Here is a 69413-nt window from a genome sequence, read left to right on the forward strand (position 1 = left end):
TCATTCCTCACATGCTTGTCATTGCCATGTGTCGATACAAAGCAGCAGCGGTGGGACAAATGCTGCATACTTGCAGGCCGCATCAACGTCAACTGAGAGCTGAGATAGCCAGCGCTAAACAATGACACAAGGCAATCGAGAGAGCGGTGGTTTGGACAGGAAACCATGATAATGGCGCAATTCTGCATGTTTTTCCTGTTTAGTCCCCACTGCCTGTTTGTTTCTCTGCAGCCAGCGGCGCGCCGGATATCTCCGAGCGCATTAAAGCTAATGGTCAGGTGTGAACGCGCGGCACATCCCTGCTCCCCAGTAATGCCGAGTGGAGCTCCTGGGTGGGTAGTTGCCATGGAAATGGAGAGCAGACCCAGTGTTTGTCTCTGCCAGCGAGCGATAGAAAGGTAATTGACTCGGTCGGCTCTGTGGAAAAAGCAACCTGCAGATAATATATAGCACAGTCAACAGAGGGACGCTTGGGGAATGAGCTTCACTGAATTTATTTCGCCTCCAACAATGGAGCTAGAGGGTCTGCAGCCATTCTGCTGTGACGATGTACTCGCTTTGAGATAATCACGCTGTTAAACAGGTATAATGTGTGTTATGTTCACCACATGTGTCCATTTGATAATCATCTGATTGGTGCATTGGTTTTCCAGGTATTTGGTCATAAACCAAAGATACATTTAAATTCTGACCCGAGAGGGGGGACATGAATGAACCAAACTGAATGGTGACCCCATTCAGCAGTTGTTGAGACGTTTAACTGAAAGCACAAACGTCAACGGCATCGTGGCACGAGAAGAGGCTCACCAAAGTCAGTAGGGTTCATCATCTGGGAACCGTGAATCTGCACCAACATAACAGTTGAGATGTTTCAGTTTGGAGCAAAATCGACTGACGCTACCAAACGGTATCAGCCCGTTGTGACTCCCAACTCGTCAAAGGATGGACGGGTCAAACAAACCAGTTTCGTAACAAACATACTTATTTTACTAATAAAACATATTTATTTCAACCCCAACCACAATCTTTTCGTCAATCTAACCGAGTACTTTTAACGTTAATGACCAGTGCTTTCCAATGAGAGAACGGTCTCAAGCATCCGACCGCCCAACCCAAGGAAGTGACTCAGCAGCGGCTGTTGCCATGGGTTACAAGGCAGTGGACAGTGACTCCACCCCATCTGCCGGCTCCAGCTCAAATCCTCCCTCACTTTCTTTCTGGGGGGGGGGGTTGCAGGCCTGAATGTGCAGCATGCAGAGCGCCGCAGTAATCCCGTCTGAGGAAGGACATGCACCGGCCCACTAACCTCCACATCTCCTCCTCCTCCTCCTCCACGCAGATTAATGCCTTATTAAGAGCAACTGACTTACACCAATCCACTTACACTAACACACAAACAAGAGTTGCGGACTTTGTCGTGGCCTGAGATCGATCTCGCCGTGGGCCTGGGAAGAAAATAGCTGAGAAACCTCGATGACGATGAGGAAGCACGCCTACAAGACACAAGTTAAATGCTGCAACATCTGGCATGCTGAAAAAAATGCCGATTCATGCCCCCACGTGATCGCAGTCATAGCTGATAGCTTTAGCATTCAAGATGCTACATCCATGCTGAATACACCAAAAAGAGGGGAGGGGTGGGGGTTTCCTTCCTCAATGCCCAGTCGCATCTCAATTGAATAAAAGTAAGTACCATTTTATGAAGGTATAAATGCAGGATGTCAGCGACGTCATGCTAAGGACATTAAGGCTTTGCAGCCGGTGGCTAATTTAGGACAAAGGGTTGTGTAAATCTCCCGCTGAGGCTGAACTCTGGGTCAAGGCCCGCTGTCCCATAAGCCACCTCTCTTCTGACCAGCACGTCACACCAGATAATAGATGCATGAGCAATGCTACTGATTCACTTTGGCCCCCCTTTTCTTCATCTAAAAGCCCTTTAAAAACAAAGAAGGTGTGGCTAAGGAACAGTGTTTACTGCCATTAGAGGGTCCTCGGTGGGAAGAGTTTACTTCCTGGATTGCATGACTAGTTTCTCTGCAATAATCACTGGCTTTAACGTGAGCTTTGTGCTGACAGTGAACCTCTCGGAGAAAAGACCTTCGTGACAGGTGGTCTAACAAGTGGCTGTCGTCTCCCTGCCTCTCTCTACACACACACACACACACAGATACAAAATTCATCTCCTGTGCTGGTAAATCCCTGCAGGGCTTGAGACATTTAAGCCTTTTAATAGTGCACAGCCTCATAGCTTAAGCAATGCTGAAGGATTGTTTGGCACCTGAAGAGTGTAAGTTGGTGTGAAATGTGGGTTAGACTTTGCAAATGTAAAACGGCACTTCTTAAAGTGCCAGGATTGTGAATGCGTCTGGATAAATGCGTGAGGACGCCAGAAGAAGCACTCGGCGGCACAGTTCTTTAGTAACAAATTGTTTTTTATTACAACATTTCACGGTTTTTCCATTTCTGGTAATGGTTTGTGGCAGAGTAACATGACTTTTCAGAATTCTGATCTACTGTTGAAAGCAAACAAATGGAATCAATTGCCGGTATAATTTTGTTTTCCCGTTTCCTCATTTGAGACAATTCAGAGACAGATTGTGACACAAGAGCCATCCTGAAGCGCTCTGACAAAAGGGCGTTCAAATAAAAACCGTAAATGAGGTCCATTTGAGCGTCTCCCAGATCTAGGTGGAATCCGTTGCATTTTTATCCTCGTGAACATACAAAAAAAAACAAAAAAAAAAACATTGTGACAGACAAACAGTATCACTTTTTTTTGGGGCATTTACATTTTGGCCAGCGTACAAACAAAGTTGTGCATTTTCCGAAAATTAGAAGACGAAGAAACAATAATAACAAAAAAAAGCCCGACGCCTCGGCTTGGGCGCGAAAGCAGCCGCACAGGAAGTTTGGGTGTTGGTGGTGGTGGTGCGTGAGACGCTGACGAGCTTCCTGGGACGCGGGCCACGCCCCGTCCCTTTTTTTGAAGGCGGTGTCGACGAAGAGACTCGCACACCTTCTGCAGTTCCCCTCCTCTGCCTCACACCAATCCTCCTCATCCTCACAACGACCCCCCCAGCGTGAAGGTGGTCGTTACGCTGGTTGAGGGGACGAGGCCCGACCGCCCCTGGTTGGAAAAAGCGTCACCCGTCCACAGGCTGTGCAGCTTGGTTATTGTTGTCGTTTCATACTTTCGGTTACAAAGTTATACATCTAGAAGAAGTGGCTGAAAACAAGGCAATGCGGGAGGAGGAGGAGGAGGAGGAGGGGGTGTACAGTGCATGACGGGAGGGAGGGGCTTCACGACTTCTCTGAGGCCTTCTCCTGTTCGATGACTGTGGAAGGAGAGAAAGGGAAGGAGATGTGAGACTCATGGGTTAAAACAACACCGTGTCGAGCTTTATATTAAACACAAGGGTCAGTAAAAAAGCACAGAAAGAGTCCAGAGGAATGTGATGTCACCCCCCCCCCCCCCCCCCCCCCCATGCAGGAATTTGAATCGTACCATCTTGTGTAGGCAAGGGATTCTTCTCTTGGGTCTCTGTCTTCTTCAGCTTGGACTTGTCGAAGCTGCTCACTTCTGAAACGTCGGGCTTTGCGTCACTCATTGTTGCAGGTAGTCTGAAACACCAGAAAGTAAGCAGGCACTTTAACAGCAGCCACATGAACCATGAAGCAGCATTAGAGGGAAATATATTGTGTGTTTATTAGGCTGTTACAATGAAAACCATCAGAGCGTGAGGTTCAACCTGACTTTTTTTTTTTAAATCAGTCTAAGGGCGTTGCCTAAATCTCAGTGGCCAAAAAAACCCTTTTGTTCACTTCAACTACATGCGCAACCGCGGACTACTTTGTCCCCCTCTTAATGTGCGTCCGCCTCCTTTTGTTCGCCCCGCGGCTCGACCCAGCGTGATCTGCCTCCCCGTGCGTCCCGTTACCCGACGCACAGTGTCCGGGATGGCGCACAACGCAGGGGAGGAACGCGCCGCTCCAGACAATGAAGCCAGTCCGAAAGCGCTCAGACCGCGACATTTACATAACAACAGGAGTTCCCATGCTGCGATGACCCGAGGGGGGGGGGGGGGGGGGGGGGGGGGAGCCGCATGGCTGGTGTGCAAATATTCTATTAAGATAACTAGAGGGTTATAAATGATGTAATGTAGCGGTAAAATACTGATTCATAGGTGTCCACATGGCAGCTGTGCAACATCCGCAAAAAAAAAAAAAAAAACCCTCGTCACGTAGGCTACTTCTCCCTTCGGGTCTCAATCTGAAGGAACCACCGCCCAGATTGGCTTTTTGCACGTTCACGTCCGCCTTAAAATCCAAGTTCAACTCCGTTCATTGAAAAGAGACACAAAAATAAATAAATAAATACACAGCAAGGCGCGTTTACGGCCGATTAAAAACAGCTTTTAATAAATAACGGTACCATGCAGCCCGAGCGCAACAAAGGAAATCGACTGATGTGTGTTATGACAAAGATAAAGCACAAACGCCTGCCTTGTTGTCACATTACGCTCTATAATTAGCTATTTAAATAGAAAAAGAAACAAGCTGTATTCCTTTATAACTAATTCTCTCATATCTCGTCCCTGGTTGTGTATTTGGCGCAGCATCTTTTGGGATCACACGTCCCACACTGGACTCTTCTAGCTGCAGGCAAAGAAGCTGAAACAATAGAAACGCTTTGTAGGAAGGAGCTTACCGAAGTGTTGGCTGATGGCTGGATGGTCTCTTGGTCAGTGCGTTGCAGCAGTAGTGGCGCGTCTTTGCGCAAGCATCAGATATAGTCAGAAATATGCTAATGACATCTGACATCACCAGCTCGCATCCTCAGTATCCCCCTGCTGGAGAGGCGCGAGCCAGCTCCATCCTCGTGCAGAAACCAAACACTGACAAAAAAAAAAAAAAAAGCCCTGAGAGGAGCCTCGTCTCACGTCCCTCAGGAAAGAAATGTAAATAAACAGATGTATTGGGTTTCGTGAAGCTGCACAATCCACCCCCACCTTTCTGTGTTAGGAGTGTTCTTACAGCAGCATGGAGCCCCGACACTTCAGTTTACTGTGTTACCTCACATCTACGGTTATTTCAGCCGCATTTAATGTGACAGTGACTCTCGTATTCACATCAATGGCACATTATTTCTCCTTTTTTACTTCCATCTGCCTGCAGCTGCTCTGGCTGCGCATTGGTGTAGAAGGAGCGCCCCCTGGTGGCAGCTGGAGCTTCATCCTCACTCCATGCATCACTCCGCTAGTCTCAGATGACGTTTCTATCGTCTTTTATCATTAGATTACGTCATTGTGCATCAATATTGAGCAGCTGATGGAGTTAGACAGTTCATTCGTATCCAAATATGTGATTACCGTAAAGTAATCATGCTGCGTTCAAACTCGTTATGCCATTTTGTAGCTCATTTATTTAAATGAAACAAATTTTAATGTTAAGAGTAACTTTTCAGATATCAAAAAAAAAATGTATAACATTGTTATACTGCTATAACAGTGTTATAACATGTAACGTATTAGATTAGCTGATGAATCAAAGCTTAAAGGACACTAAAATGACTTGGTGTATCATTTTATTGCTAATAAAACTTACCAGAGAGGGAGAGGGTGCATTAAGGGAGCTGTGGAATGCAGCCTGTTTGGAGATGCTAGAGACTTATAGTGAGGATATCTCAGCATGTTCTTACAATAAAAACAATAAAAAATAAAAACACAGCGCTAAATGCATGTAATGTCCCTTTAAATGAACTGCTAAGGAAAGCAAAGATGAGCATCTGTAAGCCATTGTCAAAGCTTTATTGTCAAAGAAACAGCTTGAAGTGTTACATATAAAAAAAAAGAAATTAAATCACGCTTTTTCACCAACTTTTTTTCTTTCATCCACCTAGAGGCAAACTGTGAAACCTGCCTCATTGGAGTTAAGTGACCCATTACAGCCGCGATGACAATTGAAATCTTGAGGCTTTAACAAGCTTCGGGCTCAATTTATTTTAATGACCTTTTGGAACGTGGGTGAAACACCCACCTACACCTCGTATCACACTTTTCATCAACAACACACCTGTCAAGAGTTTGGAAAGTTGTCTCTAAATCTTTTCTAGCACAATGATTAGAAGCAGAAGGTTGTCATACAGATGAGCCACCACTGGGTGACAGCAGCTTATTGTGGGAGGAGTTACACTGCAGAGGTAAGACGCATCAGCACATTCATGAGGCTCACTAAATTAAAAAAAATTAAGCGTGTTCTTTAATTGTACTCCCGTTTGGTCACATGTCCATTTGTGGTGCAGCTTTAAAGTGATGAGGCATGAACTATTACAATCAATATAGCTAGTAAAGGGTTATTTTAATACTTAAAGCAACACTGAGGGGGGAAAGGTGCTTTTATTTAAAACTATTTTAATAACTGAGGGAGAAAGGGGCCCACATATTTCTAATCACATGACGTCGTGGAATGCTTCATTTCAAGTGAGTTCAATATGAGGTACAAATACATGGTTACAGAGCGGAGCCTTTGGTTAAAGTGAAGGCCAGGCCTCAGCTGATCACGGTACTGAAACATGAGAAAAAAAATTATAAACAGAAAAAAAAGAAAGAGAGAGATACTCATAAATAGAAACTTGGTCTGCTGAAAAGGAAATGATATTTCGCTCTGTGTCCTGGATGAGAATGTCAAAGACAATGTGAGGGCGGGACCTTTCAGTCATATGGGTTTGGCCAAAGACCATCAGGTGTTTTGCAAAAGTGGCAGCCTAGTGGCCCAACGGGGGGGGTGAGAGAGAGAGGATCCCCTCTCTCTCTCTCTCTCACCCTTTACAAGGGTACGTGGCTGAAGAGGTAGGACACAGACTCGCCGTTGTGGGTTCTCCTGATCGCCTCCGCCAGGATCATGGAGATGTCGATGACCTGGAGGAAACAAGTCAAAACATGAGAGACATAAGAGCTACTGCCGAAACATCGGTAGAGGACGCCCTCAGGTGACCAGAACTCTAGCCGTGTTGTAATACACAACAAGGGTGATGGTGCAGCCTTCAAAACAAACACATGGCACGTATTAGAAAGGTCAGAAAGTGTGTGTGTGTGTGTGTGTGTGTGTGTACCTGTATTTTGGGGCACGCCTTCATCTTCTCCTCCTGTGGGATGGTGTTGGTCACCACCACGGCCTCGAACGGGGCGCTGTTGATGCGAGAGATGGCCGGACCGGAGAAGATGCCGTGCGTGAGGATGGCGTAGACCTTTACCGCGCCGGCGTCTATCAGCCTAGAGGGAGAAAAGAAAATGGTGACTTTATTCTACTTGCATAATAATCCATGCAATTCTAAAACAAATGTGTTTTATTCCTTTCTTTTATAGAACCTAATCTCCGTGTAAAAGCTCCCTCTCACGATACAGACACAATTAAAAACACTCCAATGGACACTGACTTGTCGGCGGCGTGGCAGATGGTGCCGCAGGTGTCGGCCATGTCGTCCACCAGGATGGCCACGCGGTCCTTGACGTCACCCACCAGCACCATGCGGTCCACCTCGTTGGCCTTCTTCCTCTCTTTGTGGATGAGAGCGAAGTCCACGTTGAGACGGTCTGCGATGGACGTCACGCTGAGACAGAGAGACGGGAAGAGAGAGACCCATTAGACCTTTAACTGCTCCTCAAACAAGGCGGCTTGTTGACTCTCCATTTGGCCCGGTGGAGGCAATGAGCTGGAGCTTCAGGACGGGGAGACGTGCGAACCAAACTCTCTGTGTGTGATTCGTACCGTTTCGCTCCGCCGGCATCTGGAGACACGATAATGCCGTTTTTCCATTCGGGGATATTTTCTCGTATCCACTGAAGCACGGCGGGCTCTGCGTAAAGGTTGTCTACGGCGATGTCGAAAAACCCCTGAAAGAAAAAGACAACGGTTACTAAAAACCACACGGCACAACTGTATACTGATGTGCACAGTCTCTTTATTACACTGTTGTCCCTGTCTGTACTGGTTATTACAACTCTGATCCCAAAATAGTGTCATATCTCTGCTGTACTCTGGGATTTCTCCATCTTACTGCCTCTGGAAGATAAGCTAGCACCTATATGGCCCTGAACCTCCATTTTGGCCGCCAGAGACAACTAAATCTGAGCATAATCCTTCATATAAATGAACTTTCAGGAGGTTCAGCTCGTGTGGCATTGACGAGATGAAAGCTTGCAGTAGTCTGTGACACAAACGTTCCATAACTTAAGGCCTTTCAGGTGTTCTTTACCCCCGTTAGACCCAGAGAGAAGGCGGCGTACTGACCTGGATCTGAGACGCGTGGAGATCCATGGTGATGATGTGGTCGGCCCCGGCTACAGACAACATGTTTGCCACCAGCTTGGCTGATATGGGTGCTCGACTCTGGGACAAGCATCAAGACACAGTCGCTTGAGGTAAGTAAGTAAGAAAAGAAATGTTGGAACTTTTGCTGAGGGAAGCGAGACACTCCCCGCCGTGAAAGACGCTTCGTCAGGACTTTACCCGAGAGCGCTCCACCGCGGACCGACTCTCAAATCAAAAGTATTGACGCGGTAAAATCAAAGCGTCCATTGAGTAACTTTGTGCAGCCGGAGAGGTGCCGACTAGTGGAGCGCTCGCGTTGCTTCATTTGGACCTGGTTTGCCGTTGTGGTTACATAAACAACTGAAGCAACACGAGATAATGATTTACAAGATAAGCAGCTTGTGTGAAATAGTTTCTCGGCCCGCAGGAACGTCCGACGTGTGTCAATCTGAGACTTTCTGAGAGAAGCACACGGCTCATGTCGCGCTGCAGTAACACCGCGTCCATCGAGTACGCTGCGTACCTGAGAGTTTCCCCAATAGTACATCATTTTAAGTGTTTACTCAAGTGGTTGTCAGCAATTCTAACTTCTATGAGGACACATTTTATATTATTATAACAGCCTGTACTTAGGAGGAGTTATAATTGTGGGAAAATGATTAACAACTCTTATCTGATTACAGTAGAAGTAAATGATAGTGTTGTAAATCATTTTACGTTAATAAACGCAAAAACATGGGACATTAAAGTAATGCGAGTCTTTTGAAGTGATCTTATGATCTTATGATATAAAAAGTGGCGCCATAGAGGCGAGGATGAAACAGGACGTTGGTTTTGCAGTGATCATGATACTGTGTGTGTGTGTGTGTGTGTGTGTGTGTGTGTGTGTGTGTGTGTGTGTGTGTGTGTGTGTGTACCTTGTCCTTTTTGTCCTGCCGGGCGTAGGGGAAGCAGGGGATGACGGCGGTGACGCGGGACGAGGAGGCAATCTTACAAGCGTTTATCATGATGAGCAGCTCCATCAGGTTGTCGTTGATTTCGCCGCAGCCGCTCTGCACGATGTACACGTCCTCGCCGCGCACGCTCTCCCCGATCTCCACGCTGTGTGAACCACAAAAGAGGGAAACGTGTCACCCTCAGGGCTCGACTCAAGAGCTGAGCTCCGATGTGAGCCGGGAAACGGATTTAAATGGAACTCGGTCTAATTAAGTGTGTTCAGCCCACGTATACGGTTATGGGCGACAGAATGTTAAGAAACTAATTTGGGCCGACACCCTCTGCTCATCTGAGGACCTTTTTTGGGGGGGGGGGCTATAGGAAGTAAAAGCTGCCACACACACACAAGCAGATAACATGTGTGTGTGAAACATTCCTGTGTGGGGGAGGACCGGCCTCAGTCATGTGATCACTGGACATCTACAGCTGTAAAGGGTAACAGTCTATGCGGTCACAAGGCCTGTTGTTTTGAGGCCAGCACTCAATAATGGCCGCCGCTCACATTGTTTAAACGCGTATTATAGCGTGCTTGTAACAGACTCGTGTTTTCAAATGTAGATTTAGGCGCTGACATCTCCTCCCACAGGACACAAACGGTGACGTCTTCAAGACATCATCCACAGCTGGGACATGTTATCTGCTATGTTTCAATATCATGTTTGATATAGACAATGAATCTGGATCACTGCCCAACACCAGGGCAAACAAGGCAGTGTCAATAAAATCTGTATTCGTGTATTTCCCAGGAATCCACTCCCTCTGCGAGTCACCTGACAAAGCCAGCGTCGGCGCTGAGAGGAGAGCTGTTGTTAGCGTATCGCTCTCACCTCCTTGTTCGTCTGTGAGAATGAAAAAATAATCTTTGTTTTGCACTCCGTGTCGCCCAAACAGCTGTGTTCCCTAGAGAGAAATCGGCCGTGTGGATAATCAGAGTTTTCCCTGGATTTTAGAGTTGTGGGTGTAAACATCAACAGCAGAGTCTTAGGAGATAAAAAGGGGTCAAGGCAACTTTACAAGCCCGGTTTAATGGAGGAAACCAGCGTTGGCAAGCGCTCTTTAGCTTAATGCAAAGGAAAGATTACAAAACAACGCATGCCGTCTGGTGCATGCTTTTATCCAGAGTGCATCAGTGGGAATTAAAACCAACTCTGACAATGCTCACTAAGCCACAAAAACACACTAATGCAGCGCACAGCTCCCTTTAACTGAATGAAAACAGCCACAAATACAATCAAATGTATGCAAAGGTTAAAGCTGCATCGCGTTAAGCGGTGTTGTGGCGAGTTGAGGTCGACTGAGAGAGCAAGCAGGCCAGCATGTGGCCCAAAGGTCATCCTGCAGAAGGGTTCAGACGAGCTGCAACAGCCCGCTCAAGGCACAGCCAGTGAAAGTAATGAAAGTAATTTGCCATGCAAACGTTAAACCGTGGTAGCTGCGAGCGTGCAGTTAGTAATTTAACTAAATGGTTAGCTTGGGCTGCTTTTGGAAATGAGCACAAATTAAGTGCATGTGATTGAAGCTAACTTCCCTAGCAATGCAGGCAGTAATGAGAGCTGCCCACACACGTTTATTCTTATTTAACCTGCAAGTTATCCTCTTAGTTTAGGGACAACGTTTGGCATTTAATACCGCTGTCTAGGTGACTGTTCTGGCTGCAGTGAGGCACGTGTTTTAGTCCTAGCACGCATCTAGCTAGGAGAAAGCACTAAGGTGTAACGTCCCATTTGGTATACCCGTAACAATCTGTTCCTACTTCAAAACCTAGCATCTTTCTAGCTCAACTGTTAACGGTAAACAAACGACTAACCCCTTCTCGTATTAAAATGTTGACCCACATAGTTGAGGCGGGTGAAAGGGAGCTTGGTGGAACAAGATATATACAACATTTGGCCTCCTCCATAATCACCCATAACTTACAGTTAGCGTACTTAGCATCGTACGCACCGAACAAAATATTACGTTACGTAAATCCATAGCAACTCTGGTTCTGCCAGTTTTGGGTCATTCTAACGGGCACAAACGACAGCTACAGACATTTCAAACCTCCAGTTAAACAGTCACTTATAAGTAGAGCTAAGAGGAACTGTCCGGTAAAGGACGCACTGGTGTTAGCCTGGTGTGTTTACATGTGGCTAGCTAGTCACGTGTCAGCCCGCTGAATAGTAAACTATTGTTAGCCTCGAGCTAACATACCCACATGTGATACCGAGGCTGGGGCGACATGAACAGCTAGCAGCTATTGCAACACAAAAAAACAAAAGTCCAGCCGCACAATACGTCCACGCGTTTATAAACAGTCTACTTGCCATGTCTCCTGGTTGCTGAATTTCTTCGTGATCACTTTCCCCAGCTCCAGTCCGAGCCGATCGGCTACTTTCTGGGACAGGTCGTGGTGGGAGCTCCCGCTAAAAAGCACGATGTTAGGCATGTCCGGGGGAGAAAAAAAACAAACCTGTTTGTTAAAGAAAAGAAAAAGGGAGTACAGAAGTACGACAGGTCGCCCACTTAAGGGGTTTATGAAAATGGGGGGAAATTAAGCGTGCTAATGTTGTAGCCGTGGCATCGCAGTGGTGCAGCAGTGGGACCAGTGGGCAGAGAGGAAATAGCAGGTCAGCATTAGCATGTAAAGGGAAGTGGCCTCCTCTCATTGGACGGTGTGGGAGTCCACTGACACATGGACACTTATTACGCGGCTGTATTGTTTATCGTTACTAAACACACATACGCCTGTTTTTATTAGATTAGCAAAGATGTTTAACTATTTTAGTCTCCTTTTAAAAATGTACTTATAAGTGGGTGTTTTTTTTTTACCAGCTTAATTTATTTTATATTCCTGATATTTCATTTATTTTATATTCTTGACGTTTCTATTTTATTATTTTATGTTATATTTTTGGTATTATAATTTTAAGACTATTTTTATCTCCTATTTAAAGCACTTTGTGGCTTTATTAAAAAGCATCCAAATGAATTGTTTATTGAATATCTTTCTGATTATTCATAATACTTATATTTAAACTGGTTTATGTGTGGATTTAGTCAATCCTGAAAGCATTTTGTTATATTATTGTCATTACTGTTGGGAATTTGATTTACCATATTGTGACGTTTTTAGAGAGGAGGTCACCTGATAGCTGCTGCTTTGAACACTTGAACACTGATATTGGCTCTTGTAATTAGATGTTCCACTCAGTGAGCAGTCAGCTGAGGCTTGAAGCCCCCTTCGTTCCAGCGGTGACATACTTTCCACCATCACTGCTGTCATGTGCCGGCCGGCTAACTGTTCTTCAGATGCAGCTCAGGTCAGAAAGTGGAGGTTTGTATTCTGGATATTGTCTAAAAACAACGAGGGTTTCTCAGATGAGATAACGCTGAAGCAGCTGTCCTGTCTTTCTAAATAAAGTCCAGGAATTCAACTACAACCAGCACTGTTGACTCTTTGAGTAATCATTTCACGGAAGAGACAGAAGCAGAAAAATGACAAACCCCTAAATTAAATAATCTGCCGTCCTGTTAGGAATTAAGAAGAGATACTTTCCATGTCCTCACAAGTGATTGTACATCTTTTAACTGAAGGGTATCTGCTGAACTGATTTTGTGAAAACTCCCTGAAATATCAGCAAAACTTCCAACTTTTTTAACCCTCGGAAAGCTTTTATGTCAACAAAAAGAAGTCGCACGACTACAGGGCGTTGTATTTTTCAGAAATATATTTTATAGATGTCAGAGATGAAATGTCCAAAGCGTAGGTCCCAAAGAAAGATAACATTTTTCATCAATAGAGACAAACAACAAACAAAAAAATAACATTTTTATCCATTTACATGTAAACCAAGAATTGCTCTTGAGCCACAGTGGTTATATATATATATATATGTATATATATATATATGTGTATATATATATATATATATATATGTATATATATATATACATATATATATATATATATATATATACATATATATATATATATACATATATATACACACATATATATATATATAAAACTGGCCGAGGTGGGTGTGACAATGAAATGACGATGCCCTTGTTTCCAAACCTTTTTCTAAACCAATATCCGCCATTTCTCTACCGTAGTCGCGCCCGTTCAAAGATCTTTGAAAGAGGAACGTTCTTTGGGAGAGTCGTTTTACGTTGTGGATGTAGAGGTTTGGAAGAGCATGTTTCTCTCCAACACAGTCCGTACATGTTGGAAGTGCTGAATCGTGTTAAAATCACTTATTGGAAACGATATTCAATAAGAACAATATCAAATGATTTATCAGTGGAGTCATTTGGACAAAGTTTCTTGAGTTGTTTTCACACCAGAGAGGAAGAAACCCGCCCTGCCTGGTGCTCTTGGGAGTTGTCATGGGAGGTTTTTTTTTTTTGTGTTTTTTTCCCCTTAAATTCCTCCAGTGTTCTTCTTCTATTGTGCAAATACATTTTTGTTACATAGACAAGCAGGCATGCTGACTCACAAACCATGCAAAGAGTTAAAGTTGGCGCGAGCAGACGGCAAAAAAAAAAAAAATAGTGTTAAAGTTTAAAATAAAGAAAAACATTAAAATAAAAAAAGTTAAGCCAAATTGAACGAGTAACAAGTGGAATGTTTTGTTAGACAAAAAATATAAACTTAATCTCAAATTGTACAAGTTTCTAAAATGATAATTCAAACGTGATAGTCGTCTTTCATCGGGTTAACAGAGCAGTCGACAGATGGGGGATAATTTCAATGGAGTTTGATATCGTACTGGTGTCAGATCAGTTGAATTGAAGCGGGAAAAGGGAAGAAGCAGACACTGATGTTACGGACAGTTAAACATTATAGTGCAACACATGCTCAGAAAGAGATTTTCTAAATTATCGGCTGACGTTTTCCATCCAAAACGAGTTAAAGTTCCACTTCTTTTGACATCCTCGTCTCCTCCTTCTCTTTTCCCACAGAGGAAAAACTCAGCCAGCTACATAGAACGGCCTCCAAACCTCTTTTTGGATGTGTGATGTTGTCACAGTCGAAAGGTTAAGTGCATTATCACCCGGAGAGGAAAACTGTATCAATTAGGCAACAAAGTGATCAAACGTTTTACTCTGAAGGTGTTCAAAAAGTCAATTGCAGTGCCGCTTAATGGCCCCATTTCACTTGAGGGCGACTTCAAAACAGTCGATGACGAGTTAAATACGCTGCTTTTTTGTTGTTGAAGGTCATGGAGTAATATCGCCCACCGTACTGTTTTTCGCTCACAATATCATAGCTGTCATTAGTTAGAGTACATTTATAAATTTTCCATATACAAATCTTCTATAAACAGTACATGTTATAAATACACGATTGATGAAAATGCAGAAAGGCCGAGAGAGCCGTAGAAAGAAAGAAAGAAAGAAAGAAAGAAAGAAAGAGTCGCTCCTTGTTTCTGATAAATACAAGAAAGAAAGAAAGTTCTGAAGAAGTGACAGTAGTACTAAGTTGGTGAATGGCAGCCCTATAACTATCCAGAAAACGGATAAAAACACAGAACAAAATCTATGGATGAAAAAAGTTAGAAAAATAATCTTATACAATACAAAATAAAACGTGGACACGCTTACCAAACACATGTTTTGATATTGTAAAATCGACAACTTGATGTGGAAATCATACATGTAGATACAAACAGGGCAATACTCAAGATTACTGCCCCTCAAAATATATTCAATTCAATATACACGACTAATGTGGAGCTCACACTCGCAACCAAGGTAGTTGCCAACCGGCAGAAGGATGGGAGGCCGATCGGCACGCGTCAGGAAATGCTCACTCGACGTGTGAAGATTAAATCAGTAAACATTGAACTGGGTACTGGGAGCCTTTTCTGAAAGGGCCAATACGAGAAATGTCCCCGGGCTTTGCCGGCTAAGTGAAAGCGAAAGTATTACTGTAAATGCAAACTCATGCTTTGGCTTTTCTTGCTTGGCTTTCTCTTTTGGATAACATTCAAAAAATCTTGCAAAAAAAAACCCCGTCTGGTCTCTCCGCTCAAATGCATGCTTCATGTGTTTACGAAGCAATGACTTCAGTTAAAGGGAAGCTACATCAAAGGCTAAAACCTTTAAGACAGTCCGATCCGATCTCCTCGTTTTGAAGGTCTCCATGTTTGCACCGTTTTCTACTGAAGCCGGCAACTACCTTTTAACGAAGCGTTTTCCTTTCTTACAGAAAAATAGATCCATCCAAAAGTAAAGTAACTCTTCAAGAGAGGCCGTGAGAGACATAAACGTTGTCTTCGTCACGTTTCCAAGTAAACATGCTGAAAGATTGTTTGCCCGGGGAACGCCCCGTCCCGTCTCCTTCCCTCGCTTCCTCGGGCTGGAGAAATCTTTTTTACTTAAGGCAATCTTTTCCTGAACAATCCTGAAATCCAGCGGACCCCTCACCAAGGCACTCCTCTCACTCGTCGGCCTTCAGGGAAGGCGAAGGTCGACGGTCTCGTCATCAAATCTTTGTAAAGGCCGACTCAAACTTCGGCCGACCCAAAGTCCACAGTGAACGCATCTTGTAAAATATTATCTGAGTTGCCGCGATGCCCTTTCGTCTTCGTAGGGAACAAATAGTCGAAGAAAAAGAGAAAAGAGACTCCCGAGCTGTGATTGGCAGCCCGGGAGCGCCTGCTGTCCCTGGTGTCCTTGTGGTCAGAGGGCAGCCGTGTAAAGCACCGGATGTTTTTCTGCGGCTCATCGCACCGTCCTGCGACGAGACCTGATCTCGCACCCCCCCCCACCCCCAACTCCAAAATACGCTCGCCCTCCCCCCGCTGCCTTGGCCACCGTGGGCCAACAGTGGGGCTACAAAGACTAACAGAAAAAAATGAGTGTCTCTGAGCGAGTGCCGCCAAGCAGCGCTGTTATGTTTAATTTTTTTTCCAATTCAGTCCTCTGTCTCCTGATTGGCTCCCTACTCTTGAGGCTGAGCCCACCCCCTCTCCCTCGTTTGTTTTTTGGCCGAGGGGCCGCCAATCAATGTGACCGACGTGGTGAGTGGGGTTAGGGGGGCTAAATGAAGGGAATCAGTCGAGACTCTTCTCCGGAGAGGTCAAAGGTAACAGTGTGACACCCTCGTGTTTCCCTCAGTTACAGTGGTTCCTCCTCCTCCATGGGTTCCTCCTCTGGCCTGGTCACAAACACACAGGAACAAAAATTATATTCAATCTCAAGCTGCTCGTCATCCAAACGGACGTCTACGCTACACACTGTTGGTATTATGATCAGTTATTCAGTTATCTCTCTTCCTCAATATACAGGATCCCGTCTACAGTAGTAGAAGTAGAAGTGAGGTGAAAGCTTATAAATGTAGTCCAGTAAGCGGTGAGCTCACCTTTGGTCCATGGCGTTGGTGTTGGCCACAGACAGAGAGGCCATGGCGCTGACGGCTTCGGCCTCCTCCGAGTCTCCTCGTTTGGCCTCCAGCAGAGAGAGTCCCAGCAGCGGAGAGCAGCGCTGCACCGAGCGCCAGTACTTACCTGATCGGGAATCACAGCGCATCGTTAGAAAAGGACACGGAGATAATGTCGTGACAGATTTCTCAGAGTTGAACTCACTGTGAGTCTCTAAAACTTTCTCCAGGGAGCGAACGGCGTTGGGGTTGGGCCTCTGCTCCAGGACGGCCTTCGGCAGCGGGTCCAGCTGTTTGCAGGAAAATGAAAAGTTCATTCATCCCACTCCCAGTTTCTAATAAATGCTTAAAATCCTCCTAGAGAAGGAAAGCCCCTGGCTGACAAGCAGACAGACATGCCACACTTTGTAACGTCCATTCTTCTCCCTTTGATATAACATAAGGGACATTAATTAGGATTCAGATCCCGTGTGTTGTCAAAGTGACCTCCTTACCTCCTGGCCTAGCAGGGCGGCAACGCAGGCCTCAGAGGCGTCGCAGATGGCGGTGAGGTCGTGCCCCCCCTCCAGAGCCAGGACCACCCGGCTTCCAGCGAGGGTCATCAGCTGCCGGGTCAGATAGCCGAAACCTGAGGACAGGGCAGCGTGTGAACGCACGCAGATTTCATTTCAGTTAGTCAGCTCCAGAAACTAATTTTTCACACTTGGTGTTTTGTGAGGTTAACTGCTGCAGCGCGAGATAAGACGCATTCTTCAGATAATCTTGTGCTCACATTTGGACGTCAAAGTGTAGCCGCCCAGCGGGGGAGGGTGTCCCTCCACAGCGTCGAAGCCCGAGGAGACCAGCACGATGTCCGGGGCAAACTCGTTGGCGATGGGCATCACCACTGACCTGAGAGTCGGAGGGCGGAGCGTAAAGGTTATGCAGAATAAGGGACAATATTTGAACATGAACGCAGACATTTAACTGTGACGCTGGCCCCTGTGTGACTTGCTGGTATTGTAATCTGGTACCTGAAGGCTGCCAGGTACTCCACATCGCCCATGGGTGGATCGAGGCCTCCGGTGAAGGCCACGTTGACGTTGAAGCCGACTCCGGGCCCGCTGCCCACCTGCAGAGAGAAGAAGATTGAATACTGTTACTTGGTGTTCGCTGTTTAGTTAGCCTTTGTTTTTTAATGCCACTCCAGATTTACTGTATTTGGAATATTGCTGAGTATTAAGACTAGTGTTTATTCCGCTACTTTGTCTATTTGTGTCTGTAGATTTCTCCTAAATTCACCAAAAGTTAGCATTAGATAATGCCTCATTTGCATGTCTAAACAAAGAAAACACACACACACACACACACACACACACACACACACACACACACACACTCACCTCGTCCGGTGCTCCACTTCCAGGGAAGAAGTTGCCGTCGTCGTAGCGATGAATGGACAGGTAAAGGACATTGGGGTCGTCGTAGAACGCTTGCTGGGTGCCGTTGCCGTGATGGACGTCCTGAGGTCAGACAGCACACATGATACGATCACAAACTGTGTACATACAAAGACAAACGACGTGTCCTCTGTCACATGACAGAACATGCGGGTTCTCAGGAGACTGACCCAGTCCACGATGAGGATCTTGTTGACGCTGAGTCTCTGCTGCAGCAGTTTGGCTGCGACGGCCACGGAGTTAAAGTAGCAGAAACCCCTGAAACAGCAGCAAAGAGATGAAAATCAGCGTTTATTTTCACGTTTTTATGAAGCCTTTTGAACACGTTCTGAGAGGGATATGAAAAATAAATAAAGCGGTCTTGAAACAGCTGGCAGAATAAAGGCGTTCAGTACTTTATGTGCAAATAAACTCAATGGTCTGTTCCAGACGAGCCTGCTCCAACGCTGGTATTTGTGTATGCATAGATTAAGCGTCTCCGACTGAGTGCGCTGACGGCTGAGGCCTTACATGGGAGTGCTCTCCTCTGCGTGGTGTCCAGGAGGGCGGACCACAGCGAAACCATTCTGCAGAGACAAGACGGGAGAGACAGGAGTCTGTTAGCCACAGCGCCACTGATTCCTAGTGGTGAACCACCGCGCCAGACACCGCAATGTAGCCCAAAACACACTCAAAACACAGAGAGAGGTGCTTTGGGTTAGTTTATGACATTTTCTAGAAATGCTCCTTTTTTGTGGGTGACGTGTTCCTTTAAGATGATACTGAAGAGCATTCGTGGCGCTGTCGGAGAGGAAGTCACCAGTGGAGTGTGATCGCGGTTACCTTCAGCTCTCCGGTGGCCACTTTGAACACCAGCTCCACCACGGAGCCGACGGCGAGTCGAGCCGCGCTGGAGGAGTGGACCTCGTTCCAAATGGTGTCGCTGTCCACCTGCAAACACAACAAACAGGTGTGTTATTCTCACACCTGAGCTAAACTACACAAAGAAACTTCTGTACGTTTAATCATTTAAAAATATGACTGCAGATTATTCCATTATTATGAGATGTTACTTACCCCCACTCCTCCACACGGTAGACGTACAAACATGGGAGTGACTGAACCTGGTGAACAATACATATTAAATTAATGACAGTTAGTGACTGGATATGAGTGTGTGTGTGTGTGTGTGTGTGTGTGTGTGTGTGTGTGTGTGTGTGAGCTTACAATCAAGTTTCTGTCGGAGAGGGTTGGTCCCGTACAGCAGGACGTGGGCTTCAGAGTGAACCGTCTGCAGCTCCTCCAGAGTGGCCTTCCTCCCACGGATACACTACACACACACACACACACACACACACACACACACACACACACACACACACACACACACACACAGAGAGAGAGGGATACAACTCTTGTTTACGGTTGACTCCTTTGTGTGACGTTCACTGGAGTCGTCTCCTCTTGTAACATACCTCACACTGCGCTCTGAGTCCGGTCTCCTGCAGCCGAGACCAGATGCTCTGAATGCGGCCTGCGTGCTCCGGGTGGCTGTTGGTGTTTCCACACATACACTGGTGCTTCTGCATGAGAGAGTCGTACACCAGGCCTGGGGAAACACACACACAGAGAGAAACATACTCTCAAAATACACAGTCGTGGACAAAAACACTACTGGCAGCTTGATAGAGAAACCTGACAGAGGTAAATGAAACGTGACACTGACCTGTGGTGAAGCGGGGTTTGGCGGGGGGGTCGGGGGCCGGGACGCTGATCGGGAAGGAGGAGGCCGAGGCCGGAGACGATTGGGCCCTGGACAGGGGGCGGTGTCCTGGGAAGGAGATGGACAGGCCGGCAGCCTCCATGGAGGCCTGATAGTTTCTCAGCTGATGAATCCGCTGCTGCTCCAACAACAGGGCCTGCTGCTCTCACACACACACACACACACACACACACACACACACACACACAGAGTAACATAAATAAAGAAGATGAGTTCTACAGTCGCGGCGGGCTGCTCAGTGAAACGCCTTAAATGTAAATGCCGCAGGGGACTACAGGGGAAGAAATACTGCTTCAATGTATTCTATACTGCAAGTGCAACTTATGGCCAAAAGATGGCAGCCAAAACAAATGCTACAGCGCTGATTCTCCCTCAGCGGTTAATCACAGAGACGTCATAGGACAAAGAGTCCTAAATAAAGTTGTATGCCTGTTTTCTGTGTGTTTTCACCTCTCAAGGACTTGCTACAGAACAGCTACAATACATCAGTGCCAAGCAGAATCAATTCCCCAAAAGCTTCATATTGATTCTCTCAAGCCCACGTTGCTTTGATGTCTCACTTTGAACTCCCCGTCCTCTACCTGTCTGAAGAGCAGCTCCTGCTCCCGCTCCCTGTGCTGCTGATGCTGCTGCAGCGCCTCCTCCTGCAGCTCCTGCGGGTCGGGGGGCTCCTGCTTGATGGTGACCCCCGGCAGCAGAGCTCCTCCGTCCTGGTGCTCCCTCAGCTCCTCCTCCGTCTCCTCCGGGTGGCTCTGGTGCTGGCGGCCCACGGGCGACTCGCTGGGCTTGGTCATCATCTGAAGGCAGCAGAGCAGGGGGGGGGGGGATAGGAGAAAAGGGAGGATGATGCTCTGATGTGAAATTCATTTCACAATCGAAACAGCAGGATGTGACAAATCCCCTCTCCAACGTGTGAGGCTCCATTCAGACAAACGGGCGCTCTCTCCTCTGAATCAAATTCCTGGCAAATCACTCCTTTCTCTGGAGTATTCTTCTTTTAACAAGCTTAATTTGGATTACTCAGTCAGATTGGTGGCTTGCTCATTTCAAACCCGTCCGCTCTAATTGAATGTGAGCGGCCTCTCTGCCGTCTGTACTCCGGGGCAAAATGTGTCTGGTCGAACAGAGACATTCCACGCTCCCCGCTGCGCTGCTCATTCTGGGGCCTGCTGTTAACCGAGTACTGATTCAGTTGTCTATTCATTCACGTTCGCTGACATGCACCATTCAGAAGCGCCATTCAAGTACATTGTGTGTGTGTGTGTGTGTGTGTGTGTGTGTGTGTGTTTATGATGTGAAGACAAAGAGAGCTGTGAGAAAGAGAAGTGTTTGCTGGAAGTCTCAAGAGTGAGCTACAGCTACAGGTGTGTGTGTGTGTGTGTGTCCTGGCAGAGAGCTGGTGCAGCATTGACGTCAAAGCATTCACCGGCTCTCATTCATCCCCCCCCCCCCCCCTTCCTTTTCTCCTGTACTGTTCTGGTCTTCTCTGCGTCCAAACAAACCCCAAATCTCCATTTCTCACCTCCTCCCTCGGCTCCACTTTCCCAGAAGCCTCCTCTTTATCGGATCTATCCTTACAGATGACCAATGCTTGTTCATACATCATGATGTTTGAATCAATGCGAGGAGTATTTTAATTACCAATTCATCTGCTAATTATTTTTTCACATAGTTTGGTGTGAATGTCAGAAAATCATCTGGCATATAAACTCCTGTAAAACCTCTTCTTCTCATTTCTTACCTTTAGTTATTTTTCTGTGGGTTAAACGAACCAGACGGACCGTGTCACTCTGTGAGCTGCGCTGATAAAGATAGTTGTCTTCGGACAGAGCTAGGCTAGCTGTTTCCCCCTGTTTCCAGTCTTTATGCTAAGCTAAGCTAACACTGTGCAGACATCTCACTCTGGGCAAAAAAAGCAAATAAACATATTTCACAAAATGTTGACCTATTCCTTCACTTTTCTGACAAAGAGAGCTCTGTCAATGGATTTGTCCTAGATATACGTTTTTGTATCAGAATATGGAGAGAGTCAAAACGCAATTATGCCGCTTCCCCGCCAAAATTAGTATTAGTACGTATATGCAGTTTTTTTTTACCATCACCAGTAGACAATTACGCCTTTCTGAGGTTGTTTTTTTTCGCGTGTGTCACGTTGAACGTCTCAAACGTGCCGGAAAACAGAGACAGTAACAACACATCTTCAGCCATAAGGGGCTGAAACCAGAGAATGGATTTTATTTTAACTTGATAAATGACTGAAGTGATAATCAGAATTGCTGTTGATTAATTTCTGTTCATCAAGTAAGTAGATTAATTGACTAAATTGACAACTACTACTCGCATTACAGAACGTAGACTAAAACAATGAAGATTTACATTTGTGTGTGAAAAGCTGCCACTGGAGAGCGTTGAAACATATGGAGGGAGTGAGAGCAGAGCAGGGGAGGAGGAGGAGGAAGAGGAGGAGGAGGAGGAGGAGGAGAGGAAATCCCTTGTTTCATCCACCCACCTCTCCTCCAGCGAGTACTCTGCTCAAATAGGTAAAGCCGTCCAGAGCGGCGGCTGCTCACTTCCTCCCCGACCATATAAGGGCAGAGGCTTCCGCTCTGTTGCCATGGCAGCACACTGGCCATGGATGCGAACGGTGGCGCGCAGCTTTTACACGTTAACCCGTTAACTGCTTAGTGGTGGATTTGTTAGCTTTTAGACGCTAAGGAGGAGATCTCCACCCCTCACCTTGTTCAGGTGGAGCTGCTGCTGCTGAAACTGCTGCTTGTGCTTCTCCAGGAACTGCTGGTGCTGCTGCTGGACCACCAGCTGCTGCAGGGCCAGGGCCTGGGCGTGAGCCTGTGCGGCGCTCCCTTGGGGCAGAGGGGCCGACTGGGTCCGCCCCAGGGGCCGGTGCTGCCGCTGCAGCTTGGCCATGGATGCCCCCGGCGACATGGACAGCCCGCTCACACCTTGGACACAAAACGGAGGAAGACTGTGGTTACGAGAGGAGGTGAGGACTCATATTGGGGGAGCTTTCTGTACTAAGTAGTGATGGTAGCGATTCAACACGAGCCATCCGTCTCCCATTTCCAGCTGAGGTAGATCTTTCGGTCACACAGCTGTTGCGGAAAACCTGACCTGCCGCCACTCCACCAACCCAGAACATTCTGAAGTATTTAGACTGGGTGTCACAATGATGCATGGGCCTCCGTCTGCAAGGCCTAATTTGGAGACTCCCTTGAAGACGCATGACATGAGGTTTTTGTCGTCTTCTCGAGCCTTGTCAGACCACAATGAGCGGCCAGCAGACCTAATTCCTAAAATAAAAGACAAATATATGATGTGTTCACATGAACACGTGGATTCCTAACTTCGCTCTTCTCGGTGTCGGACCTCAGATTAGTCAGCAGATGTATTTGCGAACCAAATAAAAACCGCCATCTGTGCAGCCGTGATTCCTCTATTGTGATGACACTAGCAGGGAAAAGTGAACAGATTAGTTGATTAACAGTGTATCATCCGGGGTGAGGAGAGTAAGAAAAACAGACTCCATCGAGCCCAGCGTGTTTTCAAATTGTTTCTCAAAGAGCTTTTCTGAAGCGTTTCTTCCCTGGCTGCTTTTTTTATTCTTTCATGGCTAAAAACATGACTTTCCCTCGTCTGAGCTGAGGAATAAATTACCGCATCTGTTGAAATTCTCTCTCTCTGCCGCTGTGCGTGGGCGAGCGCACGAACCCTCGTCTGTACGTTTGCGAGACGCGGATCGGCGACCGTTCGTGCGTCATTGCCCATTCACTGCCAGTGCCCCCGCTGAAAATAGCCGCAAAAGTGGTAGTCAATGAATGAGCTGATGGGAAAGAGGCGCACAATGCAATCATGTCACCCTCTCATAGCGCACAGACATATGAAAGGAGCTCATTAGTCTGAGCTTTGTGAATGGTCGTCTGTCAGTGAGAGGGGCCAAACAGTGCAGTATTAAAAGAGATGAAAACTTTAACTTTTAGTTGTATTTGGTGATTTGATGTTTTTCAGTTTTACCAAATCTACCGCCACAACTTTTGTGTCTCATCATTCACCGGCTTCAGTAAAGCATCCATTACTCCTCCTACCTGTCACCAGGGGGCTCTGTGCCGGGCTCTGCTCCATGAGCACCATGTGTTGGAGCAGCGGACTGTGGGCGCCGTGCCCGCCCGTTCCGGCTCCGCCCTCGGCCAGGTAGGGGGTCAAGTGGCCGCCGGAGAGGAAGGGAGGGCTGAGGGAGAGGGCCGGCTGCAGACCTCCATCCTGCTGTGCCGACGTCACCTTGAAAGGAGAGGCGAGCACAACCCCGGTCACAGACAGCGCACACTCGAATCCACAGATAAATAGTCCGCGGCGGTTTTCCTCCTTACGTTGGACGCAGCGGTGGCCGTGGCGGTGGCGGGCAGCCCCAGGGTGATGTTGGGCAAGGATGGCGAAGTGTAGAGGGACAGCTGGTTAACGGAGCCCCGCTCAGCACCGCTGCACAGCCTCTGGGCCAGACACGCCTGGGAAGCACATTCAAATGATTTATCTGTGTTTGAATCATGAGAAAAGAACAGCACTGGGGGCAAAACGCAGCAGCAGTGGATGTCCACACATGAGGAAAAAGAGCTACGTCTGCACCCGATGTAACAACCGTCACGGCCATCGGCCTCCTCCACACTGCCTGAGTGCCCCTAATGGCTGCCACAAATAGCTTCTGGGCGGCTCCTCGGCTGTCTTCCTCCTCTGCAGACCCATCACCTGAACATCCCTCACTCAGAGCCTTTGTCCATGCTAGAGGCTGCTGAGTTTAAAAGCTAATACCAAGCACCTGTAGCCCAGCGCCCACACAAAAGAGCAAAGCTACTCTTGACAGAAAGAAAGGCTGCAGAATGTGAACTGAAGCCGTCTGCCACTCATGTTTTACGCCACGATACAGAACATTTAAAGGTTGTGAACGTTTGAATAAAGATACAATTCATTCATCGGTCTAAACCTCGGATGCACTAAAGCGACTACTTACTTACTTGCTGTGTGTGTGTGTGTGTGTGTGTGTGTGTGTGTGTGTGTGTGTGTGTTACCTCCGTGTTGTTGGAGATGTTGATGCCGTTCTCATTGGGGATGTTGTTGGAGCTGTTATTTGGGGAGCTTGGGCCCGAGCCGGGGGCGCTGCTACACGCAGAGTCTGAAACACACACACACACACAAACACACACACAAATCAAATACAGTCACAAGAAAATGCAGCAGCCTTGAAAATCAAAGTGTTTTTTAACGTTGCGTGTCGCTCACCTGCCATGTCGAGCGAGCGCTTCTTGGCGGTGGTGATGGGGCTGTCTCGGCGCCGCAGCAGCGGACTGCTCCTCCGCTCGCTCACCTTCTGCTTCAGCCGGGAGCGCAGCTTCAGGTTGGGCTCCGAGGCTGAGAGAGACGAGACCGAGACGTTACCGTTCGTTCGCTCATTTGCTCATCGTCTTGGTGAACAGAACGGGGGGGGGGAGACATCTGACGACCATACACCAACATGCTGCCTCGGTTGACCTCACCTTCGATACCCGCCGTTCCCCAACTCATCAGAATGTATTGCAACTATATTTAACTTCTGGGAGTGTCGCCTAATGATTGTTAACCAGCAGCCCCACCTGTGTCTGATTATCTGCTGTACTTATAACGAGGCGTGTCACTGGAAAGCTGCCGCGTTGTTTGTGTGACTCTCTGTAGAACTCGTGATGTTTTTAGTCAATTTACTCTCTTTTCTCTCTCTCTAATGTGCCAATTCAGCGACTGAACTCCACATCTACTGCTACTTCTATCATCCAAAGGGTGGGAGAGCTACCTGTGCTACAGTCTCACAGCTCAAACTGGGAGCGTGGAGCGGCCTTCCACAGAGTCAGGAAAACCCGTTTGCCAGACAAACTGCCACACGATTCGTCCCTCCCATTTAAATGCTTTCTGAACATGCCAAATTCTGATACATTTTCCCAACGCCGCTGCGGCGAAAAAGCAATTAGCTCCAATTTGGGAGCCATGTCTGATCGCCTAAAAGCCTTCTGGTCTTTTGTGAACGCTGTCACAGAGTTGTGAATGGAGACAGGGAGAAGGGAACGGCATGTCACCTTGGCTGCAGCCACGGAGGCTAATGCTCTGTTTACTCTGCCCTGCCAATCAGCAGCCTCGGATAATTTCACTATTCATTATCCAATTTTTAATCGTCAAAGGGGAGCTAAAACTGCGGTGCACCACCAGCCCCGATTGTGACATAAAGTACTGAAACGGTTCTTCACCTGCAGCAAACGTCCCTGACAAAAGTCATTTTGGGAAACAGTCATCAGACACTTGTTCCCGTTCACGGCGTCGGGTAAAAATAAACGTGTGGAAGTAAGTGTGAAAGTACGGGAGCACAAAGCGGCAGCGGGAGCTCGGTCCAGATGGAGTCCAACCAATTAAAGTTTGTGGAGCCGATTTACTGCAATTTCACTACGAATGAGCATTTCTGAGCCTCTCTGAATTTGCGGGAAATACTGACAATGAAAGTTTTCTGCAAAAGTAAATTACAAGGGCCACAAAAATCTAGATCATCACGGAATAATGGACATTTCTGCCACCTGTGTTTTCAGTTAAAAACAAAAAAAAACAAGAAAAATGCCATTTAGATTGTCCAAACCATCCAGCCATGAAGGGTGGCATCTTTCACACTGTGAAATCTTTTTCACCCTGTCTGTAGCTACCGCTGCCTGCTCTCGTAAAATCAAAAACGAAAGCTTTAAGTTGTATAGACTCTTCTGTCCACTCTGAGCGGAGAATAAAAGCAGATGTGCGCTTTATTTTTGGTTTATCTTAATTTTCATTCTCGACATGATTCCTCTGTCTGAAGAATTAAAAACGTTCTAAAGTGCTTTTGTTTGAATGGTTTAAAGAAGAAACTTAGTTATACATCGACATGATCAAGACTGAATATCACAACACTAAAGCTTCATGACTGCATGAATATAATTGGAAATCATACTTAGCACATGGCCTCAACATGACCGTATCACTGGTATTTGTTCATGCAAAATGAAAGGCTTTGTCACAGGCTTCGGCGAGGCCTGAGCACATACAATCACACATGATATCAAAGCACAGACGGGGCATTGTCGTCATCTTAGGAACGGGCCTCACAGCGGGACTGAAAGGCGGCTATGAGGTGACGTCCTGCATTCAGACGGCCGCATGTTGCTCTGTGTTCATTCGGGCGAGCTGTGTGCCGTGTTCTGGAGAGTAATGCTCTGCCTGTGTGCTGCTGTGTCCATGTGAAGGACTGTCTGCCCCAGTTAGGCCGCACAACAACAACAAAAAAACGACACATATTTGCTCATCAGTGAAAAGACAAGGGCAAAGAGAAAGAGCGCAGTGAGTCTGAGGGCCTCAAACTTTCCCAGCCTGTCTAAGTCTGTCAGAGGCATCCATGTGCATGTGAGAACATGCTACCGACACGCTCTCTGACCCCCGAGTGTTCGCTGCATAAGAAGAGTTATTGATTTTAAAGGCGTCCAATTGTCTGAGGACTCTAGCGCCTCTTGTCACGCAGCCCTTCTCCCAGCACACATTTAGATCATCCCGCTTTATCTTAAGGGCGGTGAAGTTTGAAGGTTTTTAAACCCCATTTTCGTTACCCATTCAATGTATATATTCTCTGTAATTACCTCTCTATGAAGTAGTATTCACTGTTAGCGCAGGATCTAAAGGAAACAATGCAGCATGTAACCCAGCATTACTGTTTTTTTACATCAGTCTGGTGTCACTCTGTTCTCATTGTGTTGTGGATAAGAGTCTCGTTGAGGCTGAATTTTTTTTTTAAAAAGTGAAAGAGGAGACGCACAAAAGAGCGCTGTTGCTTCCCCGGGTGCCAGTCCTCTGCTTTATGGCCGGGCGGTGATATAAAAGAGCCTCTAACCTCTCCAGAGCTGGCATTACCATAAGTAAACCCCGCAAAGCACGTCATCGCTGTGGGCAAATATCAGGGTGGCACAGGTTCCCTCCTCTCCAACACAATCCTCGGCCTTATAGACGTCAAGGGACGAACTGACACTCCAGGGACGAGCGTTTCACTCCCCGCCATTTTTCCGAAACCCCCTCTTTTTTTTTCTCTCTACATGAAGCGAGTTTTGTGGGAGTGTGGTGTCATTGTGCCACTTGTAGGATTTAGTTTCAATCCTGCTTGTTGTGCACTCTCATCTTCTATTGCTGTGCTCCCTCCATCCTCCACCTCGAGTGTTTTTCTTCAGTGAAGCCCCGCTCATCTTCCTCAATCGATCCTTCCGATTATCACGGCTCTCTCTTTCCACCCTTCATATTTTCCTCCTCTCTTCCTCCCTCTCTTCGTCTTCTCCTCTCTCAGGGTGGAATGTGGCTGTGCGGGCCAGTGTCAACTGTGGTCTACGTATCTGCTGCCGTAGCCAGAAGGCTCAGAGTCAACAGGGCCGCCTGCCGCCGCGCTAAGTGAATAATTGCACTGTAAGACGACCGCTGCATCACGGCTACACCACCGCACACACACCACTCATGCCCTGCGCACACACGAAGCGGAACACTTACACACACACCTGACCCCCCCAAAAAAACACGCTGCAAACAGCTGGTTTTACTCTGCAAAGGGATCTTGACTTTGAGCCCGAAAGCATGAAGACGCTCAGACTGTAGGCCACAAGGAAACTTTATTCCAGTGGTGCACTCTGCAGCTCTAATGACTTTTGTCACCAATTTAAAAGGAAGCATGGTGCTCTAAGTGTAACTTAAAAGCCAATAAAAAAAATCAGATGTTGTAGTTACCATGCCTGCTGTGGTTTTGAAGCTGAGAGTGGTCAATTCATTTCTTGGAAAATACAGCAAGTAATTAAAAGTTGCATGGCTGGCCATAAGAAAGCATGTATAGAATTAGAAATGAACAAGCTGAAAGAGATCCGTTCTTAGAAAGCACGACAAATAATGAGATAGTATGGACACAAAGACATAAATAAAGGTTTGTGTGTCGTGAATTCCTTTTTACAGCATCAACCCAATGGAAGCAGATCACTTTTTTTACATGTTCTATATTTGGTTCCACCCAAAGGTTTTATCAACATTTAATATAAAAAATGATTGGACATCCATGATTTGACATGTCTGAGACAGTGAGTCAACAGAGGACAGGTCTGATGGGTTTACTGTGTGTGTGTGCGTGTGTGTGTGTGTGTGTGTGTGTGTGTGTGTGTGTGTGTGTGTGTGTGTGTGTGTGTGTGTGTGTGTGTATCATCAGCATAACAGTGAAAATAAATATTGCAGTTGTGAATTACTTGACCCAGAGCAGAAGTAGCACGCAAATTGAAAACAATAAAGGGCGAAGAATCGAGCCCTGGGGAACCCCAAAAGTAATCGCTGCACTGCTAGAGATGTTCCCAACTGACACGGCCCTCAAGTAGGAGCCTTCAGAGCCAGTTAGCTTTAAAATGCAATCATAAAACATTGTAAAGGCAGCAGAAAGGGCCGGCAACACAAAATAGTACAACAGCAAGCATCAGAGTGATGCTGAGTGCCTCAAATCTGATATATATATATATTTATAGATATACTGCTCTTTCTAAACTCTTGACTATAAAAAGCAATTTTTATATAGATATGTAATTATTAACACTGACAGTGTCAAGATCAAGCTCCTTAAGACAAACAGCTGACTTTAAACAACGCCTGAGGAAAAGGAACTATTAAAAACTATTAAAAACGAATAAAACGTGCCTAAATGTTAAAAACCTCTCTCACTCCATTGAACTCTTGAACCGCCTACGCTTCTCCTCTCTCTAACGCTCTCGTGTGGGGTATGCTGGGAGACCCTGACAGCCTAATGTGGATGTGATTAATGGCACGGAGCTCTGATGCCATCTAAATTATGCTAGACGTGAGTCCGCATAGCAGCTACTGGACGTTACAGCTGCGAGTGAGTCTGCATAGGAGCAAGCAGACAGCTCTAAGTATGTAAGTGTGTGTGTGTGTGTGTGTGTGTGTGTGTGTGTGTGTGTGTGTTATGTACCAGTCTTTCGCAGCGGGAAGTCATCCCGGGGGTTGTAGACACCCAGCACAGGGTGGTTGTAGGTGGACACGCCAGTCTGTGGAGGCGAGCTCTGGTCCAGAGAGCTGTGCTGGGTTTTGCTATAGAACAGAAACACAGTGTTAAAGGTCGTTGCAACGTAGCGGACGCGTGACCGAATCCAAAGCAAAGGAGCTGACTTCATGGCCGGTCAGAGATCTGTATGATTAACGCCTCATGCAAATCCCCTGGCAAGGCTGCAGACATGCGCTGCCATCTGTTCTCTCGCTGCCTACAGAATCAGGTGGCGTTTTGTAGGCAAAGTTAAGCCGAGTTGGCCTCGGACCAAATGCATGTTCCTGACAAGCGGATGTACACACACACACACAAACACACACTTCCAACACTGAGGGGGCCGATGAGTCCAATGAGTGGAGAGAGAGAGAGAGAGAGAAAGGCACAGGAAGAGTAGACACAGGCGGATGTAGAAAGAGAAAGTTGCTATCATCACTTTGAGCTGCTGAAAGTCGACGCTTGTGGGTGTTTCATTGGGTCACACGGCAAGATTAGGTAACATTGTTTGGTTATGTATTTGCATTTGATGGTTTTGGTGATGTTATTGTGCCAAATGAATAATAATCCTGGAGAAAATGATTTGGAAATGATTTCCAGCAGCACTGGAAAGTAGCAAAGTACATTAATAGCACTTTTTAGTGTACCGTTCTGTAGGGCTGCAACGATACATCATGTTTTTATCGCCTACACTTTAAAATGTGACTATCATTCTTTTTTACTGGGGCCTTTAGTGTTCAGTTCAATGTTCAAGTTGTTCAATCAATTTAATTCAGGTAACTTCTATTCAAAAAACGCAAAAAGTAAAACACGACCAACGTGAATTGGTGTTTCCATATTACTCAGACAATGAAAGCGACTACCAGAGCAAACAAAAGAGGAAACAGCAAGTGTGCACACCTGCAAAGGGCTCCAGAGACGCTACAATAAACATTCAAGGCCGAGCCTTCAGAGTAAGAGCCCCTATCATCAGGTTCCAATATCCTGCCCTGAGGAAGAGGAGAGGCTCGCTGACAGATGAAGACACAAGCCAATAATTCAGCTGCAGTCAGAGATAGAAAAACCACTTCTACGTGTCGTATCGGCGCGACTGAAACCTATAAATCTTCTGGTTCCTCACCGGTACCAGTAGGGAGCGTCGTTGTGGAGGCCTCCCTGGTTGAGGCTCCGCTGGGCCAGGGCCTTCTTCTTGTTCAGGACAAACTCCTGGAGCCGCATCTTCACCTCGGTGCTCGCCACCGCACCTACGACGAAGAACACATTGAGCTCTAGAGAGAGTTTTTATGGGCAGTTGGCACAAGCAGCAATGATTCAAATGTCTCCCCATAAGTATATTTAACAAGTTACATTTTTAACATCCAGTTTTCACATTTTATTACCCGTTGAAGTTTGACGTTGAAGGTTTTTAATGACAGAAATGTGGAGAATCTTTAAACTTTTGGTGTGCACTTTTGTCTTTATTACAAAGTGCACAATGTCAGCTGACTCCCTTATCGATATAAATAATTCAATCAAATACACCAAACGATCTCTGGGTTCCAGCTTCTCCTCCAGTGTGAGAAATCTGTTTTAATATTATTAAAAAATGCATTCGTTGGGTTCTGGACTGTTGGTTGGGGCTTAATAAAAACCAGCAGCAGATTAACTGATGAGGAGAATAAAGGTCAGCTCTACCCCTTCCCAGTAATGACTTCACACGTAGCCTTCGAAGAGCAACATTTCTGCCGCTCTCCCGCTCCACTCCCACGGATTGCGGCCTCGATCTGTAGCCACTTTCCACAGAGTGTGTAAACTGCTCTCAAGGACTGCCGTCCACTCGCTTTCAATGAACTGCTGAGAGACATTCAGCACGCAGCGGTAATAACTTGGCTTAGCCCCCCCGCCCAAGGCCACCGGCTAATACGGCTCGTTTAACCACAGTAAACACACAGGTTCTCCAAGTAAAATGGAAACACACACACACACTGTGGATCTCAACGGTCCTTTCAACCGTGGAGCGTTTTTTGAAACCTGGCAGATGCCACCAAACAGGAGGAACGTTAACTTTTTATATATCGTCTGCGGAGGTCCCAGAAAGATTTCCTAATAATGTGACGTTTAAAGGCCACAATGGAGACGGTCCACTCACTCTCCTGTCCCCGCTCCTTGTTCTTCAGCAGCAGCAGTTTCTGCTCCCTCTGCTGCTTCTCCAGCTCCTGCTCCAGACGGTGGTTCTCCATCTTCCTCTGATGCTCCAGCAGCTCCTGCTGGTGCTTCAACGCCAGAAGCTCTTGTTGCTGCTGTAAGGGAGAAACATCGGAATAATGGTCTTCAACATCCAGCGATATATTCAAACTTTTTTTCCGCAAACTCCGCACAACAGGAGACGCGAGATGAGATCACTTCATGACGATAACTTCTTGTTTTCTAATCTAAATGTGATCAATTCATTACTTTCTCCTCTTTAAACATCCATTTACATTCCACTCCTGGTAAGTTGCCATCTGAAATAATTAAGTCTGACAGCTGTTTGAAGCAATGAAATAAAAACCTCAGGCCACAAGCCTATAAGCCTTTAAATAAACATAAACAATTTAACTGGGTGATGAGGCTTTAGCAAGACACATCGTCCAATCTGCTCACTTCCTCGTCCCTCCAGAAGAGACAGAGAAGAGCATCAGAAATCAGGCTGTGGCCAGAAAGGTCACAAATAAAATCTGCGTAAAAAGCCCAAATGTGTTCAGAAGCCCCTCTTCGTCTCACCGAAGTGTCCTTAAATGAGTCGCTGTGCATACGAGCATCAATTAAACGCTGCTGATGCAAACTGAGAGCTGCTTTCGACTCAAGGCACCGAATCAGAGAGTCCCAATTACTCTTTAATGCCACCGTAATACACAATAAATAGGCACGCTGTCTGCGCTCGGCTGCATAATGGCCGTCGCTCTGCCCTCCTCTTCCCCTTATCACCACACACCCAATGGCAATATTTGATCAGTTTGCCATAACTGCGTGTAATCAACTTCTGATGGCGTTCGTTTTTTGAGAGGAAGGTTGAGGAGGGGCTCGTGAGAAAAGCACATCGGCTCTCCATTTTTATTTATTTTTTGTCTTTCAATCAACGTTGGGGATTGACGAAGCTCAAAGTAATCTCACCGCCCACATGCACACACACAAATAACACACACACACACACACACACACACACGCCCCAAAACCCCAGTGGTTCGGTAGACCAGAGATGTACACACACAGATGACTAAAACCGCGAAGAGCTTCGTGATGGCTCTCACTTTATGAGGGTTCCCTGTTGTCAAACAGGCAAGAAATGTTTGCAGACATTTAAGCGAGAGTGTGCGTGTGTGTGTGTGTGTGTGTGTGTGTGTGTGTGTGTGTGTGTATAAGCAAGTGTGTGTTTGGCTGATCCAGATGTGGAAGCAAACCGGGCATCGTGTGAGTGTGTGTTTGCTGACATTTGAGAGGATGTGTATGTTTTAATGCCTCTGTGTGTGTGTGTGTGTGTGTGTGTGTGTGTGTGTGTGTGTGTGTGTGTGTGTGTGTGTATGTGTGTGTCCACAGGGCCAGTGAATGGGGCTGATTGAGGCCGGGCCTCCCTGCTCAGGCTGTGCGTCACTGGCCTCCACCTGAGTGGTCCTGCAGCCCCCCCACCACCACCACCACCACCACCACAGGCCAGACGGCCCTTCAGACGGCATCGCTCATCCCTCAGTGTCACAGGACGACTCAACAGACGGGACTCAACAAGAGGAGCAAGCAGAGTAGATACTGTAGTCCATCAATACTGCTGACCTGCGGGGGATGAGTGCAATGTGAAGTGTGCCTGAAGCATCTGCTAAATGATTTTATTATTAGGAAGAAGGAAGAAATGAAGGGAGACAGGAAGGAAAAGAGGAAGGAGATTAAAACAATTTAGGAGAGAAGAGAGGAAAAGAGAGCAACTAAAGAGAAAGGAAGGGTGAGTGGAAACGAGGACAAGAGGAAGTCAGGAAGGAAGACAGGGAGGAAAGAAAAAGGAAAGCAAGGGAGACACAATAAAAGGAAGGAAGAGAAGATGACAGAAAGAAAGATAGGAAGAGTGACAGGAGATGGAAGATGAGACAGAAAGGAGACAGGAAAGAAGGGAGAGGAAGAGAGGAGAAAGCTGTGAGGAAGGAGGAGAGGAAAGAAGGAAAACAAGAAGGGCGGTAAGAAGAAATGAGGCAAGAAAGGTGACAGGAAGTAATGTAGGAAGAGAAAGAGGGGAGAGAAGAAAGAAAGAGAGTAAAGAAGTAAACGAGTAGGAGGAAAGAAGGAATACAGGGAGACAGTAAGGAAGGAGAAGAGGAAAGAAGGAAAGACAATAAAGGAATCAAGGAAAGACGTCCAGTATGAACCAAGTTGCACATGAGGAATTAAAACCATTCCACTCAAACTAATGTGATCCTGCACACTGTGATCTAATCTCCTGAAAAAAAAGAAGTAGTTCAGCCGAAGTCTTTGCAATTCATATTACGAGCAGCAATATTCTACAAAAGAACAAACAGTGGAATATCTTTATATGACATTTAAGCCCGGCGCTCCGGTGGGGCCCGGCGTATCAGAGCTCCGCCGTGTGGGCGTGCTGATCTAGATCCACTTTGTATTTCCAGGTCACTAAGATACGACGTCTGACTCAAAGCGCCGTCATGTTCTGAGAAGCAAAGACTGTCCGTTGAAGGAGCCAAACACCTGCTCTTAAGTATTATTTAATGCAATTTTCTGGATCTAAACACATCCTCGTATTGAAGGTGAAGCGAACGAAGCCAAAGCGGCCTCCTTGTTCTCCGCTCAGAGAAAAGCGATTTAAAGCTGACGGAGCGGCTCTCTGTTGGTGAGTGCAGTCTGTTGATGAAGAATCCTGTGGCAGACTAAATCAAGAGCTGCCTCTGCTTTGTTTAGTCGAGTTTTAAATAGGTTTGGGCGGCGTGCCTGCTGCTCCTGCTGCTCACTCTTTTGTACTACTTTAATTGTATTTGTTGTCGGCTGCTGTTGGTCTCCAGCTTTAATGACTGACGCTGCTATTTTCCTTGAAAATACAGTTCAAATGAAGTCAATGCTCCACCTTTGAGGAGGCGGATAGCAGCAGAAAGTAGTGTGAAATGTAAACGACATACCTTAATGTGTTCCTGGAGCTGGACCTCGTGCTGGCGGGACAGCTGCTCGTGCTGCCGCTGGAACTCGGCGATGAGGATCTGCCGCTGGATCTGCTGCTTCTGCTTCAGGGTCAGCAGCTCCTGCTGCAGCTGCTGCTCTCGGACGCCCCCGCCGGCCTGGCACGACTGCTGACCGGGCGGGGAGAGCGAGGACACCTGCTGTTGCTGCTGCTGCTGCTGCTGCTGCTGCTGCTGCTGCTGCTGCTGGTGGTGGTGGTGATGGTGGTCCACGCGCAGGTCCATGGGGATGGCGGCCGGAGGGAGACGCAGGGGCAGCGCCGAGTTGATGTCCACTGCAGGGGGGAGACGGACGGGGAAGTTGGCACAGAGATACGATCGTACAGCGCTACCAAAAATCCTTTCTTCTAAATATACTTTTAATTGACAGTATAATAAAGAATTAAAACTGCACTCAATCTGTACTCAAAGCTAACCCTGACCTCTGACCTCTTTGTCCGAGAGGCGATGACATAATCTTCTTCTGGGAATCAATAAAGCTTCACATCTGTAGCGATGAAAGAAACATTTTAAAATAAAAGCTGCACACACAAGACTGATGCTGCAGTTTACACACGAAGCGCGACGACACCTGACAAAAGGTTGCATTGACCCGGTCGAGGTGCCGGGCCTCGAGCCGGGCCCGCCGCCCACAAATCGCTGCACAGGAAGGCCTCCAATCACGCCGCTTCCTCCCCATTAAATGTGAATAAATAGCAGTCGATTGGCTGATTATTTACCTACATGTTTGCAGAGAGCGCGGCGAGAGCCAGAGATACTTGCCTGGAACTTTGTGTTAATAAAGAGGCAAACACGCCTTTCATGGCATCGGCCAAACAAACATGAGAAAACACACAGCGGGCATTGTCCAGCGGCAAACTGACACTTATGCCTCAAACCTGGAGGGATTTCTCAGGATTATTTTCGTGTTGTCGCACTTCAACCCAATCCTTGGACACAATCACACGATTTGAAGTGTGTAAGGACGATTATAAATACACATTGTTAGTGGAATCTCTTCATTTACACTCCGAGTATCCTACATCTGTTGAGCCCCAGCTTGATCTGTGGTGCATCACTCCCTGGGCATTCCTAGAGGATCCTTTACTCCACTTTCTCTGTTGTGTTTTCATGCAGCAGGTTGGAACCCCCCCCCCCCCCCCCCCCCGGCAGTAGGAGGACAGAGTAACAATATGCAACGGGTCCCGGAGGGCTGCCGTCATGTGGGGGGATGACAACAACATGTGAGCCGCTGTCTCCTAATCTGTTTACAATGCCTCCAAAGTGAGAATTAGTCTCTCCGTTTCAACCCGCGGGACATGAGGTTTGACATTTCCTCGTCATAAGACGCCTTCTTTCATTCCCTTCTTTTTTTTTCCACACCTCAGTCTCCCTTCTTTCTTCCACTATTAGTCTCCTTCCAGGGAAAAAGGAGCTTGGAGTGTTTTGCCATTTGTGAATCTGACTAACAAGGTGCCCAGATCTTTAATTAAATGCAGCGACGCCCTCGGTTTCTGGCTGTTCTCCGGCCCCTTTTGCTCACTTTCGAGGCGACGCCGGTTCAAGTTTGGCAGTTGATGAGACGAGAAGGAGAAGGAGAGAGCGAGCTCGTTAGCGAAGACCGACTCCTACAATCGTGAATCATCCCTGCATCACCAGATGAAATGAGAGATCTGAAAATAATGTCAAAAATTTGAGAAAAACTTCTTATTTACGGAGACGTTCCGATTTCTGACCTGGATCCGTATGAGTCACTCTGCAGCGAGAGATCCCTGCTGACTGTGAAGGAGTCCTGCTGTGGGCTGAAAGCAGCAAGGACTCCGTATTAAGTCTTCAGGGTCGGTATCAAGCTGACGTCAAAGGTAAACACGCACTAGGACTGGTGACTTCAGGGTGAAAAAAAAGCATAACTCTCCTCTTTTTTTTGTCTTTTCTTTTCTTATCTAAGAGTAGTTTTAGCAAGTCGAAGAGGAAGCCGATCGTTTAACGTCAGAGGTGAAAGAATGATGGTGTGATTGTGACAGAGAGCTGCACTTGTCAAAGGTTTCCAATCTTGGTTCGTGCAAATCCATAACTCATGCGTGCGCGCGCGCACACACACACACACACACACACACACACACACACACACACACACACACACACACACACACACACACACACACACACACACCGTCCCGGGACAAAATGTTCCTCCCCGGGTATTGAGTCCCCGACACAACAGCCTTGTATTGATGGCGACGCACAAACCGCACCTCGTACGGCGTCTCTGTCGTTAAACGTACCCATCGGTGCTCTCCTCCTCTTCCTCTTCTCAGCAGCCTCCCCTCTCCTCCTTATCACTGCACCTCCCTCGGTCTGTTACGGCGAATGACAGCTCGCTCCCTTTCCTGCTCATCCGACTTCCCCTCTTGCTCTCCACCTCCGTCACTTTTTGCTCCTCGTTCACCGTCGCTCCTGTTAAACCTGATGGGCGTCTCTCTCTCTCTCTCTCTCTCTCTCTCTCTCTCTCTCTCTCTCTCTCTCTCTGTCTCTCGCCCAGCGGTGACATCACAGGGCAGTCTCAGGCATGCAGTCTGTTTATTCTGCAGCCCTCTGCTTTTCCAGGAACCCACGTCACACACACACACACACACACACACACACACACACACACACACACACACACACAGCACTCTCTCACTCACTCTGTCCCCCCCCCACACTCGACCTGCTTCCCTAGCTTCTAAGGCAAAGGAAAATCCTCCACACCGGTTGTAGTGCATCAAATATCTCCTGCCTCCTTCTCCTAAGCAGTCCCTTGCCCCCCCCCCCCATAATAACCATGTGGTTTTAATACCCAGTGCTGAAATTCCTGGCCTGGAATTTGCCAACATTTCCCAAACAAATAAAGCCACAAGATGGAGGATCATAAAAAAAAAATTAGGGATTAGTGTTAGATGACTGTTTGTTAAACACAGTAATGTCTCTGTGCTACTGTAGTCTTGCATCCCATTATTGGACAGGTCTCTTATTTTGACATTTTGTTGCATGCATGTGTGTTTTTACATGCGTGTTTCTTTTCTTTTCACGTGATCGTTGTCTGCAGATTTGGTGAATTTGCATGCTTTCCATCATTTACTTTCTTTATATTGTATATATATATATGTTTTACGAGCTAAACTAAACTTCCTGAGTAAAGTCCTTCATGGGAACGTTCATGAGTGCGCGTCTCTCGCTGCTATTTCAAGAAAGCCTTCAGCAATAGATGGTTCAGCTAAAGTGAGAATAACTGAGACAAATGTATAGTTGTTTGATTCGTTAGTTGATCGACAGAATTATTTATCTGCACTATTTTGATAACCAATCAACCATTTAATACTTTTTTTTCAAGCTTTTAGTCTTTAGTAGTTAGCTGATTGTTCTTTACAATGTTTTACACTGTTAGCTGGACACACTTTTAGCAATTAAAATGTGCATTTTTCACTATCTTGTGACATTTTTTGACCAAACAATTGATAAAGCAACCAAGAATATAATTACGAGATGAATCAATGATGAAAATAACCATTGATTGCAGAGCTGTATCAGGCGAAGCTCAATAAAAGGCTCCACAGTTGCAGTTTGGGCTCCCTCACAGGTCCAAACACACACACACACACACACACACACACACACACACACACACACACACAACGCACACACACACTAAACTGCCCGGTAACACGCATGGCGGTGTACTGGGCAACACCAGTATGACAAGAGCAGGTGCTTTCTGTTTGCTCAAAAGTTTCCCTCAGTTTGATATGGAACACATTTGAGGACTGGGGGACGGGGGACAGGGGACGGGGGACGGGGGGGGTGTCCACTCAGCATCCCTCCACAGCTCTGTTTTTGTTTTTTTATTCCACTCTCTGAAAGCTTTTTCTTCCCTCAGCCGAACCTTTACTCCTTGACCTCGTTCCCTCACAGCAGGCTCCTCTCCTCATTCCCTCCCCCCTCCCTCCTTCGTGACCTGTCCTCCGGCCCCGCTCCCTCCCACCTTTCTCCCCTCCATCTCCCCGCAACAGAACACAATCTGCTTACAGCCCCTCCGGCGCACTCCACAACTCTTCTGGCTCCAATTGCAGATCTATTTATACCAGACAATGCAGAAGGGCCTCGCGTCCCTTGATTCGAAGGCTCGGTTCGCCGAGTGTACATCCCGCGGTCCGACTGCCTGAGCGCCACGCTCGTTAGGCTTAATAGACGTCACGCTGAGCCGAGCTGTTTTTAAAGCACGCAAAGAAGATGACAAAGAAGAGGAGATGTTCTGCACAGGGTTTCACAGTGAATTTAGCAGCAGGGTGGGATGAGAGGCAACAAGTAGCACATCTGTTGATGCTGGAAACTAGCTGCGGTCGGCTCACTGATTGGTCTCCGAGGGTGGGTTGCATGAACATCCGCCTACGTTACTTTCTCTCTCTCTCTCTCTCTCTCTCTCTCTCTCTCAGAGTTTCGCCTCCATGCAAACTCTCGGAGATTGATAACCCTGGCTGTGAGCTCGCAGCAAAAGGCCGATTGTGATCACTGTGACCTCGAAACAGAGCGCCAACAGGGCGGGGAGCGGAGCATGGGAGGGCGAGTCTCGCTCTGCCGAGAAAGCGAGCTCCGACTTGTCGCGGCGGTCTGCAGCGCCTGGCGGGTGGATGTGATAAACGTGTGAAGGGTGAGGGTGCAGGGCATGCAGCAACAGGTCCAGGTGAGTATTTACACTGTATATGATGGAGTCCCGTAGTCCAGTCTTCAATCCATGCAGACTGGTGAAGAATTCAGACCATGTACCATCCTCATACCACACAGAGTTTATGGCTAATGGTTATTTTTTTATTTAAATACAAACGATTGGGACCTTTGTAGGCCGTGAAGCTGCACAGGTGCAGCGACCGACGCTTTGCATCCCAAAAGAAACGCATCTTTTGCATCCACGTCATAGCGTGCGAGACTTTTATTGCATTTCCTACGAGGAAGCAGGAAGCAGCGTGAGCGCTGTTAGACAGGTGCACATCTAAAACAGTCGGGGGTCACGCGCGCTGCCGACGATGAGGGGGCCCCCCCGTCCCCCGTTAGCGCTGTATCCAAGACAACAGATTTCGAGAATATCTGATGAAGTCACTCCAGTGAATTTCAATATTTTATCAGCCTCGCCGGAGGCACGCAGAACACAACCCCAACAACAACATGAGAGAGAGCGTGCAAGGCTTCAGAGCGGTTTGAGAGAAAGGACGCTTTGGGTCAAAGTGAGGAAGTTGTTTTTTATTTGTTCCTCCGAAGTAACAGACCAGGCTGAGTGTTGAACAGCAGCTTCCTGCTTCCCTGCTGCTCTGTGGCATCATAGGAACGCGGGGCTAAAGAGCAGCATGGGGAGCAGATCATGGATCGCACTTCTACTGTTTCCATTATTTTTGTATCAAAACCTGTTCTCTGTGGCGGTGAATGAAAAGCACAGAGCATATTTAAGCGTCCTCATTATAGAATCACATAATGCATTATGCATATATTACCTCAGACTCATTCCTCCTTCAGATTACCTCATCTCCATCTGTGCCCCTTTCATTTGTGTACTCTACACAGCTCCGTCTCTGCTGCCTCCTCCTCTTCCACACTCACAGTGTTCGCGTGGACTGGAGGTGGAGGAAGCTATTGTAAATACAGTGCAACACTTTGGGATGTTTTGACTTCCCGCAAAAGGAGACAGAATGCTTGCAGCAGATGGGGATTTGGAGAGAGAAGCCTATTTTCACCTATTATATATATTTTTTCGGTCCACGAGCTTAAAAAAAAAAAAGGAAGCTCTGATTTGTTTTGGGACTATCTCCGTTCCTGCCTTCGGGGACTTGCAGCAAAACACATCACCAAGATATTCACAATTCACTTGTTTTTGTTTTGCTGTCTATCTTTTGGCGGCCATTCCTCTCGAGGCGTTCGACAACAATTTCAGCTCACAAGCTGAGCGCCAACATTCAGGCGGCTGTACTTCCATTCAACAAAATGGCACTGCATAAATCAAACGTACAGGAGTCAGCGTGGACTCTTCTTGGGACTTATTATAATCGACTGGCAATTAGGAAATAAACATGTTTGTGAATGTCACAGAGAGCAGGTGGTGTTTAGAGAGAGGACACTTTAAGGATTCAAAATAACTGAAAGAAAATCAGACATTCTAGGAACACCTATGCATGCAAAGTTGCACAGGATGTGGTTAATATTGAAATCACGTAGATGCACACACACACACACACACACACACACACACACACACACACACACACACAGTCTTTGGTTTACAGAAGCTCATGCACACACACACACACACACACACAGACGCGCACACGCGCACACACACACACACACACACACACACACACACACACACACACACAGTGTCCAACCTGTTGGGATGTGGTTGAGCGCCGACGTCTTCAGAACCTCCAGCGGCTGCTCCTTCCCCAGGATCCCCTCTGTGGGAGAGAGAGCACACTCCGCTTCAAATATGGTCCGCAACATCGAGGCGAGCTTCTCCCGCGACAAAAACGTGCTAATTCAGGCGGTTGAGACCGCGGTCCGAGCGCGCGAGGCGGGCGGGCTTCAGGTCATCCGCAGAGCTGCGAGCGCATGCCACGCCGCGGCTACCGCCACCTGAGCGACTGCCCGACGCATGACCGGCTGAAGAGAGCGCGCTGTGAATTGGCGAGGTGCTCCAAAATAAGCCCCGAAAAATGTGAGGGATGCCGAGGGTACAGCAGTCATCAGCCCCCGCGTGCTGGTGTGTGAGTTCGGTGCGCGAGAGAGGAGGGATGGTGGGGCTCGACTGATACTGCCTGTGCTCAGCATAGCAAATGTGGCTGGCAGCAGCAGCGGAGAGGGATGAAGGGGGGGGGGACGAGGGGAGGGAGGGAGGGGAGAGAGGTAAAAATAGCTCACCCTTTTGTGTATAACAGCACATGCGGGGAACGCACACCCCGACGCACACACACACACACACACACACACACACACATGCAGACACAAAAGACACACTTCCTGTGTGTGTGTGTGCACCTATGCATGCGTGTCCGTGTGTGTGTGCGCGCATGCATGCGTGTCCGTGTGTGTGTGTGTGTGCAAGTGTGTAGGCTGTAATTATAGTGGCAACATGAAAAGGCTTTTGTAGCTGCCGAGCCCTGGGAAGACATGGCTATAAAAAGCAGAGCGACAGAGAGGGGTGGTGGAGGAGGAGGAGGACGCATCGGGGGAGAGGGGGAAGACAGAGGTAAGGAGGAGGGAGGGAGAGAGAGAGAGAGAGAGAGAGAGAGACAGAGAGAGGAGAGGGAGGTGGTGAGGATGAGGCGATAGAGGAAATACAACGAAAAAGGCGCAAAAAAGGGAGGAGAGGATGGAATTGACATGCATAGCGGCTGCACACAAATCTGTGACTACTGACACACACACACTATATGTGCATGTATTTTTAGTAAGCACCTGATCCATATATATACACACACACACACACACACACACACACACACACACATATATATTCTGAGCACAAGGCTGAAAGACATCTGAGGCGCTCAAACATGCAATTATTCCTTTGGATGGGAGATGAAAACCCATGTAAAATCCCTTTGGAGGAATAAAAGAGAGGGAAACAGGCGAGCGTCTCACTGTGCATGATCTATTTCTGGAATTCTCTCTGGACCAGACATACACACTTAATTAGCCATGAAGCTGGAGGATGCGTCGTGCGCTGATTGCGTGTGTGTGTGTGTGTGTGTGTGTGTGTGTGTGTGTGTGTGTGTGTGTGTGTGTGTGTGTGTGTGTGTGTGTGTATATTCCGTCTCGCACCACCTTGCATGAATGGCTGCACCCATGATGCACCAATCCCTCTGAGGACTTGGGTGTGGACTCATCTCGTTTGGTCCTGTTCACACGAATGTCAATGCACTTTTATGCCCCTTAATCCTCTCGTCGGTAGCTTGACATAATAAATAATAAAAAAATGTAAACGAGACGGGTCAAATCTGCGGCCTCGTACACATGAGAAACGAAAAAAAAAGCAGACGGGTGGTCACGTCCCTGCCTCCCCCAAAACAAAACACACCAATGACAGTTGATATCTCTACATTCAAATGAAACACACGCTGCCGGGTTTTGCAATGTAAATGTGTGATGACACCTGTGGCTCGGGAGTAATTCTACGCCGGGGTTTTCTCTTGCGCAAAATTGCTGGTTGTATTCTTTGCATCTTTGACTTGAGTGTGGGGGAAATAAAGCGGGGGACGGACGTCTTTTGTCTGCGGTTAGTTGGACAAACGGCGTATAAGCTTTCAGTCCGGACCGCACAGTTGAAACCTGAGACGCACGTGGAGGCAGCGCAGGTGTGTACAAACACACATCTGTGAGAGTCGGGGGGGGGGGGGCAACAAACACAACCGCCACACACTTGCAGAGAAGTGCCTTATGCCTTGGCAACGGGGTCCATCAAACCTGAATGTAGCCTAGTTACCCAGCAGCCCTCCTCCCTCCCTCCAGCCAGCTCCTTCTTTCCTCCCTCCCTCCCTCCTTGCTCTCTTTCTCTCCATCCTCCTCTCCTCTTGGTCCCACCGGGAAAGCATCGGGAGACAGGGAGCTATAAATAGCCCCGGCGAGCCTCGGGCATGGAGTCAGTCGGCTCGAGCTAATGCAGCTACCGCTCGCTGAAAACACGCGTGTTATGATCGGGGGGGAGCGATGCAGGAGCGCTGGGCTAAATGCTGGAGCTCTCCGTCTGCTGCATTGCTGAATGTAGTTTTGTGACAGCAGAGAGAGACATGGTTGGTTTTGGGGGGGGGGGGAGTGTCTACTCCGGCCTGCATGCTCCATGTTGACAGAGGCCTTTGTTGTGTGGGAAAAATGAGATGTCTGTCTGTGCCACCGTGGCGGAGAGGAAGGGAGGAAGGATGCTCCGGCCTCATTACATTCAGCGCACTTCCGTTTCTGGCTGCTTCGTCCAGGGTGACTCCGGCGAGCAAGGTGAACCCGACAGGAACAATACGATTAATCAAACACGCTCTCTCCTTGAAGAGCCTTTTTTTCCCCCTCTGGGTCGCAAATTTGCTTCCCAGAGGGCACCGGCTGACGTCACGGCGCCCGATAACAGAGCATGGGTGACCCCTGTGTGAGCCTCCCGGCGGTTCGCCTCCCGTGAGCGGTCGGGACGCGACCATCTGACCCTCAGTCCACGCTGGGAGAGTCGGGAAACCGGCGGTAATGCATGGGAATGGGAATAAGCTGCATCTTGGTTAAGAATTTGCACAACAACAAACACCCACAGTGTGTGAGACGCTCCACAGCTGCTATCCACACGGAGTAACAGGTGAAACATCTCATATTTGGTATTTTGGTGTTTGGCACTGTGGCGCGCCATGTCAAAAGGCAAGGACAGGGCTCCGAGGGGGCAGTGTAAACCGTAATTGCCGCCGACAGCTCGTTGGCAGAACACAGTGTATCCCGTTTCTCGGCTGGGACAAAAAGACGAGTCCTGTTCCTTTCATTAGCTCATGTTCCCTGTCCGCTGTCTCTGTCCCATTACCAATTAAAAACAGAGCTTTTCTAATGCTCCCCGCTCATAAACCCCGTCTAAAGGCCATGATGGGGCGTTTGTTGTTAGAGGGGGATGGGTATGGCGGGATGAGATGGGTGCTGCGCCCCCATTTGCACAAGGACAAAGCAGAGCTTGTGCATGTAGGGGGTCGGCCGTTGTACAAGAGACACCCCCCCCCCCACCCCCCACCCCACCCTCCCCCCTGGGTTTGTTCTGGGATGGACTGTTTGTCATGTTCCGCCAAGTTGGTGGCACATGGGAGAACCGGCGAAACTGTCTGGCTGGCAGCAGCCTCGGCTTCACCAAGGGTGGGAATTGCATTTTGCAACCTGCCACAATTTTTCCGTAAAAATCTGCTTCTGCAGGAGAGAAAGAAACGTGTCAGCACGAGCGGACGGCAGACAAAAACGTGACAGTGAGGCTCAGAATAACCCTCGCGCTCGCATCGCACTGACCGCCGCTTTGTGTCGTCCCCGCGCTCCATTTTTAGCTGCACGACACACGGCGACGAACCGCTCAGTCGTGAAGAGGAGAATCAACACGGGGGACCCAATATAATGATTGTTTGTTCGCCATGCTTGCGTTGTGTGTGTGTGTGTGTGTGTGTGTTTCTAAAAATAAACGCATAGATAAGCCGAGCCCTCTTTATTGCAGGGAAAACTTTTAACCCTTTCACCCCAGGATTTGAGCGGCGATGTGCGATTACGTGTGTTCGGAGAAGAGGATGAGAAGGGGGTCACTCTGGGGGAGAGCACGCGATGAGAGAAATGTACATTTAATGCATGAACCATCACACACTTTGGCCTTGACAAAGTACTTTATTTTAAACCTACCTTTTCACAGTTTTATAGCTCAGAAAAACCACAGCCGAACTCTTCTGGACCAGTTAGGAATGATGTGCCTTGCTCAAGGACACCTTACTCACTTTTCTCTTACTGGGGGAAGGGAAAGTGTTTCTCATTCACTTTTTTTTTCCTCCCCTCCTCCGTCTACCAGCCAGTACAAGCCAGTGATCTTCCAGTCCCCGAGTCAGTTCCTTAAATCTCTGCGCCGCTGCTGCCACGTTAATAGTATCTGGCAGGTGTAATAAAAAGAAAATCCATAACATGGATTTATAGGCGTCCAGAGATCCGTACTGTGCTGCGGTGTTTATCAAATACACGGGGCGAGACCCGGAGATGGGCCGCCAAATTACTCTCACGAAGCGAGAAACATGAACAAATGAGCAGAAATGAAGCTTTCCGTCTCTAGTCTCAAACTCAGCGTTTATATCTATGACTCCACCACGGTTCTCTGTAACCAGTGATCACACATCTAATCTCGACCAGCGTCTCCAAGACATAATCTCCTTCTCCTTCCTGTTGTACAAACCTAGAAATGGCTGCGCTTGTGACTCAGATATCGCCGAGCCTTCGAGGAAGGGAGCACCGGGTCAAGTTCACCGTTTCAGAGCCGTAAAAGGCGCCCACGCCCACACACACACACACACACACACACACACACACACACACACACACACACACACACACACACCGTGCACAATAAAGCTGCAGAAATCTAATCTGAAACACTTTGTATCCTGATGCATACCGGCTTTTGATAGTGGTTTGTGGTGGAAAGAGCTCATTTTACATATTTGCATAAAACAATTTAAAGTTCAAACCACTCATTCATTAATAACTACTTGCAGAAACTGTGTGTGTGTGTGTGTGTGTGTGTGTGTGTGTGTGTGTGTGTGTGTGTGTGTGTGTGTGTGTGTGTGTGTGTGTGTAGATGACTCATGTGCACACCCAGTTCTTGCTCCAGTGGTAAACACTGCAGACTTTCCTGGAAAGATGCCGCACTTCTGACTAATAATAGAAACAAATGGTTGCCAGCGAGTGGCATTCCTTTCCGTCTTTAAGAAGTCGCTGACACACCTGAGGAGGCCTCCACTCATCATCCCGCCTATAATGGCGCTGACAGACCGACGTGAGGGATGAGGACCATCTTTTTTTATTCTATATTCTCCATATTCGGCTTAGCAGCTATCAGTAGCGATTCATCCTGAGCGTGACATTTACAGAAACCGCACGCTCAACGCGTTAGCTCATTGCTAAGCACAAGCGTAAAAGAAATGTCTCCGGCTAATGTGCCAAAGCTCTCGGTACATAAGAGTAATCGCTCCTGTGCAAACACTCCAGTCTGTTTGCTGAAATGCCCGCAGAAAGACCCCCTGACCCCCTTTTGTTCTGGGAAATATGAAGCCGACAAAGCGTTTTACGTTTCACTTTTTTCGAGAAAGAGCATTACGGTAAATGTTTAATCTAGAAAATCCCCGCTGCCGCTGTAATAAAGAAAATGAGTAAGTCCTGGATCAAAAACATGCGCGCTGGTAAGCTCATTTACAGATTACAAAAATGGCACCCGAGCAGGCGGGCACGCATGCACGCTGGTAAATGCCCGCCAGAGCCGCTGCATGAACTGCATGAACATGCCGACACACACACACACACAGGGATTTACTTTGAGGCCTGGTACATGATTGGAAATAAGTGCAAAGCAGCCTCAGGAAAGGAAAAAGTTGGCAGCTTCGGATCACAAACACAGGAGTGAAACAAAGCCGCGGATCTAAAAAGTCTCGTTGTTCACCCCGAGAACAAAGCCAACGTTGTTTAATGACACTCATTAAAAAACAAATTTCGTCGGCAGACAACCCCGATGCGACCTGAAGCGGGGGGATCAATTTCCTTGCATCTTTTTCCCTCAAAAGAACAATTACACCAGACAAATCAAATGGATGCATCTCTTTAAAACGGAACAGACAACCGACCCTGATCGTTCTCACTTCTGAAAATATCACTTCAGGGAGCCTGACAAGCGCCACAAGGCCACAGTGTTGCACATTTATTCACATTGACTGTGTCTCTCTCTCTCTCTCTCTCTCTCTCTCTCTCTCTCTCTCTCTCTCTCTCTCTCTCTCTCTCTCTCTCTCTCTCTCTCTGTGCACCGGCATCCAACAAGTGTGTCTCTAAGCTGTCATTCAAGAGAAGCAACACCTCAAATTGACGCCCACGCGTGGCAGCACCCAGAGGACCGAGGCGGTCTCCTCTGAAGGCTTTTCAGAGGCAAACAAGACAGTGAGAAACAGCAGCTGCTGGTATGAGTCGTCTCTCCCGGACTCACGGAAGAGACGCCGCTATTTTAGTGTTTTTTTGGTGAGAGGCGAGCGAACGCGCGTTGACGGGCAGACAGCGAACTGAGGAGACGAGAGGTAGAGGAGGAGCAGCGTGGGAAATAAAAAAAAAAAAAAACAGCTAAATCTTATTATGTTTTGACAGGAGCTGCTTAGTTTATCTGCTCTATCAGCTGTTGCAGCCCCGTGGCCAGAAGAAGTTTCCTGCCTTGGCTGTGTTCAGATCTGGGCATTGATTCAATATCAATGTTTGTCTTCTCCCAACAGAATCGTATCGTGATAAAATAATGATGAAGTGGGTCTTTTTCTGAGAAATTTGGAGCAATTATTGACCCGTACAAACACTGTCCGAGTCTGTAGATTTTACACAGTTTAATGGTCTAATGAAGTATGCTGTTGTGTTGCATTATGGGAAATGTAAGAGCCAGAGTTTTGGGAGCTAAGGACAAAAAGTCAGGATATCTGCCGCTTCTATTTCTTTCAAATCTATTGCGATGGAAGTGCGATATCAAATATATACTTAATGATACAAACCACAACTTTCTCAGACTTTGTAAGCCTTGAGGACCTTCTTTTAAATAACAAAAGCGTGTATTAACCCTTACAATTTTGCATTAAATCAGAAACAATCATAATTTTCATCATTTACTCAAAGGTGGTGAACACACCTCTAACCATCGAACGTGTCATGCACGTCAGTGGATATCATTTCCTAGGATTAGCAGGGCGTTCATTTTGCCAGCCCTGTGTGGAGAGGAGACGAGTGAAGGCGTAAAGGGACTAGGATGGCTCGTCTAATGACAACGGTTGAGCCGCGCTAATCCGAGGTTGATTTAACAATGTAATGAGATTGGCCCTCACAGGGAAAGCGAGGCGCACACATGTGCTCAGCGTACTCCGCAGTGTGCTCAGATGTGTCAGCGAGGGGAGATGTTGGAGGGCTGAGGCTGCAGCTCGTTCACGTCCCACAGGGGCCCTTCTGGTTATTCCTCGGCTGAGGTGTTTATAGCGCGCACACTCCCAGGTGTACAAAGTAAACACGGTCGACACCGTCAGGTACCACGGCGGCCGGGGCAGGGAGCGAAACCTTTTCATCTGCCAGCTGCTCGCCGAATAATTCATCGGCTCGCGACAACACGAGCTCCTAAACTGAGCTTTGATTGGGTGTCAAAGAGGAGCGTAGACTCTCCTAATGAGCCCGGTGATGGACTTGTTCTCTCGCCCCTCTGGAGCTCATTCATATTGAATCAAGCCAATTAACAGTCATAAAGCTAGATTAAAATGTTTTATTGCGTCTTAGCGAGCCGCGGTCCGTCTGTGCTCCAAATCAAAATGTTCACATGCATCAATATGGCAGACGTAGCAGAGAAGATGCTAGGAAATGGCCCCTATTCTCCGCCTCTCTGTCACTTTTAAAAGAGTTAAACAGGATTTACTTTCAGCTTAATGCTGCATGTTTAATCAGTACCCAACACCGTGTTATTAGCTCAAGAGAAGTGAGTCAAACAGAAACAAGACGATGAATGTACCGACGTAGATCTCACCTTGGTGGCTGCGTGACGTCATCGCCGACGGGCTGGTCAGGTGAGCGTCCGCGCCGCACGGAAGGTGAGCGCCCGGCTTGGTGTGTGTGTGTATGTGTGCAGGAGCAGGTTTGATTTACAAGACGGCAATCAGGAAGCTATAATCATGCCAAAACGGTGGATGTCCATGAGTGTGTGTGTGTGTGTGTGTGTGTGTTCAGGTTGATCCAACACTCAGCACGGTCCCTCAAGGCTGGAAACAGGAAGTAAACGTCCAGCAGCAGCCAATCCCCATCAGGCTATTAAATGCGGCTGCTCCAATCAAAGAGCCAGCTCGCTGTCTGGCAACCTATCAGAGAGGATAGAAGAAAAAAAAAGGGCCGTGAGGTTTACAGAATTATTAAAAACAAAAGGGATCGGAGAAAAAGCTGTATCGGTGCATGTCTGTTAATGACACACACACACACACACACACACACACACCACACACACACACACACACACAGCTCATATTCATAGTATTGATCTTTCAGTGACATTAATGATGACTGTTGTCTGAAGTCTTGAATTCCACTTACAGTATAGAGCTGATATGGCTCATCTATAAATGTAAAAACAACTCTTGGCAGTTTTACGTCCATCAAATCAATTATATGTTCTAAGACCGGATTGAAATGCTGAATAAGCAACCGCAGGCTTTAAAACTTGTTTTTATCGACACCTTCGCAACATTTATTTCTTGCTTTTTGAAATACACCCAGGTTGTTTTTTTTTTGTTTAAAGTTAAACACTGTTGCCGTGCAGATCCAAGAAAACCGCCGAAAACTCAATACGACCTCAAGTTGGAGATCGTGCTTACACTGCAAGAAACCTGTAAACCAATCGGGCAATAAATTGCCTGTCCCGGACATAGTTTCTTTTTGACTGGGGCGCTCCAACGTCAAGAGAAAATATGGAAAAAGTCTGATGTATTACTTTCACCGTAGCCTCATGAACATGTGTACTTTACGGAGCAGAAACCTTTGATTATTCTATTTGTTTTGGAGATAAATGATCTTTTCTTTGTTTCTGTAAGTAACTATTCGGTCTTTTGGCTGTTCCTGGAAATAAATTATTGTTCTTTTCTTTCTTTTCATAGGGTAGCCTGAATTCCCCGAGCCTGGAGCAGCAGTGTCAGATGTAATAACGGCTCGAGACCAGAGCATCACGTCGACTTTAGATGGGGTAAAACTGCCCGAGGGCGAAGTGTGTGTGTGTGTGTGTGTGTGTGTGTGTGTGTGGGGGGGGGGGGGGGGGCAGCGTGCATGTTCACGCCCTTGTGTGTGTGTTGGCAGAGGTCTCAGAGGTCCTCTAAAGCAGGACGGATGCGTGTGTGTGTGTGTGTGTGTGTGTGTGTGTGTGTTTGTGTGTGTTTAAGGGGGGTGGGTCTTAAGACAAGAGGGCCAGACAGTGCAGCCGCAGGACAAATTGCCCCCCCCCCCGCCCCCCAAAAAAAGTCGGTCACTGCACAGTGCATGTACACTTGCGCTTTGTGATGGAGAAGCAAGGCGAGGCGAGTAGGTGGGGGGGTCGAACGTGTGTGTCACAGGGAGTAGCTGACACTCCAGGGGGGCTTCATGCAACACCATTCCCCTAGGGCATCTCGTCTGTCTCGGGAGGGGTATTCATGTGTGTGTCTATGTGTGTGTGTGTGTGTGTGTGTGTGTGTGTGTGTGTGTGTGTGTGTGTGTGTGTGTGTGTGTCCCAGACCATTGTCCCTAAAAGAGCTTGCTTGATTCAGGGTGACAGATCTGGGGAGACAAGCCCTGGAGCCCAAAGTGAAGAAATAAAAAAAACAGACCTGGAAAATGGGTTGAACACAGTTAATGTGGGATAAAACGCCAGTTTGCTGCATTTCTTAAAAATAAAAGAAAAAGTAATATGACTTTAGCTTAGCATTAATCATGCCACTAGCTGCTATAAATGCCAGTCACAAAAAAAAGGTGTGTGCACTCAGTTAGCTTCACCCTGCACTCCAAACTCAAAAGCACCATCCCTGACTAATGTGTCCTGCTACAAGCCGTTTAGTCTGCTTTACGACACTTTAACAGCCGTAATATGCTGCTTTAGATGCTGCTTTAACAGCTCCAAACAGCCCGTACGCCCCCATTCACAAAAAAAAAAAAAAAAAAAAAAAAAAAAAAAGATTGACGCATGCAGAGAATTACCACCGCCCATCCCGAACCATTCACACACACTTTTACGCAGGCCCGTGCCTTCATTTTACGACTTTTTGTCGCCAATAACACGGGTATACGGCAATGGAAGCGTGTTAGCGCTCTGTATGTTGCGTTAAAGCCTGAAGGCTCGGCCGTGCACTAAAAATAGCTCAGCAACAATCGGCATAATAAACATGTCCCCCCCCCCCCCCCCCCCCCCCCCCCCCACCTCCCTCTCACACTTCCCGCCCGCTACAGCGCAAGAAACCGTATGGAAATATGAATAAAGACGTGAAATCATTCCTACCAGAAGTAGAAACGATGCGGGCTCAAGAGAAGCCCTGAACAAAACAAAAACCAACCGGTACGCCGACGCGGAGCAGAGTGGAAACTTCAGCCGGACATTGTTTTGATGAATCCTGTCTGTGCGTCGCATCCCTGAACTGAATATCAACATCAAAGCGGCACGGCTACACATTCATCCCTCGCGAGGACACAAACTCACCTACACGCGCCAGGAGGAAGCCACTCGTCCCAACACGTGTCCCGCAGGGCTTTTTATCTCTCTCCCATGTTATACTCTTGGGTTTTTTTGTTTTTTCTTCCTCTCAGGGGGGGGGACAAGAAAATTCATCTCCTGACAGATTCCGCCATACTGGATTTTTGTTACAGCCCCAGCGTCACATGGAGCCCCCCCTGCATCTACCAGGGGCGGGCTCTAGCCTGATGAAAATGTGATTATCTGCGAGGATACAGCGTGATATTATGTGGTGTTATGGTCATTACTAAGGAAAAAGTCTCTGGGTGTGTCCTATATTATTAGAAATATCTCTGTGCAGTTCTAACGCAGTCATTGTTTGCTTTTAATAACTTTATGATGCTTTACATCTCCTGTAAATATATATATATATGTATATATATATATATATATATATATATACATATATATATATATATATGTATATATATATATATATACATATATATATGTATATATATGTATATATATATATGTATATATATATACATATATATATATATTATATACAGTAGACACTAGTTTGTCTGTGATACACAATAATAAATAAAGAATATGTATTGGCCGTTATTACAATCCAGAATATTGTTATTGTTATTGTCTCTTTCTGTGCCACTTTAATGAGAACTTTGTGTGTTATCTCTATAATAAAATATCTAAATTATTCATGTTGGGATATTCATATCAACTCATAGTCTTTTTATCCATAATAGCATCCTTATAGTATACTTACACTGATAGTTAGTTAGTTTATGAGGTTACTTTACAGTAACCTCATATACCATTGTGATCATTATAGCTTTAATATGCTTTTTTATAATCATAATAGGCACTTTGGTATGTTTCTAATAAGCTATAGGTTTACCTACTATGCTGTCATTATTACATGCATGAATAGATGTATAGTTGGTCTGATGTTGGTCCTATGCTATCACTAATACTATATTCTGATGTATCACCGTTGTCTGTAATGTTTATAAGGAACAAAGAAGCTATAGAACTCTATAAATTATGGATTTATTGAAATCAATGTTAAGGGAATGAAGCTCATTCACGACACATTTTATATTGTGTTATTACAGCATTTTTTATTTGTAATTTCCAACGATAGAAAGCATTTTGCAACTTTACTAACCCTCCTTCCATTATTCAACACTTTCCATAACCAGTCGTGGCAAAATGAAAGAAACATTTTTATCCAATTTTGGCTCATTGCAACATGAAACGCCTTCCCCGCTGCCTCCTCTAATCCAATATGCTTTTATTTCCATTACTTTATATTTGATTTTGCATCTCAGCAGCCACCCACAGGCAAAACTGCAGCACCACTGCCTGGTTCAGCTGACTTGATTACTGTAATATGCTAACCAGCTTCTGCATAGGTTACATCTGCAGGCAGAGGAGGTGTTCTCCTCGGGCAGGAGGACTCCACAGCTCTGCTCTCACTGGTTCCTCTCATACATATACGTCCACAGACACATTTTGGATTTGATTCTGGTCCTGAATGGACCGAGCCGACCCACCAAAGAGTTGAACCATGATTTAACTTCAAGGAGAATTATCACCATTATATTTTCAAACCCTCATCTACCGGGAGGTCAACGGTCAGGTGCTCTGGTATCATTGTAATATCCTTAGAATATTTATATATATATATATAATTTGTTATATAATATATTTGATATTGACCTTTTTTGTCTGATGAACCGCCGCAGCATCATCAGACAAACTGAAGTATCACGTAGTCAGCACCCTTCATGTTCCAACTGTGTTCATTTGAACTGGATTATTTAACACTATTCATTATATTAAAGAAGATATTGTTGCAATAACGTATTCACACTGTTGAACTGTTAATATTTCGATCGGCTTGGTCAAGTTTGCAGCTAATGTAGCCAATTGTTTCACTATTAATCCAATACTTTTTCACAATTTATTCATAGATTTTAGTTTTATTTTCCTGTTTTTGTTCTTTGTATGTGCCTTGTGCTTCCTTTATTACCATCTTCTTACAAAGCACTTGTTATTAAAAGACACTAAACTAATAAACGTGTCTCTCCTTCGCCTGTTTATTTATCTAGGTCTCTATTTTAACAATACTTGTTATTTTTAGCTCATCCCAGGTCTGTGCGTGCATTTATTAATCAAAGTCGCTCCTCTTTTTTGAGTACAGGGGAGGCCAGTTGGGACAGCCGTATCCATAGCAACAGAGGATTATTATTTCTGTGGATGAGATACGGAGCATCGGTTACGTAAGGCGGCTGGTCTTGGAGGCATCTCTGATGTTGTTGTGCTTGAGTAAGCTCTTTAGGGCTAAACCCCTGTCTGTTTGCAGGCCCTCTCCATCTGCATATGCTGCATATGAAAACAAACATAAGATACATATCGTTATAATCCTGCTGTCTACATGCTGGACAACATATTCACTTTCAAACAATCATAGAAAGGATGCATGCATCAATGAAGTGTTGCAGGTTTGTGAGGACCTGCACAAAAAATCACACCTCCATAAAGTAAAAATACTTAGATTAAATGAAAACTACCAGACCTGCACTGAAAATATCAGAATTTTAATGATATAATATATACGCTAATAAATAAGTTTGCACCCATGCTAGTACCTCTGTGAGCTAAATGCTAACGGCATGCTAACATGCTCACCATGACGATGCTAACATGCTGGTATTTAGCAGCTATGATGATTACCGAGTTCATTATTTTGGTTTAGCATGTTAGCATGCTAACATTTAGCATTCCATAAAGTAGCTGAATCAGCTTGTGAAGTGGTTAAACTTTTCTGTCAGAGAGTACAAATCTTTCTTGGTCATCTGCATTGTTTGTCGACAGGGTTTTGCTGACGCCGACGTGCATAAAACACCCGAATGTGTGTGTGTGTGTGTGTGTGTGTGTGTGTGTGTGTGTGTGTGTGAGTCCAGAGCATGTCAATGCAGGGATTAGATTGGTTTATATTGCCCAGAGCAGCACATTTGCAATTCAGTGAACATCACACTCAGATCGCCAAATCGCTGATCATGTTAGTTGAACTATTTTGCATGGGGGGGGAGGGTCACCATCACCTCCTTCCATTTCACTTTTTCCATCCCCTTTAGGAAGCTATGAGACTTCTGGTTTGGAGCATGATGCCTTTAAAAAGCATCCGTACCAAAGAACCTTACATGGCTCTGGTGAGAGAAAAAAAAAAAACACAGATCCTGAGGGATGGATGTTCCAAAAATACTTGATGTTTTTCTGGCCGCTGGCTGGGAAAGGAGCAGCGATCTGGCTAGAAAGTCAACAGGCGAGCGTGTACGGCCTGCGCAGACTGCCGCTCTGCCACCACAGCGGACACATCGCACACAGGCTGTGGACCAGACCACTTGCAGAGCACACACAACTGGCTGTTAGTGGTTTTGAGAAGGGGAAGCCGTCATCTCGCCCAACGCGGTCCCACATGAGTCAGACGCAGCGTGCGGACAAAGCAGGCCGACCTCAGCGCCATAAAGAAGCGGAAGAAAGGAAACACTTCCCAACATCTCGCAGTGCTTTGTTTTGTGTGTGTGATGGGCCCTGTGCGACAGCGGCCTTCCGACATTAATCGATTGTGTGATGTGAGGGCTTTTCCTTGCATTCAAAAAATGAGACGCAAAATCTTTCCAGGATGCCGTGAAACTTCAGCGTTTAAGAGAGAAAAGAGGGCAAAAGGAGCCATAAAGAGTTCTTGTTAAAAAAAGAAAATGAAGCAGCAGAGTCAAGGCTTCTTACAGTCGAGCCAGTTAGTCTAAAACTTTCCATCAAAGCCTCGCTGAGCTGCATGGAGTAATTACCTCTCACACAGCAACAGCTCCCAGGCCTTATTACTGATACTGCGTGTGTGCTTGCATGCATGTGTGCGTGTGTGTGTGTGTGTGTGTGTATGCAAAAGGTGCACCACACACACACACACACAAAAGTAGATGCATTTGCCTCCATGTCCTGCTCAGGCAGAGTGTGTGTTTCCATGTGTGTGTGTGTGTGTGTGTGCCTATAAAGTAACAGCGCCCCTTGAGTGTCCTGTTTTTCAGACATAAACCAGCTTGCCGGAGTGATAAACCGAGAAATGTTTTCACGACGGGGTCGCTGCTGGTCTCTGCCGTCCCGATGACGTCACAGAGAAAGCCCACCCAATGTGCTGCTCCGGGGTGTCTGGGTAAAAAATAGGGAGATTCAAAAGACTGCAAGTGGAAAGCATGAAAACCTCCAGTTTGCTGTGACTCCCGAAGGCATCAATTCTCTCACCTTTAAATGTTCCAACCTGTCGGTGTTGTTGGAATCATACATTTGGACTTGTTTTCTGATGTCCACAATCAAAAGAAGTACTCAGATATTTTACTTAAGTGCTGTAACAACAATGTAAAAGTCCTACACCACAATACAGACGAATAATCGGACAAATCTGTGATCCACATCATGTGGAAGATCACTAAAACCGCACAAGAGACGCACGCTGATTACAAAGAAAAGAGAGAAACTGACTGAAAGAGGTGAAACAACAATTCTTTTCAGCCAATGATTGCTGTTGTACTGGATGTCCCGGTTGCTCGGGGGACTGAATCACATGTTTTCTGAGGTCAAACCAGCTCATGATCTCCGTTGCATATATGGTGTTTCCTGTTTCTGACTAGGATTAAACCTGCGGATCCAACTTTATCCAGTCGTGTAATCTTTCTTTGATGTGACTCGTCTAATTTGATTTTTGTGGGCGTTTCTGGATTTTATTTATGAACCTCAGAGCTGCTAAGCCGAAAAAGAATCCCCCCCGTCTGGGTTTCAATGCAGACTCTGAGTGTCTCATGGTGGTCTAACTGCTTTTATTCATGGAAGGACAGTGACCACTTGCCATGTTTCTGTATGAACATGAGTTTATTTAAAACATTTGTGTTTGCATATACAGTTTGTATCATCCTTCAAAATCAGCTGCTGGTTGAGAACTGTTGTAAAAACGTCTCAAAACTTGATTGACATTCCCAAATGAATACAACGTTAGAGGCCTTTACGTCACGTGAACAGGAGATGACTGAAGCCCTCTGCTGGCTCGACGGCCAGAATAAAAAGCGATGAACTGTCGAAACAGACTGACGAAATAAAGCGGCTGTAACTAATGTCATCTAACTTTCCAGCGTTCCTCACAACCTCTCCGGGAGTTTATAAATCTCTCACTCACTGCAGATTGAAAACGTCGTAATAATGTACACTCTGATGTTTCCACATCTCACCACATCATGAGACGGTTGTATTTTTCCAGGGACGGCTTAAAACTTGGGGGGGGGGGCTGGGCAGCCAGTAAAACTTATTTGGGCATGCAGCGGCTGAGCTCTGCCAGCAGCATATAGCAGGAGACATAAAACCCCAAAAACCTGAGGTAGACAAACTGTGTTAAGTGTTCATAAAATATCTCAGGCGATGGAGCTTTTGATGGAGCGATTAAGGAAGAGAGGGGGCCACTAATGTTAGTACTGTGGTTTACTGCAGTCTCACATATACCTCCAAACGTCCACTCAGAAAGAGGTGGTTGTCTTCTCGTTCCCATTGCAGAGGGAGGTCAGAGGTCAAGATTGAAGCTGGTGAAAACCTGAGAATTAAAAAAAAAAAATGGCCTTCTGCTGCTATGATGGCACTGAGGTGATTTCAGATAGATTTACTCCTTAAAATCTCTCTAAGCAGTGTCGTCTGACTGTCCAGCTACCAAAATCACAATGAGAGGAGCTTGATACTGCCAACTTATCCCACGACGCAATGCTTAACCTCTGCTCCGGTAATAACAGCCACGTAAATTACAGTTTTGTGTCACTGCACACATCAGTAATGGAGCATGATGAATCAGTATCAGTTCACTAGAGGGCCGCGGGTGTTAATCATGGAGGGAATGAGAGAGAAGGACTTGTGTTCTGACTGAGAGGAACATATTATTTCAATCACACAATGAGGAACACTTCACGGGGCTATTTTAAGAGCGAGTGTGTGGCCGAGAATTATTATTTTTTTGCATGTGAAAGGACTTTTGCTTCCTGTGCTGCTTCCTATGAAAATACTCAAAAATAGGAACTATGTAAAACATATTTTCTGCATGATGCTGATCATGATGCTGATGATAAAATTGACTGCCATCATTATTAGTAGTGCTACAGTCTCATCCAAAACGCAACAAAACAGATTAGTTTATTGTTAATGTTTATGTTTATGAGGAAAAATGACACAATAAGAGGTCGAAGCATCTTTATAAATCATCTCCAGGCTTTTAAACATCCTCCAAACTGGTTTAACAGTATTTTCTGAGCAGTATTATAATTTTTGCACAGCACCGCCATCTTGTGGTCACGGAGTGGAATGACGCTGAAGTCGTTGCGACCACGTCCCTACGTCATCATCGCGCGTCTGTCTCTGAAGTCTCCGCAGCATGTGAAGATAACATGGGGAGGCAGTTCATTTGACATTTAACGACTGTTATATTGATATTCACATAAAACAGTGTAACCATTAACCGATTCTGTCAGCGGTTAGCTAACAGTCAGAGTCCGGTTAGCTAACGTTAGCTTTACTCGCGCGTGTTATACTACTTTTCGGTTGTTTTGCTAGCGTTTAGCCCGCTAACAGCATGGACAACACGCAGGAAAATACGGTTGATCTCCACGGAGATGAGGAAATTATAGAAGTGATCGACCTCAACGAGATGGAGCCTGATCCCGGTTGGTTGGAAACTGTTTACAACTCTGCTGCAAGTCACTTTTGGCAGCATGTTTACGTTTGGCCACACCTGTGTCAGGCTAGAGATTTGTTTTTGATAACTGGAACGAATATCAACCAAACTGAACTTTCTGATTGAAGTTTGAGGGCGTAGCTCAGGATGTGTGGGGCTTTATTTCATTTATCACACCACTGTTACTTTATCAGCATCACTCACTTTGTTTTTATTTGTCCCTAAATGCTCTTGTATAGTATCTATTCTCTTATTTTAGTTTATGTACCTTTTGTTATTTAGTTTCTATTCTTATATATATTAAATGATGTATTTGTACTGCTGCAGCAACCGAATTTCATTAATCTTAATGTTTCATTTTCTCTCTTTCTCTCTCACAAAGATGATTTGGCTGATGACTTGGAGGACGTCGACTTTGAAGACGCTGGAGACGACGACGAAGGCTGGGAAACCGACAACGAGATGGAAGAGGACCAAGATGACAGCGAGCTCACCTTCTCCAAACACAACGGTAGCACCTCGCCCTGATTTCATGCATCAGCAGGCAGATCCAGTGTGTTCAACTTCTAAATGGCTTTTTTTTTTTTTTTTGTCCAGGCTCCGTTTTTTGCGTGAGTTTGGATCCTGCGACGAACAGCATGGCCGTAACAGGAGGGGAGGACGACAAGGCCTACGTGTGGAGGGTGAGCGACGGAGAAGTTCTGTTGGAGTGCACCGGTGAGTGTTGGAGGCTGCGATGCACGATCCAAGCTGCGTGTGCAGAAGCCGTCATTTTCCCTTTTTGTTTCCACAGGCCACAAAGACTCTGTGACGTGCGCCGTGTTCAGCCACGACTCCTCCATGGTGGCTTCCGGCGACATGAGCGGCATGATTAAAGTCTGGAAAGTAGAAACCAAAGAGGAGGTCTGGTCCTTCGAAGTGGGCGATCTGGAGGTGAGGAGGGAAAGAGCGCAATCCAATAATAGGCTTCTGCATCAGCAGGGACGCGTGTCTGTTTAGTTTGTGCATCTGTAAGCACTTGTGAAAAGTCTTTTTTATGTGGGCTGAAGGAATTTATGAGCGAGTAAGAGGGGATGACCGCCCAGGCTGAGAATTTGTGGTCTTGTGGAGGAAGTGACGGATCAGACATTCTCCTCTCCCTCAACCCCAATGGCTCAATCTTGCCCTTTTAGATCTGCTTTTTGGCTACCAGTAGCAAACTCTCTAAAGCAGCTGTTGTGTTGTGGTTGTCTCCCCGGCTTCCTCCTCAGTGGTTGGAGTGGCATCCCTGCGCTCCGGTGCTGCTGGCGGGGACAGACGACGGCAACGTGTGGATGTGGAAGATCCCGTCAGGAGACTGCAAAACCTTCCAGAGTTCTGCATGCCAGGCCACCAGCGGCAAAGTCCTCCCCGATGGTGAGGGATGTCGAAATACAAGACACAAATTCACTCTCAGAAATAATCTGGAGACATCCTCCTCAAAAGTCTTGACGTGAAAATGTCCCCAGGTAAACGGGCTGCGGTGGGTTACGAGGATGGAACGGTCCGCGTGTGGGATCTGAAGCAGGGAAACGCCGCCCACGTCATTAAAGGTGAGTCTGGCAGCTCAAAGCTTCATCCTGCTGCTTTCCTACATTTAAGGTTTTTAGTAGATTTGTGTTATCTAGATGAGAGAGAGGCAGCATTTCAAAATCTATTTTTAAAAGAATTGAGACGATTTATTTTAGAGCGTGTTAAGAGGAAGGACCTGATTCTCTGGAGGAGTTTTCACGTGACCGGGCCGCTCCAGCCCCGATGGGAAAGTCATTCTGCCATTTATTGTGATGATGAGAAAGAGTTAAAAGAGGTCATTGCTTCATGGAAAACAACAGTAAATAAAAAGCCAGGAAGGGAAACTCTGAACGTATCAGCCATTAATCAAATGCAGAGTTACAGCCTAATAAAACTCTATTATATAAGACTCTGTTTTTGGAATCGGCCCTGATTTAAAAATGGTCCGTGATCCACAATACAGACCGTATCTGACCCGGAGAACTCACATCGCCGTCCCGTGAATGGATTTGCTTTTGTCTCGTTCCACAGGTCAGGACGGACACAAGGGGGCGCTCACCTGCCTGGCGTGTAACAAGGACGGCTCTCTGGTGCTGACCGGTTCCGTGGACGGGTTTGCCAAACTCGTCAACACCGCCACAGGCAAAGTGGGTGTCCGGAAAGATGGAGAAGGAAGCTGTGTGCAGTAACGAAAGCACAGGCGCATTGTCTCGATGCTGTTTTTTTGTAAGCGCTCTAACCTCTGTGTCGCTTTGCGTGTGAAGGTGGTCGGAGCGTTCTCGCTGGAGGGCGGCAAAGCCAAAGGGTCCAAAGAGGAAACGGAATCCAACTCTGTCGAGTCTGTGGGATTCTGCAACATGTGAGTTGTGAAGCGTCGTCTTTGAACAACATCTCAAATTTCTCAAGCTCGCTGCGTATTCAATCATTCGTCTCTCTCGCTTGTCCTTTCCCAGCCTGCCTCTCGTTGCTGTGGCCTACCTGGACGGGACTCTGGGCATATACGACCTCGCCACACAGGTCCTGAGGCACAGGTGCCATCACGAGGTACCGCGCGGCACAGACTCTTTGTTTAGTTGAGCTCACAGAGAAGCAGCAGAAGAAGAAGAACCGTCTTGTTTACATTCCTGTCTTGTGTTCCTCCAGGCTGGCATCGTTCACCTGCAGTGGGAGGAGTCTTCTTCTGTGGTGTCCACTTGCTGCTTAGACGGAGTGCTGCGCCTGTGGGACGCCCGTTCTGGCGCCATTGTGTCCGAGTACCGCGGCCACACTGCCGAGATCCTCAACTTCACCATCAACAGGTGCGACTTTGCTTCGTCACTATTTCTAGATCGTCTTTTTTTTGTTCCTTCAATCACTAAATTCGTTTTTCTTTTTTCTCCTCCAGGGAGGCGTCTCTCGCAGTGACCGCGTCAGGAGACCACCAGGCGAAGGTCTTCTGCCTCCAGAGACCCGACCGGTAAAGAGAGCAGCAAGAAGACCGGAGGAAATGCAGCAGAGACATTTCACGAACAAGACTTTTTGTTCTCTTAACACTCGAGAACATGCTTCCCCTCGCCCTCAGGATTTTCAAACGTGTGGTCTTGCCATCGTATCTGACCTGCTTTAGTGGGATTGTAGCATCCAAACGATCACTTGTCCCGTTTTCATCAGGACTTTAAGATAATTCAAGAAACTGAAAGAGAAAGAAAGAGTTTAAAACAAGCTGTTGCTCGTTATTTTCTTAAGTACGCTGTTCAAGAATCTGAGACACTAAACTAAACAGAGTCAAAGAAAGATTCATTACAGTGGCTGTTGTTTGACATCCCTTTTAATGTTCCTTTGGTCTTAGTTAGAAGTTGTTCCATAATTGTTTTTTGTCCTAGTTTACTCACTAAGGGGGTATATGTGTGTGTGTGTGTGTGTGTGTGTGTGTGTGTGTGTGTGTGTGTGTGTGTGTGTGTGTGTGTGTGTGTGTGTGTGTGTGTGTGTGGTCTTCCAGCTCTCAGACACATTGTTCAGGAATTGTCTCGCCATGTTTTTGATGTAAATACAACATAATAAATAATTGCCTTTCTTTGGGGCTAATGGCTACCCTCACCTCTTCAAACACTTCGTCTTCATCTGATAACATCGTTTATACTCGTGTGGGTCACGTGACGTTGTGGAGTGGCTGAGAAAGTGGGCTCTTAACTTGTTTAGACTGGTTTGATTCAGTTTGAACCCTGATCTGTTTTATCCATCTCATCGGATATGAGTAACGGGAGGAGTTGAGTCAGTCTACAGACGACAGGACCCTTAAAGTTTCCCAAAAACAACAGCCGAGATATGACTCGAGGTAGAGATTTGAAAAAGGGAAGCTGGAGAGTAGCACCAAATGCGTAACAGCCGGTCTTTAATACCAAATTAAGGTTGTTATCGTTTAATAGATGAGGTTATATTTAGCCCCCGGTGACCCGCTACCACACAAATACTATTAGGAGCTTCATTAAGTCATCACTCCTGTTTAATGTCACATTTATCTTCCTGTCCTCCCACTGCAATGACAAACATACAGGATGTTTGTTGTGCTCCGTGAGATTAACTTTAAAATAGACCAAAGCTGCTGTTTGTACTCGACCAACGAGAACAGTCCTTTTAAACGTCCTTTACTGTGGTTTGCTCCACGCGAACATGTTCTCTCTGGTGTTAGACGTACAAACAATGCTCAAGAATAAATACACACTCAATCGTTTTAAAAGTCTTGTTTCAAGGCCAAAACCTGCTCCTCCCGTTGAACTCTATTGTTCTGATATTTTTCTCCTCTCCCGCCGGCCGTAAGTCACGACGAGGGGAAAACAACCGTCAGTCGGTATCCTGCGCACAAGTGCTTCTTCCTTGTACCTGGATCCTCATTGTGTGTCCAAATGTGCATGTGTCCATGCATAACTCAGACAGGCGGCCGGAAAAACCACGTGCACGCACACACATGTTGAGTCTGGAAGATGGAGTCAGAAGATGAGGCACAAAATGAAAACGAAGATGTTTTATTGGATGTATTTCTGCACTATAGGTTGCAGAAACTCATTTAGTGACCAGGGGGAAATAACACCTGCGTGTGGCGTTCACTGGCAGCAGGATATTTTCCTCATCTGTCACAGCAGTGTGTTTGGCCTCAAAGGTCAGCCTGTGTAAAGACAAAAGGCGAGGAGTGGCCCAAAGGATTATCACCTTCAGACCTCCGCAGGGACCCAAAAAGCCCGATCTATTAAATTGCAGCTCATATTGCTGCCGAACAAAGAGACCGGTGCTGGTGCCAAGGTAAACACGTCTGGAGGAAGAGGACCCGTTCAAATCTGTTTCACAAAAACTCACTCAGGAAAAAAAACACACGGGCAATAAGTGATTTAAAAATATAGTTAATAAGGGATTCAGTTAAGATATATTTGTGTATCTTTCAGCGGACGTTCTGGTTTAAAAGTAACCAGTAAGATTCAAGTATGAGTTGAAATTTAGTGCTGAAAGGATGAGGTGTATGTGATAAATGGAGCTGGGAATGTCAGGAATTCGTACCCCTGAAAGAAATTAGGAAGTGTAAGCAATTAAAGCAGGTATTCTTTTAATAATATATAGCTAATTATTTAAAAAAAATCATACATATTTGAGTTCCAGGACACTTCCAGTGTCTTCTGGAGCGAGGAAGTGGTGCCATGTGTTTTAGCTAACGTTAGCTAGCGTGACAAAAGAAAGAAGCTTTGATGTCCTTTATCAGCTAAAGTCAGTAGATGACCTTTACTTAGTCACATGTGATGTTTCCACTGTGTATGAAACATACAGATTAGATCACTGGTGTCCTGCTGAAGAGGATCCGGTGTTCTCGGAACGCCAAGACGCTCCATCTTCTCCTTCTGCAATGTGAAGATGTTGTGGTTTCATGTCCAGCGTGTCCTCCCTGCGTAGTGTCTTCTTAGACGTCTCTGTTTAAAACCACTATCTGACGGGAGCTCGTCCATCTCGAACCAGCACCAGGTCTGCTCCTGACTATCAGTGAAGGAGTCTTCCGTGTTTGGCTGAGAAAGCAGGTCACCGCCGGGCCTTCCATCCAACACTGTGTTTAAATATGAGACGTGTGTGACAGCTGTTATGAATTCAGACGTACACACTGTTGTATGTATATGTTTAGGTCAATATAGAGCCAAGTAAAAGGAGCCAAATACATCTTAGCGTCTGCTTTACCGACTTAGAGTATGTTGTGGACGTAACTGACTCATTTTACAGTGTCGTACGTTGAAAGAATGTTTCTAAAAGTGAAATAAAAAATTGCAGCTTGTCTTTCACTGTGTTAAATAAAAGTGAATTATTGTGTGTGTACGGTGAGGCTCATCCTGTCCATTTAAACAAATAATAAGACATTTAATCACTTATTCTTTTTCTTACTGAAAGACTGAAAGAGTTAACGTTAGCTTACTGCTAGTCGCTGCATCCGGGTACAGTAGCTCCCCGTAAAACCGTAATTTGTTGGTTTTCCATTTCTGTTTGTATATGAATTAAACATAAGATACAATGTGTTTATTAGTGACCTTTAGAGACGTATTTTTAAACTTCGACAAATAGACTGTAGCTGTTTCCTTGTACATCCAGTCTTTGGGCTAAGCTAGCTAACGCCTCGCTCCAATTAGTGCTTAGCTAAAGAGAAACATAGATAAATTAATAAATGAATGTGTGATGAATTTAAAGTATATGATTAAAATCTGGCCAAAAAATAATGAATAAATATATTAGAGGGCATTATTGCTTGTTTTGATTTCTTTCTATATTTGTGTCAGTATTCATTGATTTCATCATTGATTTCTACATGTGTCGCCATTTATTAACTCATGTTATTTATTTGTTTGGGCCCCTGTACCATTTCACTGATGCTCATTATAAAAATATCAATTTAAATCCCCCACTTCCTTAAAACTCCCACTCTTGTCCACAGTTCTAGAGAAAGTCATGTTTCTACAGCTTCTAAATATTCTGATAAACAATATTTTCCCCTGAGACTACTTAAAACTTAATATTGTAAGATGTGTTTTCCATTTATTATGTTCCTCCCTTGGTTCTCGAACTGAGGTTTCACTTGAAGATCATACTGTGAATATCAGAAGCATCTGGGGGCCATTACGGAGGGTGGGAAACCAAACCGCATGCCAGGCCTGCTGATGTTACCCAGGAATGGCTGCAGTGATAACAGCTTTCCATCCGTCTTCCATTCATGGACGTGAACTGCAATCCTGGGCAGTGGTGAACAAAAGCTTCAAGGGGCTGATGGATGAAACAACAAGTTCATAGGTGAAGTGTTAATGGACACTGCTGCCTCATCCTCAGTGTGACCGGCGACCCCCGTCAGGAAGAGACTTTATGCAGTAGAGCTGCTGCCACCTCCTCCTTCAGTGTGCACTTCCCCTTTAAAGTATCTGAGAGGAGCAGACCTACACTTGGCTGCTCCCTCTGTCTCCCTTGTAGTTGGTGGTGAGGCTGCCGTGGCTGACTTGACTGAAAGGATTATTAAATTAAGAAGAAGCTCCTGTCGTTTATGTGGAAGGCGGCATCTTCTGCTTGTGGATGTGACATGCAGGGGAACCGGGTCGAAGTTATCAGGATTGTGATAAGAAGCTGTTATTTATTTGCATTTCCTTTGCCAAAGGATACATGACTGGACCGTTCATCCCCCCAAAAAAGAGGTAAAAGCCATCATCCTTTGAAACAGATCATTATATATTTCTGGTGATTTATTTTAAGTAGTATATTTTCTACACTTTTAAACCACTTTCTACATTATTGCAGGATTACAAAATATTTTAACTTTTTGTTTCTTTGGGAAAAAAAGGTGTCTCTTTTTGTTAAAAGACATATATGGAAATTTCTTTAAAACACATTTCGGGGGGGGGGGGGACCATTAAATTAAAGCCAATTTGTTTCTGTGTATTCACCTTTTAAAGACTCCTTAAAGGCTGTATTTGTTGAAACTGTCACAGGACTTTCATACCATAAAATTCACTTTATTGAGCTGTTTAGCAAATGGCATGTTTTATATGTGGACAATAGAAATACTGGCATTATTGCATTATTGCACTATTTATTTGTAAGATCGTAATCATAGGCTTTTGCACATTAACAGCTGTTGCACAGTTGCAAACAGTACCAGATAACCCGACATAATAAAGTCTATTCATAAAACATATAGACAAATAAAACTATGTGTAATATATGGTTTATTGTAATTCAATGTGACCATAAACTGACTTGTTTCCCAAAGTCAAACTTGTTAAATGATCTCCGGGACACAGAACAGATACAAAGCGGTGTGTAACTCCAGAGTCCCAGCTCATGAATTATTGAATGACGGCAGACTCAAATCCAATAACACGTGCTCTTATCTCTTATGTCAGCTAACAAAGAGGTACATTTGTTTCACTGATTAAGAGAAGACAGTGAGTCTCACTCTTCATTCCCAATGAGAGGTCACTTTGTTTAACTGGGAGGTTGTAGCTTTCACTGACTTAAATTGGCTTTCAAGAGGTTTCCATAACTGAATCTTCTTGAATAGAGAATACCTTTTCTGAGTTTATTGGACTCTCTTTTTTGGTTTTGATTCCACAATCCATCTCTGATGGGTCTAATCTAATTTTTCATCTCCACTCAATTGCATTTCCTCTGAAAGTTTCACTTGCTGTGATTCACGGAACATGTCAGCTTGTTGGGCCTCTACAGCTACTCTATCGATGCGTCTCCTTCCCTGCAGGGTAGCTGTGCCTTGATGGGAGCAGAACCAGGCTGCAAAGGGGAGGAAGTGTGCAGGTTTCACACATGATGGACTGCAACGACTCCCGCGCTCTGCTCTCTGGGGAGCAGCTCATCTATGCCATCACCGTACCGCTGTCGACCTCCATCATCCTGGCCAATCTCGTCATCATGTTGGGCATCGCCTGGAACCGCCAGCTCCACGACACGCCCAACTACTTCTTCTTCAGCCTCTTGTTGGCGGACTTGTGCACGGGCGTGGCGCTGCCCTTCATACCGCTCATGGGTCTGAACCGGGAGTTGAGTTTGAGCTCCTGCCTGGTGGCGCACGTTTTCCCAAACTTCCTCTTCCTGGCGTTCCTTTTCAACCTGGTGATGGTCCACTACGAGCGTTACATTTGCATCGTCGACCCCTTGCATTACAGTAACTTGTGGATGCATCGCAGCTTTCCCCTGGCGTTGCTTGTGGTTTGGGCCCCGCCACTTCTGTACGCATCCCTGCCAGCTTTCGGCTGGAATAACTGGACAGGGCCGGATTGGAACGACTGTTGTGCAAGTAGCCAAAATATGACACCACTTTCAAACTGTTCGGCAAACAAAACCACGTGCTGCTCGTACAGGCGAGTGTTCCCCAATGCTTTTATCTACTTGGAGGTGTATGGACTCGTCCTGCCTGCCATACTAGCCATCGCTGGCATGACCGGTCGTGTGTTATGGATCACCCGAGGTCAAATGAAGGACATTTGTCGCCTCCATCGTTCGTTGGAGCGGGGAAGTCAGGCCTCGTACCGCGAGCAGAGGCTGAACCTGCGCTACGTTCGCTGCGTGGTGGCCGTGTCGCTGACGTTTCTCGCGTGCTGGGTGCCCTACCTCATTTACATGCACGTGTGCATCGTGTTCCTGGTCAGCGACACCAAGTGGAGCTCCACCACTCACATCGTGCTGTCGTGCAGCGGCATCGGAAGCATGGCGGTGGTGCCGCTGGTGCTCGGCCTCTCGAACAGGCAGTACACAGAACCTGGCTGCAAGCTTCTGCAGAAGCTCAGAGACAGATGGAGGAGAAGGATGCAGGGGTCGGAGGAGGAGGTGGCAGTCTGAGAAAAGTAGTGACAAATATGTATGGAGGTGAACCTGCAAGAAACAACGTTGCTATAGTTGATGCCCACATTATATTGGCCAAGGCCAGCAGGAGGGAACATTGCATTGCAGCAGAAAAACACATTTGCATTGATTTTCTTCACCATTTATTGATACGTTTTCCTAAAAAATAGGCCATCTGTTGTTTTACCTGTACAATACTAAGTTGTGCTGGCTGCTCTGGATATCAATTGAACCGGTGGGAGATTTTCTCCATCTCCCTGCCATGTTTACTCCTTCTTCTTCTTTACTCCTGGTGTTTATCTATAAACTGGTATGCAAGCTGAAGAGCGGAGTCCCTAATTCATCTGCAAGACGTGAAAAAATGAGAGCTTCAGCACGAACATGCAGGACATGAGTCCAAAAAGTTGGAAATGCGTTCCCAGCTTTTGCCATTTTTAGATAAACTGTTACAGGAAGCTTAAATACTGTAAAAACAGGCTTCAGAGAAACGTCTGCTGCGTCCAAATACTTCCATTCGAAGACCAAAAGTTATATTTGTCGGTAAAATCCATTCAGGGGTAATTCGATTTTTATTTGAGACTTGATTAAACACAGAATACATGCCGTGCTTTTTGTTTCCCCAATTAAAGTGTGTTTTTCAGACGTGTGTGTACAGTATGTGGGTGGAAAGGAGACTTCAATCCAATTAAAGAGCAAACTAGGTCCGCCTGTTATGGGACATGAGGAGGGATGGGATAGCATCATGGGGTCAGCGTACACCGTCACTGTGTCGTTTGTATGTGTTGCCCTGTTCTAGCATGTTTTTCCACATCGGAATATTGTGCACATAAGACCGAGGAGGAGGAGGAGGAGGAAAAAGAAGACGGGACGAGACTGTCGGGCTTTAAGCGACTGTACTCTTTGTGTGTTATTGTAAATGAAAAAGAGAGCAGACACATTGTTCATGGCGCTTTATTTATTAATTGTATTCAACTGTAAATATCTAAGAGTAAACTTTGATGCCCTCTGATTTCCTTGTGATCATTTGGACATGTTTGAGGTATAAAGGTATGAATTCTAGGAGGCAGCATTATCCTTGTGAGAAACATAAACACTCCTTTAACCACCTGCTCGAAGCCACAAGATAATTATTTTATTGTTCA

General features: G+C 46.3%; 5 protein-coding genes across 10 annotated transcripts; 2 read left to right on the plus strand and 3 right to left on the minus strand.

Moving 5' to 3' along the window:
• Positions 1-3210: 3210 nt before the first annotated feature.
• On the minus strand, positions 3211-4836 carry LOC137879002 (thymosin beta-12-like). Its single transcript, XM_068719557.1, has 3 exons — positions 4709-4836; positions 3506-3621; positions 3211-3335 (listed from the first exon to the last, which is right to left on the minus strand). The coding sequence occupies exons 1-3, from the start codon at positions 4819-4821 to the stop codon at positions 3301-3303; spliced, it is 264 nt and encodes an 87-aa protein (XP_068575658.1). The 5' UTR covers positions 4822-4836; the 3' UTR covers positions 3211-3300.
• Positions 4837-5788: 952 nt separating this feature from the next.
• On the minus strand, positions 5789-11907 carry LOC137879032 (ribose-phosphate pyrophosphokinase 2). The gene is made up of 7 exons (XM_068719600.1): positions 11613-11907; positions 9228-9411; positions 8290-8388; positions 7768-7892; positions 7436-7609; positions 7112-7271; positions 5789-6917 (listed from the first exon to the last, which is right to left on the minus strand). Exons 1-7 carry the CDS (start codon positions 11732-11734, stop codon positions 6825-6827), a joined length of 957 nt encoding a protein of 318 aa, XP_068575701.1. The 5' UTR covers positions 11735-11907; the 3' UTR covers positions 5789-6824.
• A 4142-nt stretch (positions 11908-16049) lies between these two features.
• On the minus strand, positions 16050-52288 carry LOC137878889 (histone deacetylase 4-like). Of its 5 annotated transcripts, none has more exons than XM_068719380.1 (27): positions 52134-52288; positions 49452-49779; positions 41560-41628; positions 35114-35445; positions 32113-32263; positions 31105-31228; positions 29916-30034; positions 25163-25291; positions 24952-25055; positions 24259-24393; positions 23977-24169; positions 22613-22836; positions 20458-20673; positions 19820-20015; positions 19569-19702; positions 19321-19423; positions 19171-19217; positions 18937-19044; positions 18625-18680; positions 18285-18372; positions 18058-18177; positions 17689-17786; positions 17448-17566; positions 17170-17303; positions 16881-16965; positions 16658-16802; positions 16050-16453 (listed from the first exon to the last, which is right to left on the minus strand). In XM_068719380.1, exons 2-27 carry the CDS (start codon positions 49471-49473, stop codon positions 16414-16416), a joined length of 3291 nt encoding a protein of 1096 aa, XP_068575481.1. In that variant the 5' UTR covers positions 49474-49779; positions 52134-52288; the 3' UTR covers positions 16050-16413. The 5 variants fall into 5 exon arrangements, with proteins under 5 accessions (XP_068575481.1, XP_068575479.1, XP_068575480.1 ...); XM_068719378.1 differs by having other exon boundaries at positions 20437-20673; XM_068719379.1 differs by lacking the exon at positions 52134-52288 and adding an exon at positions 51936-52036 and having other exon boundaries at positions 20437-20673.
• A 6301-nt stretch (positions 52289-58589) lies between these two features.
• On the plus strand, positions 58590-62505 carry aamp (angio-associated, migratory cell protein). Its single transcript, XM_068719791.1, has 11 exons — positions 58590-58888; positions 59282-59410; positions 59497-59616; positions 59693-59832; positions 60150-60294; positions 60387-60470; positions 60961-61076; positions 61194-61288; positions 61383-61473; positions 61573-61727; positions 61814-62505. Exons 1-11 carry the CDS (start codon positions 58798-58800, stop codon positions 61887-61889), a joined length of 1242 nt encoding a protein of 413 aa, XP_068575892.1. The 5' UTR covers positions 58590-58797; the 3' UTR covers positions 61890-62505.
• Positions 62506-65912: 3407 nt separating this feature from the next.
• Positions 65913-69246, plus strand: LOC137879190 (G-protein coupled bile acid receptor 1-like). 2 transcript variants are annotated; one of them, XM_068719830.1, is made up of 2 exons: positions 65913-66110; positions 67172-69246. In XM_068719830.1, the coding sequence occupies exon 2, from the start codon at positions 67237-67239 to the stop codon at positions 68266-68268; it is 1032 nt and encodes a 343-aa protein (XP_068575931.1). In that variant the 5' UTR covers positions 65913-66110; positions 67172-67236; the 3' UTR covers positions 68269-69246. The 2 variants fall into 2 exon arrangements, with proteins under 2 accessions (XP_068575931.1, XP_068575932.1); XM_068719831.1 differs by having other exon boundaries at positions 67177-69246.
• Positions 69247-69413: the final 167 nt, after the last annotated feature.

The sequence above is a fragment of the Cebidichthys violaceus genome, unplaced genomic scaffold, assembly GCF_023349555.1.
Source record: "Cebidichthys violaceus isolate CVI_PGR_0920_01 unplaced genomic scaffold, fCebVio1.0.p SCAF_24, whole genome shotgun sequence".
Taxonomy (NCBI): domain Eukaryota; kingdom Metazoa; phylum Chordata; class Actinopteri; order Perciformes; family Stichaeidae; genus Cebidichthys; species Cebidichthys violaceus.

Bases quoted from the DNA above. Each gene is read 5' to 3' on its own strand.
- LOC137879002 (XM_068719557.1), bottom strand. From the start codon at position 4,821: ATGTCAGATGTCATTAGCATATTTCTGACTATATCTGATGCTTGCGCA. The intron at 3,622-4,708 runs GTAAGCTCCTTC...CTGGTGTTTCAG, and splicing joins AGCCATCAGCCAACACTTCG to ACTACCTGCAACAATGAGTG. The intron at 3,336-3,505 runs GTACGATTCAAA...CTCCTTCCACAG, and splicing joins TCCCTTGCCTACACAAGATG to TCATCGAACAGGAGAAGGCC.
- LOC137879032 (XM_068719600.1), bottom strand. From the start codon at position 11,734: ATGCCTAACATCGTGCTTTTTAGCGGGAGCTCCCACCACGACCTGTCC. The intron at 7,893-8,289 runs GTCAGTACGCCG...TTTTTCTTTCAG, and splicing joins TCCACGCGTCTCAGATCCAG to GGGTTTTTCGACATCGCCGT. The intron at 7,272-7,435 runs GTCAGTGTCCAT...TTCTCCCTCTAG, and splicing joins ATCTGCCACGCCGCCGACAA to GCTGATAGACGCCGGCGCGG.
- LOC137878889 (XM_068719377.1), bottom strand. From the start codon at position 41,674: ATGTTGCGGACCATATTTGAAGCGGAGTGTGCTCTCTCTCCCACAGAG. The intron at 35,446-41,559 runs GTTGGACACTGT...TCCCCCCTGCAG, and splicing joins GCTCAACCACATCCCAACAG to TGGACATCAACTCGGCGCTG. The intron at 19,045-19,170 runs GTAAGTAACATC...TTGTGTTTGCAG, and splicing joins TACCGTGTGGAGGAGTGGGG to GTGGACAGCGACACCATTTG.
- aamp (XM_068719791.1), top strand. From the start codon at position 58,798: ATGGACAACACGCAGGAAAATACGGTTGATCTCCACGGAGATGAGGAA. The intron at 58,889-59,281 runs GTTGGTTGGAAA...TCTCTCACAAAG, and splicing joins CGAGATGGAGCCTGATCCCG to ATGATTTGGCTGATGACTTG. The intron at 59,833-60,149 runs GTGAGGAGGGAA...CTTCCTCCTCAG, and splicing joins TCGAAGTGGGCGATCTGGAG to TGGTTGGAGTGGCATCCCTG.
- LOC137879190 (XM_068719830.1), top strand. From the start codon at position 67,237: ATGATGGACTGCAACGACTCCCGCGCTCTGCTCTCTGGGGAGCAGCTC.